This window comes from Haliotis cracherodii, unplaced genomic scaffold (genome assembly GCF_022045235.1).
Source record: "Haliotis cracherodii isolate W230 unplaced genomic scaffold, xgHalCrac1.p SCAF_14, whole genome shotgun sequence".
NCBI classification, from domain to species: Eukaryota; Metazoa; Mollusca; class Gastropoda; order Lepetellida; family Haliotidae; genus Haliotis; species Haliotis cracherodii.
Genome location: NW_027266269.1, coordinates 32,393,490 through 32,464,887, shown reverse-complemented (window position 1 = coordinate 32,464,887; position 71,398 = coordinate 32,393,490). Strand labels below are relative to the sequence as shown.

General features: G+C 40.9%; 1 protein-coding gene across 1 annotated transcript; it reads left to right on the top strand.

Moving 5' to 3' along the window:
• The first annotated feature begins 18,020 nt into the window (after positions 1-18,020).
• On the top strand, positions 18,021-39,389 carry LOC139460738 (disintegrin and metalloproteinase domain-containing protein 10-like). The gene is made up of 14 exons (XM_071242215.1): positions 18,021-18,291; positions 25,126-25,258; positions 26,457-26,584; positions 27,545-28,057; positions 28,595-28,854; positions 30,386-30,514; positions 31,641-31,815; positions 34,350-34,506; positions 35,222-35,326; positions 36,371-36,452; positions 36,769-36,893; positions 37,298-37,400; positions 38,578-38,709; positions 38,971-39,389. The coding sequence occupies exons 1-14, from the start codon at positions 18,207-18,209 to the stop codon at positions 39,112-39,114; spliced, it is 2,271 nt and encodes a 756-aa protein (XP_071098316.1). The 5' UTR covers positions 18,021-18,206; the 3' UTR covers positions 39,115-39,389.
• The last annotated feature ends 32,009 nt before the right edge of the window (positions 39,390-71,398 follow it).

The following is a 71,398-nucleotide window of genomic DNA, read 5'->3' as shown; positions in this document are numbered from 1 at the left end:
TTTTTGTCAGGTCTCATGTGGGCCGATCACGCCTGCATGCGCGTGCAATTCATCACTTGGCTGAATCTATAACCCACAACTTGTATACAGGCGAGGGATGAACGCTCGCTGAGAGTTCAGATGACGTCATACTAGTGCTACATGTAGGTGAGCAAGCAGGGCGCCACGGACATTAAGCCTATTCATGTTAAGTATTGATATACTTAGCAAACGCTGTGAATATTTTATAAAATGTAGCAGTAACCCCGATTCGATTTAAATGCTGTATTGTATTTCGTTTTGCTCACATTTCTAACTATTGACGGAATAAAAGTGACATCATACCGAACCCTTGACATAAGACATATTTTTTATATATACTACTCAACATTTGATGGGATAAATCAGATATGTCATTCTATTTACATATACACTCGACATATTAGGAGATACATATCTCCCTATCAAGAGTGGAGCAGTATGCTACACATATCGTGATTTTCATGTTTCGCGATAAGGGTTAAAATTTGGGGATTTACTCTTGTTGTCTGGACGGGTTTGTTTGTTTGTTGCCGCACTCAGCGATATCCTAGCAATAAGACGGTGACCTGTACTTAATTGAGTATGGAACAGACAATCCAGTGATTGACATCATGAGCATCGATCCACGCAGTTGGGATACGATGACATGCATCAACCAAGTCAGCAAGCCTGACTACCCGATCCCGTTAGTCGCCTTTTACAAGCATGGGGGCGGTCGGGTAGCCTAGTGGTTTAAGCGTTCGCTCGTCACGCCGAAGACCCGGGTTCGATCCCCGACATTGGTATAATGTGTGAAGCCCATTTCTGGTGTCCCCCGCCGTGATATTGCTGGAATATTGCTAAAAGCGGCGTAAGACCATACTCACTCACTCATTTACAAGCATGGGTTGCGGAAGACAAATTCTAACCGGGATCTTCACGTGTGGATGTATTCATACGGTGAAACAGGCAGTCGCATCATCAAAGAAGCTCACTCCCACAAGAGATGTCGTAAGGGGCGACTAACGGGATCGGGTGGTCAAGCTCGCTGCCTTGGTTGATGCATGTCATCGATTCCTATTACGTGGATGGATGCTCATGATGTCAATCACTGGATTGTCTGGTCCAGACTCAATTATGTACAGACTGCCGCTGAGTGCGGCGTTAAACAACAAACAAACAAACAATCCGAAATTAAATTGGTGGTTCTTATCGCTTGTTTTGTGTCAACACCGTTTTGCAAACAAAACATTTAATTTATTTGTTTAAAATATTTTAATGCCGCATTGGCGAATCTCCAACAGATTCAAATATCACTTAAGCTTAAAACGTCAAAGAAATCAAACTGTAAATATGAATGTGAACACAGCTACTTTGGTCTCAGGTATATTTTCCACTTGAAGATTATATATATTCATGATTTCTTTTCAAGATACATGTATGTCGACGGAGTTTTCTCAGATTGTTTCATGAATGTTAACAAGCCTGTTTGATGACAAACTGCGCATGTAGCTTTCAACTCACGTCGCCCCATCAAGCTTGTTGACAGGTGACTCTTTGAAATCAACAACCCGTCACCTTCCAGCTGTTTGGGTCACGTGACTCATACTTGATGTTCGTGGGAGAATCTTATAGATGAGCTTTCTTGACGAACAGGGTACTTGACTGTAATCTCCGAGACATCTCTGTTGAGGGTGTTATCATATATCATGAACACAGTCATGTATGTAGCCACATTGGAATTAAACCATTGAAATTGGCGTCTAATTGCCACATACACTTTAGTGGGTGGTTGAGTTACAATGTCACGTCACGTCGGCAATCTCATCCATATAGTGACTCGACCAATCTCATTCGTGACCAACTAGTGTTATACTACTATTCCACACAGACCACGAATCCCACGAATTGATCAATTTTTATGATTCGTAGTTGAATCGTTATCAGTTCGTGAAATTCTTAACTGATTCGCATATATATCGTAGTTAATTCGTAACAAATTCGTAATGCATTCTTAGGCATCGTAACTGAATCGTAATCGATTCGTAGGCATTCGTAGGTATTCTGAACACATTCGGGGATTCGTGAATTCGTGGCTTTACGACGCATCGGCTACGAATCTGTCAGGAATCCCACGAATACACGCCGAAGCAGGTACGAAGCTATCTTGAGGGAAAACCCCCAAAATTGTCAAGAATAGTCACGAATTCATTTTTATTCATACCTGATTCGTATATGCATTCGGCGTATTCGTAACTGATTCGTACATGCAATCGGCGTATTCGTAACTGATTCGTACATGCATTCGGCGTATTCTTAACTGATTCGTAACTGATTCCTAACTTTCGTGTAGTATTCGTAATAGCTTCTTGTAAATCTTAGTGAATTCTTGACAATATTCATGCGAATCCAGCCGAATCCCACGAATATTCGTAACTCTATCGTACCTGTATCGTAACTAGATCGTAGAGCGTCACGAATTGAACCAGAATATTTGCTAAATTCCACGAATCCTCACGAATCCTCAAGAATCCTAAAATTTACAGATCGTGGCGATTCGTGGGATTCGTGCTCTGTGTGGAATAGTAGCATTATGCCCCATTTCACTACGACCACGGATATCCCGAATCACCCCGAATAGGAAATTTTTCATGTTCGTAGATAAATCTCAATCATTTCTTGAAGTTTTAAAATGAATCTTATTTGATTCCCAAACATTCGTACAGTTTGCGGGAGTTCGTCGAATCGGCGAAAATGTTTTTGTTTGTCAAACACTTTCCCGAATTGCAATTTTGTGCCTGTATCGTAATCCATTCGTAATTAATTCTTATGTTCCGTAACAGCTTCGTATTCGATTCTTTTGCATTCTTGGCTATTCTAAGCGATTTGTGGCTCCCAAAATTTCTTGTCCTCAACCCGAAAACATCTCGAAACAGCCACGAATGTGCCGAGTCAACTACGAATCATGTAGGAATAAAGTAACATTCTGCACAATCGTAACTTAGTCGTAGGTGATTCTTTCAATTCGTGCATGACCCGTGCATGAATCTTGTAATTCGTACATTAACCCATTCCTGGCATTCTTCATATCTTTCAACCCGATTAGCCACGAAATTTTGCATTATTGGCCGAATTGTCACGAATTTCGAAGGTTTCCGATTCGGGGTGATTCGGGATATTCGTGGTCGCAGTGAAAGGGGGGCATTATTATTTTGGGACAAGCCGAATGGCGACTCGTGCCCCTCTCATGGCCATTTTTGCGACCAGTATAATAACTAGAATATCAGTGATTTACATAAATCTAGTTTGAGAGGATATAAAAATAATTAGCATTTAACAATACAAAATAAAAACGGGCTATAGATTTAGATCGCCAGCAACTGAAGACAGATCACCATGCTAGGGTCCATGGGGACTTACAGTACTTTTGCTACCTGCATGGACCCCAGCCGGATTTACATCATCCCTTCAGTACTGAAAGAACACATATTCTGCGATTAAAACCGTGGCAGTTATAGATATACTGTGAATTTGGACTAACGTAGCATCTTCGGGGGACAATCTTTTGACACTACTTCAACCCCCTTCGAGGTACAGCCACTAACAATCTTGGTTATCCAAATTATTCTACCAATATTAAAATATCATTTATTAATTACAAAACACATGTTTCAAAATTTATTAAACAAGTCTATTTCTTTTAAAAAGCCAATAATTAAATGAGAACATACCGGATCAAAAAGATCCTTTGGCGATGACACTTTGAAATATTAATCCCTTGTGATGGAAAAATCAATACAGTCTAGCTAAAGACACGATACAGAAACCGGGCTATAAATTTCCAGCAGAACAAAGTTAGGCCCCCACAGAGATGCATGAGAGCCAGGACACGAAGGATGCTGATGCTATTCGGCCTGGAAATGAAATTAGTTTTCGTTTCAGGAGCCGCGATCGCTGTACAGAGTTGCGTCCCTTGGGCACCCCAGAAACCAATGATGGGTTCGTATTCCAGTTCGCTCCTATTATGTTTCTAGCTTTGTCATCACCATTCCCGTGTTTGTTGGTTTCATCAAAGTGGTAAACGCCTAAGACCTGCATCAGTTTGGGCTTTCCTCCCACATTAAGCTGACACACTGTGTGTCATATAAACCAGACTACTGTTCAAAGTGGCGTTAAACCAACACACTAACACTCTCGATCTCGAGTTTCTGTGGACTGGCTTGGTCTGCGTGACAGGATGTCACGTCCAGAAAAGGAGTTAAAGCCAGTCACAATTATCGTGAGGCTTTCATTTGTGGAGCATGTGGATCTGACGGGCCCTTGTAAAATCAGTAAAGTATCTGCGAATATACGGGCTAGTTCAAATGCAGAACAGGTAACGAAGCACGAAGTTAACGATTCTCATGTTTTACGAACGTATTGCATAAAATTTCAGTGCAGCAAATTTGTGCTGTACTTATTTTCCTTTATATATTGTACCAATTTAACTTTCAGGCTGTATTTAAATCAGGTTTTAAATATATCTCTCAAGTTTGAGAAATTACATGAGACAGCGGTCTGTAAATAATCGAGTCTGGACCAGACCAGGACTAGTACAAGCAGCCACACACACACGTGCATGCATGCACGTCGCTATTCAAGAGCAATTATCTTGGACGCGACGTTAAACCCCATTTCACTTCACCTCACCTCACCTCACCTCACCTCACCTCATCTAACAGACGTTGCTTGTTATATCAATCACTGGTTTGTATGGTCCAGACTCCATTGTAAACAAACCGCAGTGATAATTTTGTTTGATAGGCATTACTTAGAAGTTGACGGATGACAAGATAGTCTATCTCGCAGTGATAATGTTATTAATTGTAGGGACGGGCAGTGATAAGAAACAGTATCATCTTTATAATTATGAAGTAACTATGAAACGGTTCCACGTCTTCTTCGGGTTCACAAATGCAACAGACAAAAGAGCACGAACTTGTAAGCTAAGCGAAACAGGTTGGTGTGAAATGTCCGACAAAATCCCCACTCGCTCGCCGACAGGTGGCGGCCGAGCTGGTACGTGCTGAAAGCTGCGGCGCGTCGTCAACGAAGAAATATTTCTCCAACCACCGAAGTGTGTATTTACGTAACAATAATGCGCCATGACTAATCCCTATTGTCCACACTTCGAAAAACCTAATCCCGGGGCAGGCGAAATGTACAGATTGTAATTTGGATCACCACCGATCTCCTTTGAGGCAAGTCTATATGCATAACACGTTGTCATCTCGCAAGGAAGAAATGTATGTGAGAAAAATCTTTCCCCAAAATAAGATCTCTTGGTTAAGTGTTCATGTGAAAAATTATAAACAAGGTTACTGTTAAAAGAGCACATAAAACACACAGAGAGATACACTTAATTTTTTATAAATACGAAAATGGAAGTATCATAAATGGACTTCCTGTATAGCGGTCCTTGAGGTATTGCTTAGGGACCGAGCATTGAATATTAGGGACCGTCTTCTAGAAGAGTTTGTTCGGGTGAGACGCATCTTCCCGATTCAAGGGCGTCTTCTAGCCTTGCTATCAACATTTTGTTTCAAAACAAGGGTTGATTGTTTGTTGTTTAAGGCTGCACTCAGCAATATTCCAGCTATATGACGGCGGTCTGTAAATACTCGAGTCTGGACCAGACAATCCAGTGATGAATATCATGAGCATCGATCAACACAATTGGAATCGATGACATGCATCAACCAAGTCAGCGAGTCTGACCACCCAGTCCCGTTAGTAGACTCTTACAAGCATAGTCGCCTTTAAAGGCAAGCATGGGTTTCTGAAGACCTATTCTATCCCGGATCTCCACGGGTTTCACACAAGGGAAGATGGGTGAAATGGGGTTTGACGTCGTTTTCAAGATTATTGCACTTATAATTTATATATATTTTTTTCTATTAAATTAAGATGTAATGTTTTACCTTTACAACAGAACGAGGGTAGATGACAATCTATTGAATCATGTGTCCTGTTTGCAGTATGTCTGTCAATATGTCAGCTTAATATGGGAGGAAAGCCCGAAGTGATGCAGGTCTTAGACGTTTACCACTTCGGTGAAACCCACGAACACGGGTATGGTGCTGACAAATCTAGAAACATAATCGGGGTGAACCAGGATTCGAACCCACAATCATAGGTTTCTGGCGTGCCCAATGGACGCAACTCTGCAAAGCGAATCGCGGCGCCTTAGGAGACTGGGCCACCTGTGCCCCCCTGTTGAAGATGAATATCATTTCGTATTGATCTGTAAACATTATATTGAACTCTGTAAAGTTCATTTGCCAGAATTGTATTGGACATTTTCAACTATATATATATTCAAAAGTTTGTTGTGTACAAATCAGGATTAGTTATTAAAACGTCTACAATATTATGTATATCATGCATACAGAAAAAGACACAACGTCGTAAAATCCATGTAATGTGTTTCACATTGTGCTGCTGGCATTGTATTTCTTGTATATGGGCCAAAGTCCTATACACAAATAGAGTAATTTTGACTTTTTTGATATGGCGACGTGTGTGTGTGTGTGTGTGCATCGCGATTTTCCATTATAAAATATCCCCTGTAAACACCAATGCCGCGCTACGCTATTGATAGTTGTAAAATAAATCCTGTAAACATTTTACTCAACCGTGGGTTTTCATCGAGACATTGCTTCAAGAGACACGTGGTTTTCATCGAGACATTGCTTCAAGAGACACGTGATTTTCATCGAGACATTGCTTCAAGAGACACGTGGTTTTCATCGAGACATTGCTTCAAGAGACACGTGATTTTCATCGAGACATTGCTTCAAGAGACACGTGGTTTTCATAGAGACATTGTTTCAAGAGACACGTGGTTTTCCATGAACAACACGTTCATAAAAATATATCGGACAATAACTGCAGGTCAATAGAATACTTCTTTATTTGGATCGGTGACGGGATTCCTTAACGGAATGCCCGACGATTTTGTCAGGAAATTTGTAAAACCTGCATATATAATTTAAACATGGACGAGTATTGATTTAAATTGCATAACATTGTTTTTTTATTGAATCATTACGCAACGAGTTCGCAATTCGTTTAAAACCCAGTTTAAAAAATGGCCGCGAGAGGGGCACTAGTCGCTATTCGGCTTGTCCCGGAATAACACAAGTTCGTCACGAATGGCCCCGAATATGATGAAAGGGTTGAACAGAAGGTTTTGTGCAAGCATAATGTCGAAAAATTACGAGAAATCAGAATTTGTGGCAAAGATATAAACTCATTGCAAAAGAATAGCAACACTATTTTGAACTATTGTACAAGTGTTTCAGTGGTAAAATGACCTCGTCAGTGACCCTCATGACAGACGTGTTTATTCAGAATTTCGGCCTCGTAGCCCCCGAGTACCATTCAGCGAACAGAATAAAGTTAGTAGTGTGACATGATATGACATGACATTTACTTATTTAACAACTTTTTGAAATCTTACAGAAAATGTGTTTCATAAAGATAGCTACTGACTTAATAGTATGTACATCATTTGAGTAAATTGTAAATACTTGGTGCTAATGTATTTATTTTCAAAATGCGGCAAATATTTCTTTCTTTGGGGACCGCCTCCGTGGTCTTGTGGTAGAGCGTCCGCCCGGAGAGCGGAAGGTCCGGGGTTCGATCCCCAGCCGCGTCATACAAAAAGACGTTACCCTGTCTGGCGCTCGGCATTCAGGGGCTCAAACAAGGACTGGTCGGCTCGGAGTCAGTATACTGTGTCTGGGTGGGGTATTCATGTTAAACTGCGACATGGTATCCTTTCTTTGGGAAGGCAGGTCTTCAATGGACCTAGATTTAAAATATGTACACATAATGTTTGAATTGGCTATGTCTTTGTTCTTCTGATATCTTGTATTTTTAAACATTGTAAAGAGATTCTAAACTTAAAAATCCCTCGTAGAAGTGATTTATCATTTAATGTTAAATATTTCTCAGGTGAAAGAACCTAAAACTATCCGATTAGTTTTGAACGAAAATACCAACGAGTCTTTGTTTCAAGGTAGAAACAAATGATAACTTATCCCCAACATCTTGAGCAATCCAAACAAAGGAAAAAGCACAAGAAAATGATAGTTTCTGACACCAGATGCCCATGTATGTTTGCCATGGTTATTTAAAGACACTAGGAACCGGTAAATCTGGAAAGGGAAACGATTATGTACCATACATAAAAGTTTAATCCAATATTTAATTACTTTCATCTAGGTATGGATAAATATAGTATAGCGCCCAGTCTCCCCTAGTATAGCTTTATTTCCAACAGCAGGCAATCTGTTAAAGTATGACGCATGAACCTTTTTTTTCTTCAGAATAACTGGTGCTCGAAATCTCTGCAGGACATACAAGATTTGGTGATATATTTTTTTCAAAACGTATACTGGCTGTTGAAAATGAAACAGATGTTTTCTTTAAATAATTTATAGATTGGGGGTAGAGCTTTCTTGGCCTGAGAAGCAAGCATTGTGCAGGTCGTTGACCAATTTAACCGCGAGGAAAACATTAAACCTAAATATTCATAAGAGGAAACAACTCTCATATTTACATTACGAAACGACCATTTTCCCTTTTGCGCAACTTTTCCACCATTTCTTAATTCTACTATATTTGACTAGTCTAGGTTAAGCTCTAACCCCCAAGTGTCACAAAACTGCTTTAGAGCGTTCAGTTGCTTTTGAAGACCATTCACTATATCATCAGCAAATAAAAGCAAAAGTAGATACTTAATTTCTTGAGTTACAAATATCCCATTACTACATTTTCATAAATAGCATCCCTAAGGTAATTTATACAGAAAATGAAAAGTGATGGACTCAGGACGCAGCCCTGTCGCACACCTGATATGGTATTAAAATTCTCTGTCTTAACAGAGTTAGTTTTCATACATGCATCAGCTGACTCATACATGCTCTCTAAAATTAAATACATTTTTTCCATGACATCCTTTAGTCTGCAACCTATATAATAGCTTTTTTTATCTACAAGGTCGAATGATTTCTCAAAGTCTATGAAGGCGCAGTGAAAACGTCCTTTTGGCCTATAGACATATTTAGAAGAAAGAACTTGTAAGGTGAATATATTATCGGTTGTAGAATAGCCTGGCCTAAACCTTCACTAAGTAATTCATTTCGTTTCACCCATGAACGAAAACGACTTTCTAAAATACTTGTAAAATACTTTACCCGAGATATCTAAGAGAGAAATTCCTCATTGCAATGTACTGTTAAACGGAAAATAACTACCACTTGAACCAGCCTCAATGGGTCCACACGACACTGACAACTAGTCAAACACGACAACAATGTGTAGTATTGCTTTTCACAAACATATATTTGAAACATAACAGTGTTAACATTTATGTCCTCGCTGTGTGTTCCCACTCCTGTTGTGTGCAATGGGTCATTAGGACTAATTTGGTAAACGCCGGAAATGCCGCAAATACACGACAGGTAATAAGTTCCACTGCCAAGAACACTCATCTGCTTTCAACTGCCACTTGACCTCTCTGCACTGGAGGGACTCACATGTATACGAGTCAAAAGAAGTTGAGGAACATCTGACCCGTGAAGATCCGGGATAGAATAGGTCTTCAGTAACCCATGCTTGCTGTAAAAGGTGACTATGCTTGTCGTAAGAGACTACAAACAGGATCGGGTGGTCAGGCTTGCTGACTTGGTTGATGCAGCATATATACTGTGCTTGTGGGTTTCACCAAAGTGGTAAACGGCCAAGACCTGCATCGCATCAGGCTTTCCTCCCACATAACTACAGTACTGTTCAAAATACAACTCCCTCTTTTAGTCCTGCGCCATGATGGTGTAATATATGATAGCCTAGACAAGTCTAGACCAAACTAAAGCAAGTCTAGTTTCCTAAACAGCAGAGGAGTTAAAGGTTCTTTTGAAAAAATATAATTTACAATTATTTCAAATGCTTTCACAAAGTGTTGGTCTACACTCGTATAACCATAGCTATGTACTCACGACATTTGAACATAATAAAAGTCTGATTATTATTCGTATGAGCCGTGAAATTATCGTTTGGTTTGTTTGTTGTTCATATTTTGTTTATCAGTGTCATGCCACCTCAAGGGTCGGTTCCTCGGGTCCTTGTTTTCGCATACTGACCCCGTCAAGACTAATCATTCCTTGCGTTATACCAAAATTCGCTTTAAAGTTTATGAAGCCTTTAAACCGTCCTCTGTTTCAATACAGTAACTTTGTGATATATTAGTACCAGACGCCATCTTGTTTTCTAGCAGACGAGTCAATTTCATCACGTGACAGGACAGTACGAGTCACTGAAGAGATATCAATCAATGCATTGTCGGTTCCAGACCCGATTATTCACAGACCGCCGTCATATAACTGTGAGCGTTAAACAACAAACAAACAAACAAATATCTGGCTCGTGTAGATGATCCCAATGAACCACAAATTTATCGATTTGGTGTTTAATGGAAGACATCGAGTGATAATCAAAGGCCGGCAGACCCAAAGACACACGTGACGAAATACGCAACAATGGAATTTCCTCTTCACACAGGACATGTCATGTCCCTTGTGATCATAAATAGTACGATAAAAAAAGTCTTGTTTTTTTAATTAAGCAGCGTTTGATAATACCGCTTGACGACGACCTTTAATTGTACGTGCACGAGGCATGGCATGCTTTTATCATCAGGTGCGGTATCTGCTTACTGTGTAAACAAACACGTTGTTGGTAGAGCTAATACGGTTGGTAGTACTAACGCAAGGCTACGAATATGTCCCATTTAACACGACTGAATATGTACACGGAGCTAACATAAATCAGACCATGGTTGTATTCATAACTTGTTTTTGTATGAAACTGCTCATATCAAAGGTAAACAACCATACAACCATAAATCGAATGGTAAGAGCTATTTGATAAGACAACATTGTTTGTTTGTTGTTTAACGCCGCACTCAGCAATATTCCAGCTAAATGACGGCAGTCTGTAAATTATGGGTCTGGACCAGACACTCCAGTGATTTACATCATGAACATCGATCCTCGCAATTGGGATCGATGACATGCATCAACCAAGTCAGCGAGCCTGACCACCCGATCTCGTTAGTCGCCTTTTACTGCAAGCATGCGTTGCTGAAGACCTATTCTACCCAAGATCTTCACGGGTCGATAAGACAACATAGTGAGGGTAGGTGTAATATTTTTACAATATGAAATAAACATCAACGCCAGAAAATGTCCAGTCTCGATAACCACCAAAACCATCTTCCTGAGGCAAGGGAGTTAACTGACTTTAAAAGTCCCGTTTCCACCCTTGCCAAACTAGACTGGAATTTCGGGGCGAAAACTTAGTGTGTTATACGAATAACGTTCTTTCTATGTCCCTTCTACTGACCAATCAGATTCCACCTCTCGTTTCACTTGTTTCACAATAAAATGGCACGCAGTCAAAACGATCTTTTCGATCATAAAGATTTTTTTTTAATAAAACCCGAGTCAGGACTAACACCACAGTTTAACATGAATACCCCACTCAGACACAGTATACTGACTCCGAGCCGACTGGTCCTTGTTTTACCTCCTTAATGCCAAGCGCCAGGCAGGGAAAGAACAAATACCATCTTTTAACGCCTTTTGGTATGACGCGGACGGGAATCGAACCTAGGACATTCCAGTCCGGGCGGACCCTCTACAACTCGACCACGGAGGCGGTCTTTATATGCAACATCAGCAGAGTCTTCATAAAGCGAAGCTATTTTTTTATAGTTTTTAATAAAATAACAAAATGAAATTCCATGACGCTTGAATCAATATTGAAATCAATCCAGTCGGACCAAACGTCGTTTATTATATGACTTAAATTATGGGTGGCAAAACTGTCAAGTAAAGAGACGGTGACCCTGGTCGTGACTTCACTACTATATATCATGTCACATCATGTCACATGTCACGCTTCCGAGTATCATTGTGGGGGACCTAAATACTCGCGAAGGAACTACCGCCATTAATAAACGTCATGCTGGGATAACGTACTAACAACCACGCGTTTCATAACAGTTTTGGATTATACACAGATAAAACAAAACGTGGTTTCATGAGTAATGACGGGATTATTCTTCCTCTAGGACCGTAAGAAGTTCTGATCAAGCTTTACGTAGAACTTCCTCCATCCTAAAAGTGCAGTGTACTGTCATTGCACGCTCTGAATACAGACGTTTTGTTCAAATCTTTGAAGGTGATGATATGTGCTTGAAAGTATTTGACACTATTATTCTGTCGGACAACAAAGTGACAAGGTTATGTTTAAAACATATGAGCTTATGTTTTTTACTTGTAACGTTGTTTGGACGTGTCTGAGTAACGCTAGCTATTATGTACACATTGCGGTCACACATTCGTAGCGAGTGAGTGAGTGAGTTGGGTTTAACGCCGCTTTTAACAGTATTCCAGTTATATCACGGCGTGTCAGCTTAATGTGGGAGGAAAGCCCGAAGTGATGCAGGTCTCAGACGTTTACCACTTCGGTGAAACCCACGGACACGGGTATGGTGCTGACAAACCTAGAAACATAATCGGGGCGAACTGGGATTCGAACCTACAATCATAGGTATCTGGCGTGTGCTCGTAGCGATGTAACTTGGCTTGTTTAATACCTTGCCCATTTCTTCTCCAAAGAAAGAAAATCAAATCTAACGACAATAACACCGTGAAAGCTCTGTTTACCACCGGATATCTTATTATTGTTATTGTTGTTGTAAGTATATCTACATGTATTTTTTTCAGGCAAATATGATATGTTGTGTGACTCGTAGGTCGAACGGCCGGCCATTGTCATACTGGTAACCAAAGCACTATATAAAAAAATAATAAACTAATTCTTGTAATTAGACTGAAATATTCACTGTAACATGGGGTTTATAATGCATGGATTGATGCTCATGATGTCAATCACTGGATATTCTTGTCCAGACTCGATTTTCTACTGACCACCGTCATATGGCTGGAATATTGCTGAGTGCGGCGATAAACAAACAAACAAACCATATGGACACATGATACAACATGTAGATCCGCGTGCATTAACTTCAATATAGAACTAACATTCAAAATAGTTCGTATATAAGTCAGTGTTTCAATGAGGTGTACTGATAAACTCGAATAGATGAGCTTCAAGTGGGGCCGCACGCACGTACGTACGCTCGCACGCACGCACGCACAACCGACACACGCGCGCGCGAATTTTGATAGATCTAGTTTAACACTGTTTGCATTTTCGTTTTAGTAGAAATTAATTGGATGAAGACTGACTGGCTGAAAATATATATATGGATTATGAAATAATTTAAGCAATGCTACAATACATTAACTAGTCACAACCAACACCATCTTGGATACAATTCATCACATCTGCACCAAGATTGTGGTTTATCCCAGGTTGAAAGTTAGAGCTACCTACCTTTACTGCATGGTATCCACAGACAGGTATATTATCCTACGCCAGGAGCGGAAAGTTCTCAACAAATATCTGACGACTGGAAAAGCACAACCTCCAACACGAACAGTGGAAAGGCTAAGACGATTACACGTGACGTTTTCTGTTTTGACTGCCGGCATTGTTTGTAACCTGAACAATCAATGGACGAGTTTATATTTATCGTACACAAAATGAATCAAAGGGAGATAAGTGAAATTGGTGTAAGGTAAAACCACATTGGCACTAAAAACCTGAAGAGATTTCGATTTGTAACACTGAATGGAATCTGTCTAAGGGAGGTAACTGTTGTGGTGGTACTAACTAGACGGCTTTATGCATCTTTAATGGTGTATAGGGTACGTACCTTCACAGCCAATGACGTATAGTCAGTTATTGATCGCAGCCTTGGATTTTATACGCAGGTAGGTTGTCTTAGTGACTGAGTGATTTGTAGGTTCCGTTTGAACACACATAGCATACTAATAAAATCCCTTTGTTTCAAAGTACAAAATGATCTATCTCATACAGTCTTCCACCTGTGGGTGTTGAGACTTTCGACGTCAAGATATTTTACTGTACTGAAACAGTCCGCTGACACGCCTCATATCAAAGTGCACGATTATCACGTGCAGCACGAGCATACTGTCACGCGCTGACTGATTCCATTTGCTGGTTTGGAAGGCTTGGGATTAAAACTTCAACTGTTTTGTGAACAGATATAAATCGGCAGCATTATGATTATTTTAATATCTTATCGTGGAGCATGTTGGTTTGTTGTGTAACGCCGCACTCAGCAATACTCCAGCTATATGACGGCGGTCTGTAAATAATCTAGTCTGGACCAGACAATCCAGTGATTTATATCATGAGCATCGATCCACGTAATTGGGATAGATGACATGCTTCAACCAAGTCAGCGAGCCTGACCATCCGATCCTGTTAGTCGCCTCTTACGACAAGCAAAGTCGCCTTTCACGGTAAGCATGGGTTGCTGAAGACCTATTCTACCCCGGATCTTCTCGCGTCCGTGGAGCTTGTGGGTACTCTTAAAATATATATACGTGTGCTCGTTGGTGAGTTTGGTTGAAGGCCACTTTGTAAACACAATATTTCAGTAATATCACGGCGCGTCAGCTTGACGTGAGAGGAAAGAACAAATTGAATCACGAATTAGACTTTTACAACTTGAAACCCACCAGCAAGCCCACTGATGCTGACGAAAATGATAACCAGCCATTCACACCTAAGGGGCGCAACTCTGCATGACGTACTAGTATTCTGACGAGCGTGACGACTGGGCCACACATCTTTCTCGAATGAGTTCCAAAAGACGATGGTGGTAAAAAGTAAAGATAGCTATAGCATTAAAACGAAGACGGAGTCAGGGTTCAAGGCTGAGGGTAGGAATTAGGCGTGAGGCTCGCCTATTTCAATATCGGGAGATTTCACCAGGATTTCACCAGGATTTCACCAGGATTTCACACTGAACAGAAATATACACTTGGTGATCAACACATATAGGGTGGAAGGGCCTGTGATCTATTTCCGTTGGGCGGTCGGGCAGCCTAGTGGTTAAAGCGTTCATTCGTCACGCCGAAGACCCGGGTTCGATTCATGACAAGGTTACATTGTGTGAATCCCATTTCTGGTGTCCCCCGCCGAGATATTGCTGGAATATTGCTAAATTGGCGTAAAACCATACTCACTCACTCACTCTTTCACTGTCCCAGGAAAACATATAACATTGGTTTATGTAACACATAAATAACACTTTGAAAAGTTTGGTCGCCAGAGTTTTGTCCCTTTAATTTCAAGTTTAAGAGTGTTTATATATGAGATTTTATGTGCGGATCTCTTATTTTGGTGACTGTTCAATTGTTTGTTTGTTGTTTAACGCCGCAGTCAGCTATATGACGGGGGCCTGTAAATCATCAAGTCATAACCTGACAATCCAGTGATCGATATCATGAGCATCGATCCACAGAACTGAAGGGTTCGGTGGTCAGACTCGCTGATTTGGTTTGATGCATGTCATCGTGTCCCTCTTGCGTTGATCGATGCTCATGAATTAAATCACTGGATTGTCTTTCCCAAACTCGATTATTTACAGACCGCTGTCATGGAGTTGTAATATTGCTGAGTGCGGCGTTAAACAACAAACAAACACTCACTCACAGACTCACTTACTCTTTAAACGACTTGATACTATCAACATTCATTTTTGAATAGCCTTTATCCTTCACTCTCTTCGTCGTAACACTTTCATATTTCCGTCGAAGAAACCTCATATTTTTTACCATTTTTGTCCTGAAAATTAAAAAACGGAATTCGATTTATTTTACTGTGAGTATGTATTTGTTTTCACCGTAGTCAGCAATTTAAGTCTATCATGGAGGTCTGTTACGTGTGAGTGAGTTAAAAAATTTAGTCACACCGGCAATATTTCAGCCATATCGTGACTATCAAGGATTAAACATAATAATAAATACATTGAATCTTATATAAAATCATGCCAACGAAGTACAGTAGGTCTGTTGCGAAGTGAGTTTGGGCAAAGCAAAACATTTCACCCCAAGTCATCATGCAACGACACCAATCAGATCATATTTACAGCTTATAAACTCAAGACGAATTTCCTTAATATTGTGCTATGTGGGTTATTTACCCTGTTTCCCTGGTAACGGTCTGTGATAACGAGGCCATGCTGTGATTGGACGTACGCTCTGCCCCCCAGTCGGAACACGTGACTCCATGTAGAGCAGACCTCCAGCATCCCGTTCTTGTCTTAAATGTGGATTAGCTGGTCACAATGGGTCATCTAGCTGCTAATGTATCATCATGCATAGGAAAAGACGGGTAGTCTAGTGGTAAAAGCATTTGCTCGTCACGCCTAAGTTTCGAGTTCGATTCAAGCCATGGGTACAATGAGTGAAGCCCTTATTTGTGTCCTGCGACCGTTATGAATTTAAAACTATTTAAAAAAACGGCATAAAATCGAACTCTTTCACTATTCGTAACGAAACTGCTTGTCTATGAAAAAACACTGGTTCGTCTGGAAAAGAATCTATTATACCCTGGTTGGCGTGAAATAGCCGGATATAGGTTATTTTATCCTTAAATTTCTATCATTCAATTTTTATAAAACAAATTGTGTGAATGTTAATTGTTACAAATAGGAACTTATAGAAATAATTATGACATGGGTCCACATGCACAAAAGAATCTTTGCGCTACGACAGTCATAAGTGGGGATGTGAGGTGAAATTGGGTTTAACGTCGCGTCCAAGAATATTTCACATATATAGCGATGTGCATGCACGTGTGTGTGTGTGTGTGTGTGTGTGTGTGTGTGTGTGTGTGTGTGTGTGTGTGTCTGCTTGTAGTCCGGACTGATTTCGGTTTTAAAGTGCCAGCCCACCATGCCGCAGTTTAAGATGGATACCCCACTCAGACACAGTACACTGCCTACGTGCCGACCAGTCCTTGTTTTATCCCTTTAATGCCGAGCGGGGTCACAACAAATACCGTCTTTCAATGTCTTTTGGTATGTCGCGGCCCGGGATCGAACCCCGAACTTCCGTTCTCCACCCACTACACCACGGAGGCGGTCCTGTGCTTAAATCCAGAGTAGGGGAGCTACGATTGTCGCAGTCTACGATTGCTTGTCTCAAAAGGACCCCGTTAGTAATATCAGCCAAGGGACGCCACCTTTGTTCAAAAGCCCAGGTGGACAATACCTGCAGATTGATTTCAGCTTTGCGTTATTGAATCATAAAACAGAGAAATAGTAGCGGATTGTTTGCATTGTGTTTCTGATTGTCGCCGTCAGACAACTGATAGCGAGATTCAATGGCCTGCGTTTGTTGTCTTGTATGGTTACTATGGGTCTACGTTTACCGAGGGAGATGAAAGTAACAGCATCTTAACCCGGATGGACAAAGCATCAACCGTACAAATCAATCGATGAGGTTGATATGGATCGAATGACTTGCATTGACGTTCTGTGATAGCTTTCCTGATACAAGCTGATTACCGACTGAGTAAATGATCGGGGTTGGACTAATGCTGATTCTGGCCTAGCAGTCGATGGGTAGATGATTTGCAGATTCTACCTAAATATAAATTCAGTCCTTCTGTTGATTCGTCAAGTGTTGAAGCGTGATCAATGGAGCAGAGACACAAGGATGACTGAACCCTACTGGTTTAATTGATTCTCTCAGTCGTGCTAACGCGGTGAACCTGTTTGGACCCAAAACATCAGACATCTTCGCTAAATACTCCTTCTTAAAATGGACTTGACTCAATACGATACCCAGAAGAAAATTGGAAGTCAGGAAGTCTCGTTCATGACACGAGACAATTAGCTGGCAGTGAACAACAGCCACACCAGGATTGCATTGTGAAAACAGTTCAAAGGTAACCAGTATCTGTACTCAAATACCAATTCAAGTGAGAAAATAAACAAAAGGATTCACTGCGATCTATTTCCAATTATTGCTGTGTCGCCTAGCAGGTACGCACCCCGATGCGTGACTACACGTCATCGATCTGTAACAGGGAAGTAACGTTCGGCGATTAAGAGAGACAGCAGCGAGGAGAGGGTAAAGGTGGACCATGCAGTGGTTTCTCTAGCACTGTTATATTTGTACGTGTATTGGGGAGTTGTTGTTCATGTCGTCATGGATACCTTCATCTTCCAAGTGGTTACAGCGTTCATGATGGTGATGGTGATGGATCTACGTGATGTGAAATCAATGGTTACAGGTAGATATGTCTTGTACGTTAGTGTAGGTCCAATATTCCTATGGCGTAAATGTGACTTTTGTTTTCTTTGTTTGTTTGTTTGTTTGTTTGTTTGTTTGTTTGTTTGTTGTTTAACGCCGCACTCAGCAATATTACACTGATATTAAACCTTGGTATTAAGACATTGATATTATTACAGCTATATGACGGCGGTCTGTAAATAATCAAGTCTGGATCAGACAATCCAGTGATTGACATCATGAGCATCGATCTACGCAATTGGGATCGATGACATGCATCAACCAATTGCAAGTCAGCGAGTCTGACCAGCCGATCCCGTTAGTCGCCTCTTACGACAAGCATAGTCGCCTTTTACAGCAAGCATGGGTTGCTGAAGACCTATTCTACCCCGGATCCTCACGGACGTGAGTTTGGTATTTGTCATGTTTTATTGTTAGGTATAAATGGACCAGCTTGGAAGCAAAATATATGTTAGTTACAACAAATGTTTGATATATCGAAATACACACCGTTGTGTAAGTTTTCCATAACCCCTTAAAAAGCCGATGCGCGGCGAAAGATCTTGTTTGCATAAAGAAGTTTAGACAAGCACAAACATCTGGACATTAATGTGGAAATAACTCACCAATAGAACTATATAATGATTGATACTAATAGTTATATTTTTTTATATCAAGGTTTAATTCAGTGTATAGTGATTGATATACAGCTATTTGGTATATAACGAATTAATTGTATTTATTCATATTAATAGATAAGTCTTTGTATAACAAATTAATGTCTTAGATGGAGTTTGTTATACAGAGGTATTGGTAATATGAAGGGTATTAAACTTTTACGAACGTAATGGCTTCTGTGTATCTTACGTAATGTATGATTATAAATCCCACAGTGTTGCTGAAACAGGTTTAGCCAACGTCTAGATGACAAGAACAGCCATAACAGTAATGATTGCAACATCAATCGATGAATGGACGCGTGGAGATCCGGGGTAGAATAGGTCTTCAGCAACCTATGCTTGCAGTAAAAGGCGACTTGGTTGATGCATGTCATCGTATCCCAATTGTGTACATCGATGCTCATGAAGTCAATCACTGGATTGTCTGGTCCATATTCAAATAGAAACAGACCGCTGTCATATAGCTGGAATATTGCTGAGTGCGGCGTCAAAAAACAAACAAACAAACATCAGTCGATGAGTTACAACATTTAAGTTCCCGGTAATGAAATTGCAGGAGGAAATATCCGCCTTTACGTTATCAACAGGTTGTTAACGTTTATAATATGAACATTGAAATTGCTAGTATCAAACCAATCATAAGTGACCAAGTAACGTCCTTGTTTAACTCAATGCGCTCATTCTGTTGGATTTAGTTTCATGGGGATTTAATCACGCGAATGTAGGGTACGGTCCTGTTATAGCATACTCTAACTCCACCCCATGCCAACAGAAGTAGAGATGTTCAATGAATATTGATTCCATGTTTAAAGGGGTATCCTAGTGGTTAAAGCGTTCGCTCGTCACGCCGAAGACCAGAGTTCGATTCCCGACATTGGTACAATGTGTGAAGCCCATTTCTGGTGTCCCCCGCCGTGATATTGCTGGAATATTGATAAAAGCGGCATAAAACCATACTCACTCACTCCATGTTTACCAAGTACAATCTGATGTTGTTAAGATAGGAAAATAGTTGTATTATACATGTATGGGATTTACTTTGTTTGTTTGTTGTTTAACGCCGCACTCAGCAATATTCTAGCTATATGACGGCGATCTGTAAATAATCAAGTCTGGATCAGACAATCCAGTGATTGACATCATGAGCATCGATCTACGCAATTGGGATCGATGACATGCATCAACCAAGTCAGCGACCCTGACCACCCGATCCCGTTAGTCGCCTCTTACCACAAGCATAGTCGCCTTTTACGGCAAGCTTGGGTTGCTGAAGACTTATTCTACCCCGGATCTTCACGGGTCATAGGATTTACAGTCCCTGGGAGATATGTAAGAACAATCTCGACCTTCAATAGCGACCTCGTGTTAGGGGAGATTTACAAGCGTGTGTACATGTTAACCAGGCCGAAGTCGTCGTAGTTGACAGGATGGTGCGCATTAAGTCATTTATCAAACATTACTACCCGACATGAAATATGACAGTTTGACACAGAACAAACATCCTTAGTTCATGTGAATATTGCATGGGAGAAGGAAAAGAAATAGTACAAACAAAATCTGGTATGATTTAACGTGGCGTGTCATTAATGCAACATGGTTTTCTTTAAATGGGGTGTATTAACTTTTTATGTCATTTGGCGCCATGTTATTAACTGGACGTCTCCTTTACGTGATGCTTTAATAACACGGAATATTCACATCATATGAATTGTTCTTAACGTGCCATGTTATCAACGTCAAATGTTTTTAACATGCCGCGACCGCCTCCGTGGTCTAGTGGTAGAGCGTCGGCACGGTGAGTGGAAGGTCCGGGTCGATCCCAGGCCGCGTCATACCAAAATACGTTAAAAGATGATACTTGTTGTTACCCTGCTTAGCGCTCGGCATTAAAGGTGTCAAATAAGGACTGGTCGACTCGGAGTCGGTATACTGTGTCTGAGGGGGATTTTCATGTTAAACTGCAGCATGGTATATCTCCTTGTGCTACTACCATAAATAGGCATCAGTCCGGACTAGCACAATCAGCCACACACATGCATGCACGTCTCTGAATAAGTGCTAAAATCTTGAACGTGACGTTAAACCCCATCTCACCTCATCTCACTTGTCATGCTATCAACGTCAATTGTTCTTTACGTGCCATGTTACGAACGTCAATAGGTCTTAAGGGTCTCATGCAATCAACGTCAATAGTTCTTAACATGCTATGCTATCAACGTCAGTTGTTCTTAAAGTGTCATCTTATCAACGTCAATTGTTTTTAAAGTGTCATCTTATCAACGTCAATTGTTTTTAACGTGTCATCTTATCAACGTGAATTATTAACGTGTCATGCTATCAACGTCAATTGTTCTTAAAGTGTCATCTTATCAACTTCAATTGTTCTTAAAGTGTCATCTTATCAACGTCAATTGTTCTTAAAGTGTCATCTTATCAACGTCAATTGTTCTTAAAGTGTCATCTTATCAACCTCAATCGTTCTTAAAGTGTCATCTTATCAAATTGAATTATTAACGTGTCATGCTATCAACGTCAATTGTTCTTAACGTGTCATCTTATCAACGTCAATTGTTCTTAAAGTGTCATCTTATCAACGTGAATTATCAACGTGTCATGCTATCAACGTCATTTGTTCTTAACGTGTCATCTTATCAACGTCAATTGTTCTTAACGTGTCATCTTATCAACGTGAATTATTAACGTGTCATCTTATCAACGTCAGTTGTTCTTAAAGTGTCATCTTATCAACGTGAATTATCAACGTGTCATGCTATCAACGTCAATAGTTCTTAAGGTCTCATGCAATCAACGTCAATAGTTGTTAACATGTTATGCTATCAACGTCAGTTGTTCTTAACGTGTCATCTTATCAACGTCAATTGTTCTTAAAGTGTCATCTTATCAACCTCAATCGTTCTTAAAGTGTCATCTTATCAACGTGAATTATTAACGTGTCATGCTATCAACGCCAATTGTTCTTAACGTGTCATCTTATCAACGTCAATTGTTCTTAAAGTGTCATCTTATCAACGTGAATTATCAACGTGTCATGCTATCAACGTCATTTGTTCTTAACGTGTCATCTTATCAACGTCAATTGTTCTTAACGTGTCATCTTATCAACGTGAATTATTAACGTGTCATCTTATCAACGTCAGTTGTTCTTAAAGTGTCATCTTATCAACGTGAATTATCAACGTGTCATGCTATCAACGTCAATAGTTCTTAAGGTCTCATGCAATCAACGTCAATAGTTCTTAACATGTTATGCTATCAACGTCAGTTGTTCTTAACGTGTCATCTTATCAACGTCAATTGTTCTTAAAGTGTCATCTTATCAACGTCAATTGTTCTTAAAGTGTCGTCTTATCAACGTGAATTATTAACGTGTCATGCTATCAACGTCAATTGTTCTTAACGTGTCATCTTATCAACGTCAATTGTTCTTAAAGTGTCATCTTATCAACGTGAATTATTAACGTGTCATGCTATCAACGCCAATTGTTCTTAACGTGTCATCTTATCAACGTCAATTGTTCTTAAAGTGTCATCTTATCAACGTGAATTATCAACGTGTCATGCTATCAACGTCATTTGTTCTTAACGTGTCATCTTATCAACGTCAATTTTTTACGTGTCATCTTATCAACGTGAATTATTAACGTGTCATCTTATCAACGTCAGTTGTTCTTAAAGTGTCATGTTATCAACGTGAATTATTAACGTGTCATGCTATCAACGTCAATTGTTCTTAACGTGTCATCTTATCAACGTCAATTGTTCTTAACGTGTCATCGTATCAACGTGAATTATTAACGTGTCATGTTATCGACGTGAATTATTAACGTGACATGTTGTCATTGCGAATTAACGTTAAATGCAATCAACGTGCATTGTTATCAATGTAACGTTATCAACCTGAATTGATATTAACGTGCAATGCTATTAACGTGAATTGTTAGAATGTATATATTTCACCAATAACAACCTGTCGCAGTTTATAGATAAAACGAAAACAACTGACCTACATGTATGTGTATATGTACGTTTAATATATATATATATATATATCTTGGACAGACTCTCCTCTGTTTCACTTCGCTTAATCTGTCCTTCTGTCCTTTATCTATTTCTTCCCCCCGACCCCACCCCCACCCCCACCCCCACCCCCCACCCCCCCTGCCTTTTTTTTCAACTTGCTACCCGTGAGAAGATCCGGGGTAGAACAGATCTTCAGCAACCCATGCTTGCCGTAAGAGGCGACTAACGGAATCGGGTGGTCAGGCTCGCTGGCATTTTTGGTGCATGTCATCGTATCCCAATTGCATGGATCGAAGCTCATGACTTCAATTACTGGATTGTCTGATCCAGTCTCGATTATTTACAGAGGGCGTCATCTGGATTACTTCTGAGTGCGGCGTTAAACAATATACATACAAAACAAAATCATCCAACTTTCTTAACCTTCCTGCCGTCCGCTGTGTGTTTTAAGCTAATAAGTCAAACTATCAAACCTCAAATACAAAGCACGTATCAGAGTGTAGTTAAATTTACGATCTATTTGTCATGCATGATTTAGTCATGATAGATCCTATCAGTTGTTTACTGGTTGCTAGGAAACCACGACAACATCCGTTTACGGTCGCTTGCGAAATTACCTCCTCGTTATACGAACACCTACGGGCAGCATACTAAGACGAAAGAGCTCTTCACCAGTGTTCCGGGGCCAGATAGTGATATTTTCATGTGATGTTTGTACATTCGTACAGTGTATCGTCGATTGATATACAAGATGAAATGAATTGTTCAAATATACACTGAACACCAATAGGGGTATATCACGTCTCGATATTTACAGTCAGCTGAACAGGCAGTTGCGTAGTGTAAATAGAAGTTATCACGCGAGTGTGTTCGGGGTGGTAAATATCCTGTTTTTTACGCTTATATAACGACCTGCATGCACGTGTGTGTGTGTGGCTGCTTGTACTGGTCCGGAATGATGCCGACTTTATAGTGCTTGCCCGCTGATGATACCATGCTGTAGTTTAACATAAATACCCCACTCAGAAAAAATATTCCGACTCCGAGACGGCCAATCCGTGTTTCAGCCCCTTAATGCCGAGGGACATGCAGGGTAACAATAAGTATCATCTTTTAACGTCTTTTCGTATGACGTGGCCTGGCGTGTTTCTGAGATACCCCCTTGGGTCAAAGTGGTGATACACTCGAATAGGAGCTCGGGTGGCCCAGCCGCCCAAAGCGCCAAAATTTGCAGTGCAAAGTTGCGTCCCTTAGTCGTGCCAGAACCCTATGAACGAGAGCTCGAATCCCTGTTCGCCGCGATAATGTTTCCAGGTTTGTCAGTACCACATGCTCGTTGGTTTCGTTTATGACATCATCTTGGGCTTTCCTCCCACATGAAGAGACCCGTGAAGATCCGGGATAGAATAGGTCTTCAGCAACCCATGCTTGCCGTAAAAGGTGACTATGTTTGTCGTAAGAGGCGACTAACTGGATCGGGTGGCCAAGCTCGCTGACATGGTTGATACATGATATTGTATCCCAATTGCGTGGATCGATGCTCATGATATCAATCACTGGATTGTCTGGTCCAGACTCGATTATTAACAGACCGCCGTCATTTAGTTGGAATATTTCTGAGTGCGGCGTTTAACAACACAGAAAGAAACGAACAAACAAACAAGCCCACATTGAGTCTATGCACCGTCATATAACTAAAACACTTTTCCACCAAGGGACACGGGTTGCCCAATCGTCTGAGGCGCCGCGATTCGCTGTGCAGAGTTGCGTCCCTTGGGCAAGCCAGAAACCCATGATTGTGGGTTCGAATCCCGGTTCGCCCTGATTATGTTTCAAGGATTGTTAGCACCATACCCGTGCTCGTGGGTTTCAAGTGGTAAATATCTGAGACCTGCATCACTTCGGGCTTTCCTCCCACATCAAGCTGACTCGTCGTGATATGACTGGAATGCTATTAAAAGCGGCGGTGAACCCAACTCACTCACTCACTCTCTGTTCAATCATGTCAATTACTTGGCAATATCCAAACTACTTGAGTAACAACGGGACTCATATACATGTATTGAGGCTATCAGCAGTTGCTTATCATATAAACTATTGTGCACATCCCACAGGCGCCAAACTTACTGAGACCATCCTCAACTACGAACCTCTGCACTACGACCACCACCATCTCCACCAACAACATCATCGTTCTAAAAGAGCAGCTCAGCCAGATGTCAATCTTCATTTTGCAGCTTTTGGGAGGTAATATCCTTGTACATGTGGATAGACTGAATATTACGGAAGCCACTTTTGTCTTCTTCTTTTTCATGAATTTTCAAGATACATACGTTGACATTTCAAGTTAAAATCTTAAATTTCAACTTATTATCTTGAAATTGCAGCATGGCATCTTCAAATTTCAACTTATTATTTTGAAATTACAAGATACTAAGTTGAAATTTCAATATGCTATGCTGAAATTTCAAGATGCTAAGTTAAAATTTTAAGATTTTACCGAAACAAATGGCCCCGAAAGGCTTCCGTAAAATATCAAACTCAATATACAATTATTGCAAAACAGGAATAAAAATATAAACAAGACGCAAACAAAAGTATATTCATAAAGGCGTATCGAACCACTTATCCTCGGCTCTCCAGGCAGACGGTCGATCCGCTGGACCAAGGAAGCAGTCAATTCACGAAATATGATAAGTATATTGAATATGATGAAAGCCACCTAGATCTGCCAGACTTCGATGTTTAGTTAATTTACATTAATCAGTTTTGGAAACCATCGAGGTTGTTGGCATGGCATGCACCGCGTTGTTCAGTTTGTTGGTTGGTTTGTTGTTTAACGCCGCACTCAGCAATATTCCAGCTATATGACGGCGGTCTGTAAATAATCCAGTCTGGACCAGACAATCCAGTGACTGACATCATGAGCATCGATCCACCATATTGGCATACAATGACATGCATCAACCAAGTCTGCGAGCCTGACCACCCAATCCCGTTAGTCGCCTAATACGACAAGCATAGTCGCCTTTTACGGCAAGCACGGGTTGCTGAAGACCTATTCTACCCCGGATCTTCACGGTATATAACATCCGTACAATGCGTAGAACTGCAATGTTTATCAAACGTGTTTAATCGTGTATTTTATCATGAACTGGTCGGGTTTTGTACCTCAGTTCGTTGATAGTTAAAATCAGTTTATTGTATTATATGTCTTTTGGGGGTCCAAACCCTGCTCGTACATGTAGTTATTTCAAACATGGCTGTTCAATTCGTAAAGAGCCATAGGGTACAAAATTCGTCCGACGAACACCTGATCCTGACACAACAAAGGAACGCAACTCTGCATAACGAATTGAAGCGACTAAGACCATTGTCACCTGAGTCCAAAACATGTGTTACAAAAAGCAATGGTAAATGACCCACTTCAAAAATTATGTTTCAGAGATTTCAACATAACACTGCGACGAGACACCGATCTCTTCAGTCAGCACATACAGATTGAGACGACGAGCGGTCACGTGCCTTACGATATCAGCCGAGCGTATAACGGAAATCTCCGAGAGGATTATGGTAACTCACAGCTTCTTTTCGACTCTTGGTTTGCTTTTTCTAATGTTCCAATGTTCTTCTGAATAAATGTTCTACTAATTTTCTTCAAATGTTCATATTTGTTCATGATTTTAAACTATTTACAACACAAAGAGACATCACGTACATGTAACTGATATAATATTTCACAATGACTTCTAAATGTGTGACCGCCTCCGTGGTCTAGTGGTAGAGCGTCCGCCCGGAGAGCGGAAGGTCCGGGGTTCGATCCCCGGCCGCGTCATACCAAAAGACGTTAATAGATGGTACTTGTTGTTACCCTGTCTGGTGCTCGACACTAAGTGGCTAAAACAAGGACTGGTCGGCTCGGAGTCAGTATACTGTGTCTGAGTGGGGTATTCATGTTATACTGCGGCATGGTATCTCAGTGAGCTGGCATTATAAATCGGCATCAGTCCGGACTAGCACAAGCAGCCACACACATAGTGCATTAACATCGCTATATAAGTGTAATAATCTTGGACGCGATGTTGAACCCAATTTCACCTCAACTCTAAATGTGGATTTTTATTTGGGCGTATTGACGAAATGTTATGATTAATAATTACTCCTTTGGAAGTGAGGTGAGACTTTCCCAGTGGCTTCAAATTGTGGATCATTTCTAAACGTATTTAAGGAAAGTACAAATAATTACCACTTTGATGAAATAAAAGCTACAAAACTATTTTATAATCATAGGAAAATAAGCTGTAGGCAAAGTCCATTGTACGATTCCGACTATATCATGAGCATATGTTAATGAATTACTATCAAATAGTGATGATACCAGGTGTTCGCGAAAAAGTGAGAGTATCCTGACCTGATGCGAACACAAGGGTGATATACGGGAGGAGAGTTGTGTCTCCCTGCTATTTTTGGTGACCACTACAGTCTAATATGATTTAATTCAATATTAAGTTTTCAATGTATTTATGTTTACAGTTGGATATGGCTTCAAACCAACAGTTAATGGGCTTATTACCACCACGGGGCATTTTCAAGGAACTATTGACACGGGGGAAGAATTTTATGTTGTTGAGAAAGCTAAGAAATATTTCAAAGAACCTCAGGATTTCCATTCCGTGATATACAGAAGGTCCGATGTGAAGTTCGACGTGGACAGCGGTTTCTGTGGAGCCGAGAAGCACAGGGAACGTTTGTTTACAATTCAGCAGAGTGCGACGATGAAGTCCAACCAACGCCACAACGAAGATAAAGGAAAGACGACGTACGATTGGTCGAAAGATAACGATACGCATTCTGATTGGTCGGAAAAATACTTACATTATGATCATAAAAGACAGAAGCGGGCTATAGTTCCGACTAAAACCACGTGCGAACTGTACATGCAGGCTGATCACGTGATATTTCAACAACACGGAAGTGACGTCGACAGTCTTATCGAAGAACTCTCACAGAGTGTACAAACAGTTAATGCCATATATGGTGCTATAGGTAAGTTTGCATTTCAACTGATTCCTGTCATGCAATGTCTGAATTATTGAACAATATTTGTCACTGATACTCTTCCCCTGTGGGTAATTTTAAAATGTAATTACATATTGTAATTTGTTTTATTAATTAATACAATGCTTTAGGTTGATGTAATGGAATCTTTCACTTCGTGTCCCTGACATCATGGTGATATTGGTTTGCAGAATAGGACACAATAAGACAAGGAATGTAAACAACACTGCAGGCAAAACAACCACCCTGTGGTTTTGTAACTTCAATATCATAGTCAGTGAGTGACGGAGTGAGTCTGGTTTTACGCCGTTTTTAGCAATATTCCAGTCATGTCACGGACGAGAAGGAAGGGGGTGGGGGAGGAGGAGGGATAAGGAGGGGTAGGGAGGGGTAGAGGCGCACCAGAAGGGCTTTTACATATTATCAATCTTCTGTAGGGAATAGAACGCTGGGGCCAATATGGCTGAAATAGTCAAGAAAAGCCGTAAAAAAAACACACACTCAGAATAACTATCATGTGTTTAGATTTTGACGGCGACAGCAGTGCCGACAACATCAACTTCATCATCAAGAAGATCAAGGTGCACACCAACACCAGCGACCCGACGTACAGACTGAACGGCAACTACGGCGTGGAGAAATTCCTGGAACTCCACTCGCAGGAGAATTACGACAGCTTCTGTCTGTCCTACATGTTCACCCACAGAGACTTCGACGCCGGGGTGCTGGGACTGGCTTGGACAGCTGGGGAGGGGCAGTCGGGAGGCGTGTGTGAGAAATATACGGTAAATGATGGATTAAACCTAATTTGTGCTCAGGTTTAATCCTAAAATAAATCGCTCAGCTGTCGTGCTGGATGTTCTGACACACAGTGCTCGGATTCCCATTTCACAGAAATAAACATATATATCCCCCCCTCCCCCAGGAGGAATGTACGGAAGCCTTTTAGGACCCATTTTCTTTTCGATACTATCTTGAAATTTCAAGATCCTAAGATGAAATTTCAAGATACTAACTTGAAATTTCAAGATAATAAGTTGAAATTTCAAGATAGTATCTTGTATTCACATTCTGACTTTTCACTATATGTCAAAACTGCAGAATCTTCAAATATAAATAAATACAATTCACAAGCAAGCTTCAAATCATGTTAATTACAGAGATACATGACATCAACTATTTTATCTTTTATAGTTTAGGCAATATTTGCAGTTTTTAGACATAATGTCTGATGAATTGAAATTGAAATTATATATTTATGCTGAACGGTATTGAAATGATGTTTTTATTACATTACGAACTAACGAGAGGACAAAAAGATATTTTTGTACAGTCCGCACACACAGAGATCTTCACGGAAATAAGTTGACGTCAAACGTCACAGCACAGTTGTATCCCGGCACCCATAAGGGTCCTTGAGGGTCACATATTTTGAACCGTTGGTTACAGTAATCTTTCTTGAAAGTTAATGAGAAATATATATCGACGCGAAACTGTCATAACGAGAGCATTTTACAATATCTACGTTCCATGGCATCACGAAACAACATGAACTACTGACCACACAAACAGTGTGTCACTCTCGTAAAGTTTGCATGCGTTTTTATGAACACTGCCGAGGAAAAGAAAGTACACTTAAAAGTTGGATTTGACCCCACGGTTACAAACGTTCTCAAAACATAACTGGGCTGAAAACAGTCGCCGAAACACTGCAAACTTAAGGTCCAAAACACAACAATGATACCCGTATCAAATACATCACCATAGAATAACTATGTCTTATTTGTTTCCTGTTTAGCCACAATAAAACATTGTTCTATAATTCTTTTGCCCGGCAGTTTCTGAATTCATTTACAAAAGAAAAACAATCAAAATGTGTTCCAAATGAACGTGAAATGATGGGAGCAGAATCACGAATTTGTGACATGTGATGTCAGTAAATCTTCCTATATTCAAGATCCGTGAAGAGCCGGAAAAGAATAGGTCTTCTTCAACCCATGCTTGCCGTAAAAGGCGACTATGCTTGTCGTAAGAGGCGACTAACAGGATCGGGTGGTCAGACTCGCTGACTTAGTTGATGCATGTCATGTATCCAAACTGCGTGGATCGATGCTCATGATGTCAGTCACTGGATTGTCTGTTCCCGACTCGATTATTTACCGCCGTCATACAGCTTGAATATTGCTGAGGGTGGCGTTAAACAACAAACAAAGCAACAAACGAGTTGTTGCTATATGGCTGGAATAATGACGATGCGACGTTAAATTTTAAATCACTCACTATAGTCAAGTAGAACTCGTACAGTTTCTCTTCCAGGCGTTTTCTCAAGGGAGCCTCAGCCTGAACAGCGGCATTGTGACGACACTCAACTACGGCAAGACGGTGTCCACGTTGGTGAGTCAGTTGACCTTCGCCCACGAGATCGGCCACAACTTTGGCTCTCCGGTAATTATAATTTGTTTGTATGTTTGTTTAACGTCGCATTCAGCAATTCCAAAACTATATAACGGCTGCCTGTAGAAAGTCGAATCTGGACCAGACAATCCAGTGATTGATATTATGCGCAGCGATCCGCGCCGTCAGTTTACGTTTATTTGCCATCCACCACCTGATCCAGTAAGTTACCCATTACGACCAACATAGGGGGACATATTGGGACCGGAATTCAGTCGGTAAATATAGGTCACAGACAAAATATTTCAATGAAGTGTTATGAATATTTTTGGAAGCCCAAACTATCGATCTCGATGTGTCTTTTGAAATTCGATTTTCCAGCTTGAAGTCGTCAAAAGATCGAAATGTCGTTAACTTCACACAGCTTTCGCACTGCAGATTTTTAACTTTAAGAAGACAGAAAGCTCCAATTCGCGTTAATAGCTGTGAAATTGTCAAAAGTCGCTACTACAACTTCTAAGACTTTATTCCCCCCCCCCCCATTATTATTTTACTATGAATTTAGAAAATACTCTATTCTAATTGGTCAATCAGAGGTTTCAAATCACATAACCGCCGCAGATTGAAACAGCTGATTTGAAGGCCTCGTCACCGCGGAAGATAATAGTATACATTTTAAACATTGTCAGTAGGAAATAATGATCTGTGCAAATGTAGATCTTAGTAACTTTACAGGAGACGTTTTGAAATAAATTATTGTAGAATTTCTGTCACTATTATATTGAAAGATTTAGTGGCAAAACAATGTCTTTGGATAGAAAACATTATAGAAATCGACAAAGGGAGTATTTTGCAAGGTTATTCTACCACATTGAAACATCTGGGTTGAGACGAGTATACTGTTCACAGATGAGTCACTCTCTGATGGTCTTGCAAGGGTCATGGAGATCCAACTCATCATTGTTTATTGCTGTACTGCCTTGGTCGGCTGTTTCTCCAGACCTCTCCACCGTAGAACATGCCTGGGATGAGATGGAACTACGCCCACGACGGGACCAGGACCAGCCAGCTATGCTAGTTGGGCAAATCATTTGGTTGACATTTGGAACAATATGTCGAGGCTGTGCAGAAATCTACCTTGGCGTGTCTGGTTTCACCGTAAAAGTTATTGTTTCAGCACGACACTGAAGGAACGACATGCGCTCCAGGCGGCACGCCCGGGAACTACATCATGTACGCGAGAGCTACATCCGGGCTTCAACCTAATAACAACGCTTTCTCAACGTGTAGCATTGCTAAAATGGCGCCAATATTGGTGTCAAAGGCAAGATCAGCAACCGGCTGTTTTGTTGGTGAGACCCATTTTATCATATACATCTACTGTATGACTTGTTATGCTTAAACACTATATGTGGCGGGTGGTGAGTGAGTTGGGTTTAACGCCGCATTTGACAGTATTACAGTTATATCGCGGCGTGTCAGCTTAAAATGGGAGGAAAGCCCGAAGTAATGCAGGTCTCAGACGTTTACCACTTCCGTGAAACCCATGAGTACGGGTATGGTTCTGACAAAACTTGAAATATAATCGGGGCGAATCGGGATTTGAATCCACAATCACAGGTTTCAAGCGTGCCCAAGGGATGCATCTCTGCACAGCGAATCGCGGCGGCTTAGACGACTGGGCCACCTGTGTCCCCGTGGCGGTTGGCAGTCTAGCGGTTAAAGCGTTGCTCGTTACATTGAAGGCCACAGCTCAATTTCCCAGATACAACACTGGGCTCCAGATCGTGATATTGTTGGAATATTTCTAAAAACGGCGAAACAATATGCTCACTCGCTCATCTTTAAGAACCGACGACTACTATGGCACAACAAGATGGCAGAAGGGGCGTTTATCCAATATATATACAGACTATTTCGCTGGAGAGATACTGTCGTGATTAATGCGTTACATAAACGATGACTATGTTGTCAATCTTTCAGAGCCGATGGGTTCTATCTGCGGCAACAAGGTGGTGGAGGGTGCGTTAATCCAATATATATCCAGACTATTTCGCTGGGGAGATACGGTCGTGGTTAAAGGGCTACAAGAACGATGACTATGTTGTCCATCTTTCAGAGCCGATGGGTTCTATCTGCGGCAACAAGGTGGTGGAGGGTGCGTTAATCCAATATATAGCCAGACTTTTTCGCTGGAGAGATCAGTCGTGATTCAAGGGCTACAAGAACGATGACTATGTTGTCAATCTTTCAGAGCCGATGGGTTCTATCTGCGGCAACAAGGTGGTGGAGGGTGCGTTAATCCAATATATATCCAGACTATTTCGCTGGAGAGATACTGTCGTGGTTAAAGGGCTACAAGAACGATGACTATGTTGTCCATCTTTCAGAGCCGATGGGTTCTATCTGCGGCAACAAGGTGGTGGAGGGTGCGTTAATCCAATATATATCCAGACTATTTCGCTGGAGAGATACTGTCGTGGTTAAAGGGCTACAAGAACGATGACTATGTTGTCCATCTTTCAGAGCCGATGGGTTCTATCTGCGGCAACAAGGTGGTGGAGGGTGCGTTAATCCAATATATATCCAGACTATTTCGCTGGAGAGATACTGTCGTGGTTAAAGGGCTACAAGAACGATGACTATGTTGTCCATCTTCCAGAGCCGATGGGTTCTATCTGTGGCAACAAGGTGGTGGAGGGTGCGTTAATCCAATATATATCCAGACTATTTCGCTGGAGAGATACTGTCGTGGTTAAAGGGCTACAAGAACGATGACTATGTTGTCCATCTTTCAGAGCCGATGGGTTCTATCTGCGGCAACAAGGTGGTGGAGGGGGCGTTAATCCAATATATATCCAGACTATTTCGCTGGAGAGATACTGTCGTGGTTAAAGGGCTACAAGAACGATGACTATGTTGTCCATCTTTCAGAGCCGATGGGTTCTATCTGCGGCAACAAGGTGGTGGAGGGGGCGTTAATCCAATATATATCCAGACTATTTCGCTGGGGAGATACTGTCGTGGTTAAAGGGCTACAAGAACGATGACTATGTTGTCAATCTTCCAGAGCCGATGGGTTCTATCTGCGGCAACAAGGTGGTGGAGGGTGCGTTAATCCAATATATATCCAGACTATTTCGCTGGAGAGATACTGTCGTGGTTAAAGGGCTACAAGAACGATGACTATGTTGTCCATCTTTCAGAGCCGATGGGTTCTATCTGCGGCAACAAGGTGGTGGAGGGGGCGTTAATCCAATATATATCCAGACTATTTCGCTGGAGAGATACTGTCGTGGTTAAAGGGCTACAAAAACGATGACTATGTTGTCCATCTTTCAGAGCCGATGGGTTCTATCTGCGGCAACAAGGTGGTGGAGGGGGTGTTAATCCAATATATATCCAGACTATTTCGCTGGAGAGATACTGTCGTGGTTAAAGGGCTACAAGAACGATGACTATGTTGTCCATCTTTCAGAGCCGATGGGTTCTATCTGCGACAACAAGGTGGTGGAGGGGGCGTTAATCCAATATATATCCAGACTATTTCGCTGGAGAGATACTGTCGTGGTTAAAGGGCTACAAGAACGATGACTATGTTGTCAATCTTCCAGAGCCGATGGGTTCTATCTGCGGCAACAAGGTGGTGGAGGGGGCGTTAATCCAATATATATCCAGACTATTTCGCTGGAGAGATACTGTTGTGGTTAAAGGGCTACAAGAACGATGACTATGTTGTCCATCTTTCAGAGCCGATGGGTTCTATCTGCGGCAACAAGGTGGTGGAGGGGGCGTTAATCCAATATATATCCAGACTATTTCGCTGGAGAGATACTGTCGTGGTTAAAGGGCTACAAGAACGATGACTATGTTGTCCATCTTTCAGAGCCGATGGGTTCTATCTGCGGCAACAAGGTGGTGGAGGGTGCCGAGGAGTGCGACTGTGGATGGGAGGAGGACTGTACTGAGGGGTGCTGCAACCCACAGACATCAGCTGCAGGGGCACCTACACCCTGCACCAAGACAGCCACGTCAGTCTGCAGGTGAGACCCCCAGTGTTCAGCCCCATCCCTGACCCCAGTAACCACGCGTACACTCACGTTCCTGTACCGACACCCAAACACGTGGATGTCTGATTCATCCACAGACGCACAACACATACACAATATCTTTCTTTTATCCCCGCGCCCACATCCACCTGCACCCTCAACCACTTCCATATCCATTTCCACATTCACATCTACACGCACAACCACATTTACATCTTCACCCACCCACAACGACGGCCTCCGTGGTCCAGTGGTAGAGCGCCCGCCCGGAGAGCGGAAGGTCCGGGGTTCGATCCCCGGCCGCGTCATACCAAAAGACGTTAAAAGATGGAACTTGCTGTTACCCTACCGGGCTTGACATCAAAGGGCTAAAACAAGGACTGGTCGGCTCGTAGTCAGTACACTGTGTCTCAGTGGGGTATACCTGTTAAACTGGGCCATGGTATCTCAGTGAGCTAGCACTATAAATCGGCATCAGTCCGGACTAGTACAATCAGCCACACACACACGTGCATGCACGTCTCTATATAAGTGAAATAATCTTGGACGCGACGTTAAACCCATTTCATCTTACCTCACCTCACACACACACACACACACACACACACACGCAAACGCACGAACTATTGACACTGCACTGTTCATACTTTTTGTTATATTTTTGAGGTCTAGGAATATTAACCAGACCTGATAATGTGTGTGTTTTCAGCCCAAGCTCAGGTCCGTGTTGTGACTCGAGCTGCCAGTACGTCACTGCCGCCGCTAACCACGTCTGTCGTTCCAGCACCTCCTGTCTCGCGGAAGCGTCCTGCGAATATCCTTCTGTACATAACACAAGACATAACACAAAACATAACACAATACACTGAGGAGACGACATAGAAGATATCCCTAACATCCCTAAATTACACGACTTTATCGATACCAACCACAAAGATTTCGCGCATTCATTTGCCTATGCATTTAGACGTGAAAAGGTGGCATGGGTGGCCCAGTCGTCGAAGGCGCCGCGATTCGCTGTGCAGAATTGCGTCCCTTGGGCACGCCAGAAACCTATGATTGTGGGTTCGAATCCCAGTTCGCCCCAATTATGTTTCTAGGTTTGTCAGCACCATACCGCGATCGTGGGTTTCACCGAAGTGGTAAACGTCTGACACCTGCATCACTTCGGGCTTTCCTCCCACATTAAGCTGACACGCCGTAATATAACTGGAATACTGTTAAAAGCGGCGTTAAACCCAACTCACTCACTCACTCACTGAGACGCCTAAAGCCACATAAACCATTCCGTTGTGGAATAACGTTGAATACCAGGGCAAAGGGAAGCGAATATTTAAAGCTTTCCATTTGTCGGAAATACAATGACAGTGTATTTTGTTGTTTTACGCCGCACTGGTCCAGACGTTGGCCTGTAAATTATCGAACCGTGGCCAGAAATAGGATATTGCGAACAGCCATCCACGTCGTCGGGTAGCGCCACACAAATACTGCGTCAACGACGATGTCTGTGACTACGTTAAGGGTTTAATGACACCCGAAGAGCCGTTGAGCGAAAGATAAAGTATCGCGTTTTGACAAGCACACATATCTGGACTGTTTTTGTATATTTAATGCTTATTCAACTGAAGGGTGAGTGAGTACGGTTTTACGCCGTTTTTTAGCAATATTCCAGCAATATCACGGCGGGGGACACCAGAAATGTGCTTCACACATTGTACCCATGTCGGGAATCGAACCCGGGTTTTCGGCGTGACGATAGATAGATAGATAGATAGATAGATAGATAGATGGATGGATGGATGGATGGATGGATAGATAGTCCAAAGAGCTGTATAATTTACGTCCTTGACGTACGTACTGGGACGTCCGCCAACTGTCCTGTGTCAACATGGGTGGCAAACAAGACCCCCTGCGGTGACAACCAAGTTTGTGTCAACGGTGTAAGTATACCATACAACATTAGATAGGGGAATACTATTATTAAAGATGGGCCAGCCTATTTCAACTTGAACACTATTTCCGTTTTCCTACTGGTCCAGTAGTACTCTAGCATCGAACTTATCGATAACATTAAACTGACTATGACCCTGATTGAAAATGTCTTCAACATTTTTCAGTGATACGTGATTACGTTGTTTGGTGAAACAGAGTTACGATACTACGTGCAAGGGGACATCAACAAAATAAGTTTTGTCCAAATGCAAATAACCACATGAGTTTGGTCTGACATTCCTGTAATTTCTCTCGGTTATGTAGACATGTTCTGGGTCTGTGTGCCTGGCGTTTGACTACCCGCCATGTCAATGTACGTCGACTACAGCAGGCAACTGGAAGGATGAGAGGCTGTGTCAGATCTGCTGCGAGGATGGCGGACAGTGCAAGTAAGGAGTGAGTGAGTGGGTTTTAGCGCCACTATGAACAATATTTCAGTTATATGACGGCGTGTCAACTTAAATGAGTGTGTTCGATTTTACAACACTTTAAACAATATTACAGTTATATCCCCTCGGATTAGCTTGATGTAGAAATCGCAGATTCGATCGATAAAACCAACAAGCGGGTCAAAATAAGGACCTTGAAGTTTTGACCCACGACCAGCAGATCCTTGCGCGGACAAGGGACGCAAGTCTGCAGAGCGATTCAACACTCCTTAAACCATCGGCCACCCGTGCCCCTCGGAGTGAGAAGAAACCTCCTTGTCAAGATTACGTTTGTTAGAAAACGCAATCAAAAACCATTTTTTAATCATATAACAAGCAAACCACACGATTCCATTCCTTCGCAGACCGTCGTATGAAATCAGCGGCGTCCCCAATGGCAGCACCGTCCCCGGCAGCCCCTGTAACGACTTCCAGGGCTACTGCGACGTGTTCTACAGGTGCAGAGAGGTATGACGATGTAGTGACAGTTGTTTTTGTCAATATTTTCTTGTTGACGCCGCACTCGAAAACATTCCAACTGTAAACGGCAGCATGTTAATGATCGAGTCTGGACCAGACAATCCAGTGACTGATATGATGAGGAACGATCCACACCGTCGGGGTACGTTGACCAGCTATGTACCAAATCACCAAGCCTGACCACCCGATCCATCTTGTCGCCTCTCACAACCACCATTGGGGACCTATTCTAACCCAGATTTCCCACTGGCGAAATACTAGCATTGCTTATCTTGTACGCATCGTTGAGTTCAACCAGCAGTCTGTGAGACTCGGCGATACATGCCACCATGACGATATAATTATGACGACATATGTTATGCATGATGATACATATTATTACGACGATATATGTTATTAATGAAGATATTTGTTATTAGCGATGATATATACACAAAGAAAAAGGTTAAGCACACCCTAATATATTTCATTATTGTTTGGTCCCAATATTTGTAACAGTCATGAAAGATATAATTATCCATACGTTAAAATTTCTTTCTTAAGCTCGGTTGTAAACAGTTATTCCATGACACTGGGTGACCATGGCACGAAGGCGATTATCAAACGCCACGAGATAGCTAATAATCGGCATGCATAACGCAGGAATGTCTTATAATGCCAATGGTCGGAATTTGGGGTATCATCAAACTGTCTTAAGCCGTTTAGTCGAGATTGGTGATGTACAGGACCTACCCAGATCCGGAAGACCTCCAGTGACGACACATCGCGACGACAGGGACCTTCTTCGTCTCATACGCCGAGATCCCTTTTTAACAAGTACTCGTCTGAAACAGCTGTGGTTGCCCAATCATCGTTTCAGCACCAGAACCCTTAGGAACCGACTGAAAGCCGCAGAACTGAGGGCTATACGAGTCATAAAGCGTCCCTTGTTGAGAGATCACCACAAAGCTGCTCGTTTAGCATGGTGTATTGCGCGACAGAACTGGAATCTGAGAACTTGGAGAGCGGGTTTATTGTGATTTAATAGCCTCTGATTGACTAATTTCCAAATTCACGGTAGAATAATGATTATATATGTTGTTAACAATGATACAGATACTAACGACGATATATGTAATTAACGGGTGTAGGATGCGTGGTATTGACAGGTTAACGTACACTTCAGGTGGATCCAACTGGAACGTTCAGTACTATAAAGAAGCTGTTGTCATCAGAGAATCTCCAAAGTCTGAAGGAATGGCTGATCGCGCACTGGTATGTGCCGGTGCTAGCGGGACTGGGATTCATCGTGCTCATGGTACGTCGGCACACGCACACGCACACGCACACTCGCACATGTTGACCTACACTGGTTTTTAAGTTTAAGAAGTGAGCGCTGTAACGAATTGTGTTGCTTCGGACGTTGTTGTTTGATGATCGACCATCGATATGATGAAAAATAAACTTAATATTTATTTATTGATGTATTTATGTACTTCTGTTTTTGTATTTTTATGCATTGATGTGTGTTTATATTTATGCATTGATGTGTGTATATATTTATGTATTTCTGCTACAGGTGATATTTGTCAAGGTGTGCGGCAAGAAAGTACCGAGTGACAAGGAACTCTACGAGAGAAGGCAGCGTCGCTATGGAAACAACGCCATTCAACTGAGTCCAAGACATAGAACAAACAGCGTTGCGCCAACCGGCTACATGTGATCGTTTTGGGTCGTCAAGATATCTCCACACAAAATGAAACACTGAGTATTGTAAATATGCAACATACCAGGACGTTGTATATAGAATGTGTATATATTTGTAGTGTGTCTACCGACAGGTACGAGGATTAGTGTTAGTTGCAAAACCAGACTGCATTATCCAAAACATTTAAGATAATTAGTCCAACTGACTCAAAACACTTTGTTTTGAAAAATGACACAATGAAACGAGGCGTTTTATCTTCACTAACAGTAAACTACGCTTATAACGAACACGCTTATAACGAATTGTAACATAAATGTAGGTATGTTCCCTGATCTGATTGGTTAAAAAGTGTTGTCGAATGAGCATAACATCGCTGAATTTTTGGGGTCTCATCACCGTGTATGTATACATTAATTAATGGAACTATTTTTGAAATCATCAACATGGAGGAACAGATGGAAATTTACCCTGACTTCCACATCGGAGATTTCGATAAAATATTGAGTGAATGGGGCGACGAGACATTTTCTGAGATAATACAAGAATTTGAAGGTAAATGAAATTTACCTTTTTCCATTAATTACAAAATCATAATCATAAATAATGTAATTTTCTTGGGCTTGGCCAAAGGAAAAAACAAAACAAAATCAATTTTTAACACAGTAAAAAAACATTTATTGCAACTCTATAATGACTTTCATACATCCACCTAATTTTGTTCTTATTATAACCCACAAAAAGCTGTTGAAGCTGAAAACCGTTCTGAGATGGCCCCCGAACTAGGAAATACAGCCAGCGTTTCCGTAGAGCCCAAAGTTCAAGCGTCCAGTCACCGCTTCGCGTCCCTTGATACAAAAGCAGTACAGGACATCGTGGATAGGAACCTCTCCAAATCTACTGGGAGTTAAAATATTTCGACGTAAGCCATTGAAACATAAAAGAATACATAAACAAATAAAAAAAAATTCCTACGCAGATTCTATCAACATCAGCGAGAGTTACCTCCCTTACACCATTGCCATAATAGCAATGTAAAGCGTGACCAATGTGTCATCGCAAAAATTGGCAATAATATAACGAGATTGACCAAAATCTTAACATAAATTAAATATTTCGTTTTGTAAGATTTGAGATATGTTATACTAAATGGATATACGGAAATTTCATTTAAACACGACACCGTAATAATAACGAATTACTCCCACTTACCGTCACATTTGTACCCTGAACAAGGCAATCTTTTCACTTCCAGAATGGCTTGGTTTCCGAGGTTTTGAACCCACGTTCGAAGAGCTTCCTGCTTTTCAACTGAATGAGAGACTGAGGTTCTTTTATGCCGAAGTCAGAAATGCTGAGGGAGAACTTTACTCAAAATCGAGTTTTGTTGGGTTGCGTGCTGCCATACACAGGCATATCAGGGGCCGCCATTTGAGCGCAGCATAAACATTATCCAAGACCGGGAATTTCACACTGCAAACTGCCGTCACTTTACTGTCAAACGCAGGTATTGAATCGCGAGATTTGCAGAATTACCGGCCACAAATCCGATGAATCGTTGAAGCCGTATTCCATTGACTCGAGCTCGTCTCAAAAACGACATTATTCGAACATTTTTCAGAGACAGCAGCAGCTCGCTAACGAACGTAATTTGGTACCTGTCATAGATACAAGAAATCCTGCCACTGTCCACTGCTCCCGTGAATAATTTCCAGGTTAATTCTTCTGCTAATTTCCACGGCCTCTCTCACATATGTTAATCCACTGTAACAGTAAACAACTTTTTCAATCCCAGCTAAGCTGCATGTCTGAAATTTCGCACATGTTTGACGTCTCTTGTCACCACCTCAGTTTCAGGCGAGTTGACACTATCTTGTACAGGGGCCAAACAGTATGTACGTCTTTTCTAATTTTGATTATTTGTATTTCATAGTTACGCATAACTACAAATTACAAGTAAGATGAGGAACTGTGATAAAGAATTGAATTTGTGATATTTCCTGTTGTTTGTTTATTTTCTGAGAAATGAGCTTGAACATGTGACCACCCCTTTCGTAAAATGGACCCTCATTATTGGAGTACCTCGAAACCATTGATCGGTTTCGCGGCACCCCATATCATGCATCTTTTCGAAGGTGAGCACGAGGAGACGTATTACTAACGACAGTTTTGTTGTGTCATGCGCTCAGTAAATTAGTTCCTCCTAAATATCGATTTAATTAACGTTCATGTTACAATGTCGATAAATATTTCGTTTTGTAAGATTTGCGTGATGTTATGCTGAATGGATGTACGGAAATTTTTCATTTGAACACTCCGCCTTACGGCGTCGTGTTCAAATGAAATTTCCGTACATCCATTCAGCATAACATCACGCAAATCTTACAAAACGAAATATTTATCTCCTAACTGACGGATATAACGAACTGTTTTTTGGCCCGTCCATTTGCTGTAATTATGCTGTATATGTGCTAATAACAAACTACGGTTATTACGAACTAAATGAAGTGGTCCTTTTAAAATCGTTATAACTGTAGTTTTCTGTGTAGTTACATCAGACTAAGAAAGAATTACTTTTATTTTTTTTGTCCTTTTTTTGTGTACCTGCTATCCGAGAAAACACAAATAAAAAAACATATCCTCAGAGAACACATTCCTGCAACAATAGGTACACATTCACATTCAAGCATCCGATAATGTCATCATATGCCGTGGAAGTGGTGGTGATGCTTCGACCTTTTACTGATATTTAACGATGAATGTATGTCCAGGTTGGACACATTACGAATATCTGCTTACATTGGCACTTTTTGTGTTATTAAAAAATGGTGCAAATTGTGCTGCATGTGCTAAGACCCCTTCTATACAAGAGAGCATGGGTGGCTCATCTGCCTTGCAGAGTTGCGTCCCTTGGCCGCGGCAGAGACCTTTGATCGGGGGTTCAAATCTGAGAATCACCCTGATTATGTTTACGGTTTGTCAGCACTATACCCATGCTCTTTATTTGCGAGTTTAGGTAAACATCTAAGAACTGCATTACTTCGGGTTTTCCTCCCACATCAAGCCACACCGTAATTTTACTGAGTACTGTTGGATGCCCTTTCAAGGACCCGTGTCTCCTTTTCTTTGTTTGTGTGTTTGATGAATTCAGAGAAGAATATTTGCATGTGCATTTTTATTATACATTTCGTATTTATATTAATATATATTAATCAGATGATTTCCATATCGAATGATATGTGTACAACGTTTTACTTATATGATTCTCTATATTTGTATAAAATGTCGACAGCTCAATATTAATCTGTGATCATCTGTATATTATACACGTGCCTTGAGGCTGTACCGCCTAGTCTCAATACAGGAGCCGGCGGGGTGATATAATTAGGTGTGAATAAATTGTTACTACTTTTATTAGATTTCCTAATTACTTTGTAATGTTATTTTTAAATGTTACCGTATTGAATGTGGACATACTAGAGTGATTTTATTACATCAACAAATTTATGTAACGTTTATGTTTTCTTAAATATTACATGTATATGATCTGATCATTAATTATCTTCACTGTCATCACGATTTCCTCTATAAGTACTGGGACGTCGATGATGCCGTTAAAGGTGACTATGCTTGTCGTAAAAGGCGACTTACGGGATCGCGTGGTCAGGCTCGCTGACTTGATGATGCGGAATATAATTAAACACACAAGTTTTTGTAGCTGCGGTATGGTCGCCACTTCCGTGCAATAATCTTGAAGGTCATGTTAAACTTCTTTTTCACATTTGCCCATTCGTCACAAGGCAGCCCTTTACGTAAGCTGCAAGAATACTCGTTCCGCTGTCGAGTAGTCATGTGCGACAACACTACACACCAATCAGACAGTGAGACTGCATGTATTGTAGATGTTAATATAGATATGATCATGTGTGGTGAGAGGTTTAAGTCCCCACACGTTAAGATAATAAATACGTACAGAATTTGACGTAATAAGCGCACAGGGCGCTCTCAAAATTAGAAATAGGGGTCTCTTCTTGGAATATTATTTTGGTGGAGTTCGAAAGTTCGTAAATTTCCTGGTTTATGCTGACAACCTGAAATATTTATATACGACATATATACGAAATTGTGTAATCATACGACATATATATTTTCCAGGATTTAATTGCCCATAATTAAGGGTGCATATAACACACGAGTGCGTATTATACACGAATAAATAAGTTGTGTGTACATTGATCGGAAGGGGTGCTAATTGAGACTGTTCACTAGCCAATATATTAGCAAATATCGCCGGGCGCTAATTACGTCGAATACGGTAATTGTAGACAATGACAAAGAAGACATTCGTGTGGGCATGGGAAGCAAAAGAAAGTGTAGTATTACTGAGTTTCGTCTGAAAGTTGAAATAACTGATGTTAAATAACACATAGGGTATGAAACATGTAGGTTAAAACTGGACTATCGTCTAGTACGCAACATCACGAATTCTTCAGTGTAAGATATATTCACAATCGTTCTGGGGAAGGTTGGTTGGTTGTTTTGTTGTTTAACGCCGCACTCAGCTATATTCCAGCTATATGACAGCGGTCTATAATATAATCGAGTCTGGACCAGACAACCCAGTGATGAATATCAAGAGCATCGATCCACGCAATTAGGATCGATGACATGCTTCAACCATGTCAGCGATCCTGACCACGCAATCCCGTAAGTCGCCTTTTACGACAACCATAGTCACCTTTTACGGCAAGCATGGGTTGCTGAAGACCTTTCCTACCCCGGATTCCTCACGGGTCCTTTTGCAATGGAGAAGGGTATTTCCCAAGTTTCCTCACTAAGAGTCGTCTCCATTGCCACAAGGGTCCCGATCCCTTTCTCCGAGCACTCGGATAGTCGCGCAGATGACTGAAGCGCTTGTAAAATGTCACGCCAGCTGATCCGAAACGATTGCGATGGACCACCTCAGCGGCAAGGAGTTAGGTATCATTGCTAATGAAGTGAAACTTCACAGTGATGTGATTTTTCCGCCTTTTCAAACACTGTCACAACAATGGAAAGAAGAGGTTGTGGGCTTCAATTGCTGTAGAGTAAGGGGACCGTAGCAAGTTTATTTTGATTGCATCAAGTTCAAGAGGTTTTATTGTACTTAAGGCCTCAGGCCCATATACAAAACAATTGTACAAAGATATAATATCCGTGAGTACAACTGCTGCATACAATACATATGTGGAGACAATGTTACAAAGTGAATGTACACAATTATTTTACGAAGTGACTTCACGATACTATACGATTCTTGTGCCGAGAAAGTGCATGATGAATAAAAAGTGCTAACCTCAGAATTACCTTTCTATCATTAGAATTCAACAGAGATTTAGATGAATACAGATTTGATAAACGCAGGTATTTCTGTGGAATATATGCTTCCCTTAAATCAGTACAAACAGTACATGAAGTTCTTCCTCTATACAAGTTTGACAGAAGGGACACAATCTTTTCTTATCATCACAAACCTAAACAACAATACAAACTTTTGGACTTTGATTCGTCCACCAGTGAGAGAGACATTCACCCGCCTCTGCTGTCAACAGCACATGCAGTGATTGCATCAGTATCGGAAGTGAATTGGCACAGGTAAAACCTACAAAACGGACTTCAAACCCGTTTGTTCTGTGCCACATTCTGTATCTTGTCCTGTTTGTTTTGCACGTCCTTTTCACCTTGACAGTCGGGAGAGCAATGGGGCCAAACCCCCACCTCCAACTGACAATCCATCTGTTCTTGATGACATTTTGTCGCTCTCCGTTGTCCAGCGTACATAGTTTAACAGACAACTCCTCCAATCTCCAAGCAAGGCTAATCCAATTGGTTCTTTATTGGGTGAGCATCTTTCTCCACAAATTAAAAATGAGTGAGTGAGTGAGTATGGTTTTACGCCGCTTTTAGCAATATTCCAGCGATATCACGGCGGGGGACACCAGAAATGGGCTTCACACATTGTACCAATGTCGGGAATCGAACCCGGGTCTTCTGCGTGACGAGCGAACGCTTTAACCACTAAGCTACCCGACCTCCCCCACAAATTAATAAAGATGCCAAGTACTTCGCTCGTCAGTACCTTGATATAGATAACATTTCAGAAATTCAAGACTAAATTCTTTTCTCAGCCAAATCACTTCTTCTCCAGGCAACCACTACCTCCTCACTCTCCCCGTCAAATCAATATACAAACTTTCTGTCCCTTCTCATATTTCGCGCTTTGCATTTCTACAAGACTAAAATAAAAGTAAGTAGTCTGACGATGTCTTGTGGCACTGTAGTCCATCAGGTTGGTATCACACCATAACCTCTTTGATTGCAGACCTCAACACACCGCCAGCACCATTACCTTCGGGTGTCTTGTGCAAGGTCTTTGACAACGAACAAGTCGTCGGGAGGAAGCACCAGATCAAACCCAACCGTGCTATCCAGATCCGACAACCAGTCACAGGCAGACCTATTCCGACAACCTTGCGCAACCTCTTCAAATCTTCCACTCCTCAGTTTAACTCTCCTCCAGAAGCAGCCCTGTCGCACACCTTACATCAAGATTCCAAATAAATTCGAGGCAGTGTACATGGAACGATTAAACATGTCCGTTACCGCTGCGATTAAGGAGGTACTAGATGATGTGGACGATGACATCCAGATGACATCAAGCCAGCCTCGTGTGCTTTGTGTTCGGCATCCAATTCCAGGTGGAAACAGATATGTAGTGGCTGTGGTGCAAGGGAACGTCTTTCCCAAGCACCGAGAAAGCACTACCTGAATCAGTGTCCTCACAACTGACAGAAGAGCGCTTTGCTCGATAGTCAGTTGGCACGAGGGTCCAAAGGAACTCATTTTTACAGATCCGGTGTTCTGCAATCTAAACAGCCTAGAGACCCGTGAAGATTCCGGGGTGGAATAGGTCTTCAGCAACTCATGTTTGTCGTAAAAGGTGACTATTGGGATCGGGTGGTCAGGCTCGCTGACTTGGTTGATGCTCATGATATCAATCACTGGATTGTCTGGTCCAGACTCGATTATTTACAGACCGCCGTCATATAGCTGGAACATTGCTGAGTGCGGCGTTAAACAACAAACCAACCAACCAACCAACCAAACAGCCTAGAGACGGTTGCACAAGTTTCAAAACAGATGGGGAGCGAGAAAGGGATTGCAGATACTGAGGGAAGCAAAGGAACTGTACTTTGTATGCTTTGAAAGAAGCTATCTGAAGACGCAGTTACTTGCATCATTTGTTCCAGATCCTTTCTTTCTGCATCTCGCAGGTTAAAGTTACCACTAATCTGTTTTTATTAATCATCATTTTTGTCCCCAACTTTTCTCCATACCTCACAATAATCTAATATTGGCTTGAACAACCCGTCTTACTTGTGGTCTGCACGGTACATCCTGGACCCTGGCACATGCAGTCCCTGCAAATGATTTAGAGGCAAGTTACATGACTATCCTCTATAAACACTACATGTGCTAGGAGCCCAGATAAACACTACATGTGCTAGGAGCCCAGCACACACTATGCTGAACCATCACGAAGCCACATAACATTTAATTTGTTATACACGCAGGACTCTTCTGGACACCTGATGGGTGGGTAAAGACCTGTGGCTTGTTTAGCCATGAAATCACATGGTCATCAGGTGTCCATGTGGTGAAGTCACAGAAGCTGCAGACTAAACATGAATGGAACTCTTCTTTCCAAGTGTTTGAGATCTACAATTGGATGGGGTAGGGCCCGTACTACATGTGAGATTTTGAATGACATAGCCGGCATCGTGTGCACACTTTATCACGTTCATGTTGTCATGTTGGTTGTTTTCTTCCCTTTTGTGCCAGGAAAATAACTTTCTGTTGACGTATTCACTGATGTGCAAGTGACTCTTCATTGTTGGAATTTTGTGATTTCTTTCCATTTCGTTTACTTGACATTGTGGAGCACTATCAGAGAGTTATATTCTTTATTTAATTCTCTTATTGGTTCTCCAAGCTTGATTTGAGCTCTGGCTACTGGTATGTAAAGCTAAAAAAATTGAACAAGGGAAAAACAGCATTTTCTGCAGGTCCTCAAGGGTTCTATGAATGTTATAGAATGTCATTTGGGCTGACAAACGCAACACCTTACAGAAGATGAATGGAAGGATGTTATTTATACCCACAGGACTCTTCTTGACACCTAATCAATCCGCCAAGTGCATGAAAAGTTTTGTTGTTCTGCGACATACAGATGCCTACAAAAAACATCATCGGACTGACAACCGGGGTAGGGAAAGTGAGTATCATCACGAATTCGACTGGTTCTACCGCAAAATAAGGTCCTTTTCGTAACTCAACTGGATCCATTTCTGGAAGCACAGAGTCAGGAAATGGTATTCAATAGTGAATTGCCCCAAACATTTGCGCTTTCGTCCAAAGAGTTGCACAAGTCATGGACGCTGTTGTTGGTATTCTGTGTTGGGAGTCCTGAGGGAGCTTGTTCGGGCAACCAGTTGCTGGAATTGTCAAATGCAACCTACATCGACCCAACAAGGAAGTACTCTCTCAGGTCATTATCAACTTCAGAATGGCAGTCCAACAAAACAATGCTGAATTGCTCAGGAGTGCTAAATTCATGACCAAGGAACTCAGCTTTCGGAGAAACCACCCTAAATACCAAGAAATACAGGTGTGTAAACCATACCAAAATGATGACGCCAAGCCAAGTTCTTGAGACGTTTGATGCAATCGCATCAATTACGACCACCAGGAATAGTTCTCAGGGGGAAGGTTTAGATTTTATCTTGGAAGAAAAGAACAGGGAACTAAACGATTGGATTCCTAATTGTGTTCAATCAAGTGCCCTTTGGCTTCACGCATGTGGGAATAAGGGAAAACTTTCATCTCTGAAACAGTTGATTTCCAATCTTGTTGGTGCACACGACAGGCGACACGATATTCGCCCAAAGGATGTGGAGGCCGCAGTCACATTAGCATGAGGGTTGAGTGAACCCATTGACGACGCCCTGCATGAGTTCACGGTGGAGGCATGTAAACGGAGACTATACTAAATTGAGACCGTCTGCCTTCGCCGTGAGGAACAAAACATTCTGGAACTTCTTAAACTGGTGCCAGTCCCTCCTGAGGAAAGGTCGAAGTTCGAGGACCTCAACTAAATGCGCCGAGATGATATACTGCAATAACTAGACCGGAATATTTCTAAACTTCCCTAACGCCTGTGTGACAATTTCAGGCAAAAGTCCAAAGAGTCACATTCCGAGAAAATTCGCGTTGACAAGGGCAATGAATTTGCTGGAGAGTTAAAATATTACGTGAGTAAGTTGACTGTAACGCACAACGAAGACATAAAGGCCAATATGCAGAAAGGGTCGTTGTGATCGTGTATGACTTACTATCTGACACACAACAACACGAACAAGTACATTGAAATGTTGACAGATTTAGTGTACAACTGTAACCATACTGTGCATGGTAGCCTTGGATATTGGACCCCTGCTGATGTGACCAAGACAAACGAACTAAGAAGTCTGGAAGTACTTGTACAGTAGACACATGCTGGTACGTGTAAAAAAAACAAGACGCCATTCCATCCATTTGAAATTAATATGGGCGAAGAACCTTCAGTAAAGAACACAACCTGCTCTTAACTGAAGAATTATTCAAAATTGCTTCACGAACAGAACAACAGGGTATATCTATCTGCACAGTTAAAGATTTCCATGACGAAGTCTTAAAGGTTTTTACGAACAAGAAATTCAGAAAGCAAACAAGGACTTGTATGGAGAATTGAAAAGGTGTTGAAGAAAAAACGTGAAAAGAACAAGGTCATGTATCTAGTAAAGTGGACTGGCTGGCCAGATAGTTTTAACTCTTGGGTGAATGAAAGTGAGGTTCACAATTTATAATATGGATAGGTATATCATCTTTAACAGATCAAACCCCAAAGAATATTCTTCCAACACACACTTTCATTTTCGGGTGAAGCCATCACGTTTGACATTTGAAGGACAATGGTTAGTAGCTCTAGCTAAGTCAAGTTTTGGCAAATCGACTTGAAAGATATTAATGATGTTAACGTTGATGTATTGTGCAATCTGTGCAATAGTTCCTCACGTGGGAGACAGTTTCATACCTTTGCTGAGACAGCTGGACTTGCAGGATAGACCAAACTATCGATTCAACCCATTGTGATTGGAAAGATACAGTCTATATTGAAATCAATATTAGGTCTACCACAGGGACTCACCACTCATTCTTGAAAGAGGACGTGAACATATCACTTCTCCTCCAACATTATAATTTCCAAGACGAACAACAATGGAACGAAAATTACACATTCCAGATTCCAAGTCGTTTATCCAGTAGTTTGAAAATCGAACGATGAAGACATTTCAACCGACACTAAACAAAGGTCATCGTATACCACCATGAAACCCATCATAGAAAAACACGTGCCCTCATCAAAGCCGAGAGTAAGTTCTCCGAAAATAGAAGTGACGTCCCACAATCGAGACATAGTGAAAAGAGCCGCTCTCACCGACTCAAGTCCCGTTAAATTTCTTATCTCTTATGGAGGGAGCGATTAAGTAGATCTTAAACGTCCTCGCTTGCAAGGGTCACGGGTGGCCCAGTCGTCTAAGGTGCCGCGATTCGCTGCGCAGAGTTGCGACCCTTGGGCACGCCAGAAACCTTTGATTGTGGGTTCGAATCCCGGTTCGCCCCGATTATGTTTCTAGGTTTGTCAGCACCATACCCGTGCTCGTGGGTTTCACAGAAGTGGTAAACGTCTGAGACCTGCATCACTTCGGGCTTTCCTCCGACATTAAGCTGACACGCTGCGATATAACTGGAATACTGTTCAAACCGGCGTTAAAACCCAACTCACTCACTCACTCACTCACTCCTCGCTTGCAGGTCAACCTGAGAGTCACCCATCTAGATGGAAGTGTCTTAGCCGATAAAGAGTCCATAGGTCCTGTTAAACTGTCTTTATGGTCCCAAGTAGTGTACTTATGAGGCCAACTGGTGTGTCCCAATTATGGATGGTATCCTTGAAAACCCATGATTCAAACTTTGCTACGTTGTGGCGAGGGAGCAAAGTCGACTCGACTCCACTCACACCTGATTTTCCACGAATTCTTCTGATAGTGATATTTTTCTTGTACCTCACACGTGTAGACACCAAGGGCTGGAACTGCAGCGTTATTGCTCGACATGAAGGGAAAGTTGACCATGGGAATGTGGAAGTCATCCCTCTTGTCATACAGTCTTGTGGAGACTGCTTTGTCACTCGGAATCTCTATGCATAGATATGAACATGAAACAGATGGTGCGGTCTCACAGGTCTTCTTATTCTTAGTTCTCAATGGGTAAGACCCGTAAAGTGATAAAATACACAGACACAGGTTCTTCATATACACTTGTATTCAAAACGACTGCCAACACAATACACCTCCTGCACTCACAGAGGTTGTCACTCAACTGCCTGCCTAGAGCAAACCAAGATGGCCGCCGTAAAGTCATTCTCAAATCATAGACGGCAGTTTCGTATTCGAGGGGACGTTTCGTATCCACACAATAACATAAAGAGCCGGGATAGAATAGGTCTTAAGCAACCCATGCTTGCCGTTAAAGGCGACTAACAGGATCGGGTGGTCAGGCTTGCTGACTTGGTTGATGCATGTCATCCTATCCCAATTACGTAGATCGAAGCTCGTTATGTCTAGATTGTCTGGTTCAGACTCGATTATTTACAGACCGCCGTCATATAGCTGGATTATTGCTGAGTACGGCGTTCACAACAAACAAACCAACCACCTAAACAATTGAAGACAGAGCCCATCCCATTGTTAAAGGCGACTATGCTTGTAAGATGGGACTAACGGGATCGGGCGGTCAGGCTCGCTGACTTGGTTGATGCATATCATCCATCCCAATTGCGTGGATCGATGCTTATGATATTCATCACTGGATTGTCTCTTCACGGGTCGTTGAATCTCGGCCACACAGTCGATCACTCACACCACTGGTATCCCTGCTGGGCAATCAACATTGTTCTGTATCCTTGATATATAGAGACTCTCATCCGAGTGCTTTTTGATATCAAATATATCAACATGAGTTGATAATAGTGGAAAATTTCCGAGGCTTGCCAAGGATTTTTGCCACTTTTATCAACGAGTGTTGATATATTTGATATCAAAAGACACGAGGGTGAGATTTTTTTTATCATCCAACATCATTCTTCCAGCTTTTTCAATTTGTAAATAGTAACTGGCAGTGTCTTCAGTGTAAAAAAGTACTGCTAACAGCTTCAGTAGCAGAGCCATTAGTGATGTCATTTGATTGTGACGTCATGGTAACAGTGACGTCACAATGGTCTGCAAAGCATTGTGATGTAATTTCATTGCAGCGATATCTACAGTGTATCCTGTGGGAGCCAGTTTTGGATGATAAATGAATTTAATCTACACATTCTGTACCTGCCTGTTTGCTACTTATTTTCGAAAAGAGTGTGGTCGCCAGAGAAGCTCATGTTACTGTACGACCCTAAACTCGCTTGGATTATTGTGTTCGTGAAAGCCTCAATCGGAATAAGAAAAGAAGTAAGTGTGTATGGTTATACACCGCTTTTAGCAACGTTCTAGCAATAACCCAGCGGCGGACACCAGAGTGAGTGAGTGAGTGAGTTGAGTTTAACGCCGCTTTTAACATTATTCCATTTATATCACGGCGTAACGAGGGAGGAAAGCCCGAAGTGACACAGGTCTCAGACGTTTACCACTCCTGTGAAATCCAGGAGCACGGCTATGGTGCTGACAAACCTAGAAACATAATCGGAGCGAACCGGGATTCGAACCCACAATCATAGGTTTCTGTCGTGCCCAAGGGACGCAACTCTGCACAGCGATCGCGGCGCTTTAGACGACTGGGCCACTCTTGCCCCCGGCAGACACCAGCAATGGGCTTCACACATTGTACCCATGTGGCAATGGACCCAGGCCTTCGGCGTGACGAGCGAACGCTTTAATCTCTAGGCTACCCCACCGCCCCGAATATGAAAAGACAACAGGGATCGGCACACATCGCGTTATGCTGGACATCAATACAGTATGTTATTGTTTACGTTTAACCTGCTTTTAGTCCCCAAATCAGGCACACTTCCGATCCGTGAAAATCCGGGGTAGAATAGGTCTTCAGCAACCCATGCTTGTTGTAAAAGACGATTATGCTCAGTAAGGATAAGATATATGGATGAACAGCATCTTTATTACAATTAAGAGCGACGTTTCGGTGTAGGTACTAACACCGTTATTAAGCCTCATCTAAATGCCTCCCTAAGAAGCGACTATGCTTGTCGTAAGAGGCGACTAACGGGATCGGGTGGTCATTTGTCTTAAATGCCGAATGACCCCTGAAGATCCGGGGTAGAATAGGTCGATGCTCATGATGTCAATCACTGGATTGTCTGGTCCAGACTCGATTATTTACCGTCATATAGCTGGAATATTGCCGAGTGCCGCGTTAAACAACAAATAAACAAACAAACATGCACACTTCGACGTATGATTTAATTCGGGACTGTTCGCCCACGAATCAATCTCAGCTGATCTCACAGGTTATTGTACGTGTATAAAAGGTCAGAGTGTTGTAAAGCCTGTGCAATCTCAGGGGATCAATCGCTGACTCCAGCTACCATCTAAGCGAGCTCTGTTGAAGAACTGATGTGGGCACGCTTCTGTTTCCAATACACAGACTGATAGACCGGGCGACAGAGACATGGCTCGCCAAGCTTCAGTGGTGATACTGCTTCAAGTTGTAAGGTATGACACTTAAAAATTAATACGTTTCTTTGTTTGTTGTTTAACGCCGCACTCAGCAACATTCCAGCTATATGACGACGGTCTGCAAATAATTGAGTCTGGGCCAGCCAATCCAGCGATTGAAAACATGAACATCGATCCACGCAATTGGGATACGATGACATGCATCGATCAAGTCAGCGAGCCTGACCACCCGATCCCGTTCACCCGATCCCGTTAGTCCCATCTTTCAAGCATAGTCGCCTTTTACAGTGATCATGGGTTGCTGAAGATCTATTCTACCCCGGATCTTCACGGATCTTTCGGCATTGAATCTAAATATGCCACATAAACATTGTTCACCTGGGACAAAGGATGACGGTGAAACAATGAATTAGTTGGTGTGTCTTATTTCTCTTTGTGCCATCGCTGCAGAAAGAAAGATATGACGAGATTAACATAATGTGCTTTTATAGAAGAGCTAAACCTGTAAATTTCATCGCGCTAAATTGAAATTGGAAACGAACGCGGAGCTTGAGGTTTCATATGTTAAATGTAGCGCGGTTAAATCTTGCTCTACTGTGAAAACGCAGTATCTCCATTCTACCATTATCATATATTACGTCAACTCCTCAGGGTTATATATGTTGAGGGGAACGGACATTGGTTGTGTAATGAGTGTGTTGTTGATCTCATTTACGGTATCCCCGACACCAGCCTTTAAATAAAATATGGCGCTCTCTTTGCTGAAGCAGTTTGTAAACACCGCAATACGTCACTGCACTGCAACTTCGAAAACCAACATGGAGTGGGCACACATTAAGAAAACTAAGCAAGTTTTCGTTCTATACCGCACAACACTATTATGACGTCGCAAATTGTAAAAGTACATTTTTGTAATTGTACATATAAATAATAAATATGCCTACCTATTCATGGCAGACTGCCTATATGACATGTTTCAGTTTATTACAATGTTTCTCTCTTGTCGCTTAATAGGTTCATTGATCTGCAGCAATCCATGCTTGTCGTAAGAGACAACTAACGGGATCGAATAGTCATGCTCGCTGACTTGGTAGATGCTTGTTATCGTATCCCAAAGGATCGATGCACATGATATCAATCGCTGGATTGTCTGGTCCAGACTGGATTATTTACAGACCGCCGTCATATAACTGGTGTGACGTTAAACAACAAACCAAACAATATTTAAAAGGTTGAAATAATTCTCATGGGGACCCGGGGAAGATAAACAAGAATGTGTCCTCAGCACCCCATTGCTCGTCGTAAAAGGTGACCAAATTGGGCAACCTGTTTGGCGGAGGACGGGATTATAGTGGTTGAAGGCTCTGGTTCCAGGAATAGCGTTCCTTTCCCCAATACACCAATTCGACCCTTACTTCGCTAGACGGGTGGTAGAATGGGCCCGCTTCTATCAATCGACTGGTCATGCCAATCCCTGAGCACTATACTTACATTGCTATTTCCAGCACTATTTGGCTTGTTTTTGTATACATTATTGACGTATTTGTTTATGAATATATCCTTAACCGCAAAAGAAACGTCACCATGGGTAGATATATGAGAAACCTTATTTGTCAAAACACTGTAAAACATACTTTGAGACGTCGTATTAAAAAGAGGAAACTTGGCAAAACTGATCATGAAGGTTGAAATTAAAGTGTCAAATGTTCTTAAAGTAAAACACAGCACTAGTCTCTGAGAAAATGGCATCACAAGTATCTCGTGTGTCCGCCATGTGCATTGAATACTGCCGTGCAACGTCGAAACATGGAATGGATGAGGCGGTTGATGAAGGCCATAGGCACTTTGAGCCCACACTCTGAGGAACGCCTGACATAGTTCAGCTGCAGTTGTCGGCCTTGGTCGGACGTCATTCAGCCGTCTTTAAATCTCGTCCCGCGGGTGCTTAATAGGATTTAAATCGGGACTGAGGGCAGGCCACTGCATGGTTCTGATGCCATTTTGCTGGAGGAAGTATCTTCTTTCTGTCGCAGTGTGGGCACGGCCGTTATCATGCTCAAACGCATGGTTGCGGTGACGTGCCAAATGAGGTATTGCGTGTGGTCTCAAGACTTGATCAATGCACCGAGCTGCCTCTTGGTTGATGCATATCATCGATCCCAATTGCGTGGTTCGATGTTCATGATGTAATCACTGGATTGTCTGGTCCAGACTCGATTATTTACAGACCGCCGTCATATAGCTGGAATATTGCTGAGTGCGGCGTTAAACAACAAACCAACCAAGCAACCAGCGTGGTGAGCCGCCCGTTTTTATATTGTTTTGTTGAATGTTAATTATGTTAACATGCTCTTAGACAAGCTTCATGTTAATCTGTGATATGCTACTTAATATACTGTCCTTCGGTGACAGAATTTTATACAATTTAAATATAATAGTATTAATACGAAAATTTGTCTCGTCACGATATGGCTGAAATATTGCCGATGTGACGTTAAACATTAACTCATTCACTCTAACAACATTCAAACAATAGTTCAAACATAATCAACACTCTTCGTTTCCCCAAAACGAAAGCGCATGTTCTGTAAGCGAAGGTAAAACATTACCTGATTGCCCATCAAATTGTATTCTATGTTATACTCATAGTAGATTATTAAAACTGATCTAGTCTTCATGTCAGGGGCGGTCGGGTAGCCTAGTGGTTAAAGCGTTCGCTCGTCCAGCCGAAGAACCGGGTTCGATTCCCGACATGGGTACGATGTGTGAAGCCCATTTCTGGTGTCCCCCGCCGTGATATTGCTGGAATATTCTCGAATATTGCTATAAGCGGTGTAAAACCATACTCACTCACTCACTAGTCTTCATGTCAAACAGAAAGCTTTACCCCTTTGCCGTCGATGATTATTATTTTTTCTCTTCCTCAATAAGGTATCACTTGATTTGTTCATACTATTTTCTTCTCTATTTTGCCTTTCGGCAGATAATTGAGACTGGTTATACTCGATTTATATTTTGGCTTTCCTCCCACATTAAGCTGACAGGCCGCGATATAACTGGAATACTGTTAAAAGCGATGTTAAACCCGACTCACTCACTCACTGTAGCTTGGAAGAGCCAGTCAAGTGAGTGAGTATGGTTTTACGCTGATTTAGAAACATTCCAGCAATATCACGGCGGGGGACACCAGAAATGGGCTTCACACATTGTACCCATGTTGGGATTCGAACCTGGGTCTTCGGCGTGACGAGCGAACGCTTCAACCACTAGAATACCCGACCGACCGCCAGTCAAGTGAAGTTATTTGTAATTCGATAAGACCGACAAGCACATTGTGGGTCTTGTTTCAGGTTGAGTCTTTTCGAACACCTTACAATTTTGTAAATAAATGAAAGCAAATGTCACCTGGTGTTTTTTTGCTAAAACACTATGCGAAATGCTGGATTTCCCCATATATAAAATCGATATGAAATTTAGAGAAAGGACACTTAGGCCATAAGTAGGTACCACCATGGCAACCGCTTGTGTCCCATTTCTTGCTGATCTTTTTCTTGATGATTATACATATCTACCTGTACGGGACACAACACCATCTACACTGCTCAATCTCAATGTGTGTGTGGGTGTGGGTGTGTGGAACATACAAGGAATACACTCCCATCTGCATGGCAACACCTTCATGACATTTTGTGAATAATTCGATATTTTTGGTTATGTCGAAACTATGCAGAGTGACACTAGTAAGCTAGTAAACTTATTTCCTGATTATGTATGTCATGTATCCCCAGAGAAGAGAAATTGGCAGTTTGGTCGTTTTTCCGGTGGTGTTGCTGTTTATATAAGCACGACATTTGAACACTTGTTTGAGAGACTATTTCCAGAATGGCAAAATTGTATTTTTTTTCAAGTTAAGGAACATTTCATCATTGGGTTTCTATACATACTCTCTGAAAAATCCCCGTTATACGTGGACCCTGAGACTGATGGAGTCAAAGATATCAGCTATTAAATCACGTTATGGTAGTGATACACCTATCCAATTATTAGGGGATCTTAATGCCAGAGTTGGGTCGAATGACGATTTTTTAATTGAAGATGATCATGACTTTAATTACCTACCACTAACAGATTTGTATTTAGCTGATGACTTTAACGAGACAAGATCAACGCAAGACCTTGTAGTGAATAAGTATGGGTTAGCTCTATTGGAAGTATGCAAGTTGTGGGGAATGCACATTGTAAATGGAATGAGAAAAGGTTCAGTCACGTGTATTACAAGTAACGGATCAAGCCGTATGTACTAGCAACTACTAACTGTTTTCAATCTGTTAGAGATATCGTTGTCCATTCCAGAACGGACTCGGACCATCTTCCAATGTCTTGTATTTGACAAGTTAAATTAAATTAAATTCAAGTACTGTTAATGTCGCAAACCATGGCGGTGTAATATGTTGGTTGGTTGGTTGGTTTGTTGTTTAACGCCGCACTCAGCAATATTCCAGCTATATGACGGCAGTCTGTAAATAATCGAGTATGGACCAGACAATGCAGTGATTAATATCATCAGCATCGGACCACACACTTGAGATCGATGACATGCATCAAACAAGTCAGCGAGCCCTGACCACCTGATCCCGTTGGTCGCCTCTTACGACAAGCATAGTTGCCTTTTACGGCAAGCATAGGTTGTTGAAGACCTATTCTACCCCGGATCTTCACGGGCCCGGTGGTGTAATATGTGACGATGTGTTAAAATATAAATGGGCAGAATTAGGACGTAGACAATTCAATGAAGCTGAAATATCTCAAATTTCGAGTAACACTGCGAATGATTTTCTGCTATTAGTACATTTCAATGTTAATGCTGCCACTGAGAAGCTAATGGAGCTCTTGCAACATATTGGGAATCATCTTAAAGTTAGCTGTAACAGTCGACAGGGTTTAAAACGTGTTCAACCTAAATGGTTTGATCATGAATGTGAGGTCGCAAAAAGAACCAAATATCATTGCAACTGTCAATGATTAGATGACACATCACGATGTTGAATGTACTTATTGTCGCAATATGGATAATCTGTCGGAACGTATTAGGGAGTACGCCAGGGATGTATGTTGAGTCCTTTTTTATTTATATTTTTTATAAATGAGCTTGTAGATGAAATGAAGAAATGCGGATTGAGAGGTGTTTTTGTTAAAGGTGGACTAAACGATATCATACTGCTATTATTTGTAGATGACGTAACATTGATTGATGACACTGTAATAGGCCTACAAAGAAAACTTGATGTGTTAGAAGGTTATTGTAACAAATGGAGCCTAGAAGTTAACCTGGAGAAGTCATGTATTATTGTTTTCAGAAATGGCGGATACCTAAGAAATACAGAAAAATGGACGTATGATGGTAAATATATGAAAGTAGTATCCCACTATAAATATCTAGGTATTGTCTTCACATCCAGATTAAGTTGGTCGAAAGCGTGTGAAACATTAGCACTACAAGCAAGAAAGGCTTCGTTTCCTATTATTACCTTTTAAAGGATTATCCAAACATTTCTCTAAAGGTAGCATCTACAATATTTGACAGTAAAAAGCTTCCATATTGTTATATTGTTCGGAAAATTGGGGTTACACTTCTCGTGCAAATATTGAAAAAGTTACTTTAGTTTATCTTTAAACGATATTTATGTGTTAATAAAAAAAGTATCAACCAATGCTGTACTAGGCGAAGTTGGTAGAACCTACCAATGTGTTAATTATTTTAGTCGTTGTATAAAGTATTGGTGCAGGCTGTTGTATATGGATAGTTATTGATACCCAAAAGCATGTTATGACATGTTGAAATCACAGGATGAAAACGGCAGCAGCAACTGGGTAACGCTTGTTCGTTTGCTGCTATTAGAAACCGGATTTATGTATGTTTAGATCGCACAGGTGTGTAGCAGCATATCAAATGTTATACAATGTTGTAAGCAAAGATGTAAAGACACAGAGATTCAGAATTGGCATGCTAAAATTATTTCTTCATCATTTCTAAACAATTTTTCTACATATAAGTCTGTACTCGAACCAGAGAAATATATTATGGAGTCATGTCCAAACAAGGATCTTATCCGCATATTATTTAAATTCCGATTTTTGAACCATAAGTTGGGTATTCAACATTTTCGTTACAATGACAAAGTCAATACTGATTTACTTAACTGCAAGAAATGTGATCATAATATAATTGAAGATGAATACCATTTCCTTTAAGTTTGTCCATTTTATATGGAAAACAGATAGTTCTGCATCCCAAGCTACTATTACAAGTATCCATCACCAGCGAAATTTAATCAACTGGTAGCAACCAAAAATGTTAAGCTAATTAAAAATATTGCTATATATTTGAAAAGAAATTCGCATGTATAATGTATCATAAATATTGTACTGAGATAGTATTACAGTCATCCCACTTGTCCATGTGCAAAGATTTATCTCATGTATTGTACTCTTGGCTATGCGGCCTTTGAAACCAAATAAATCTTTTCTTCTGTTTCTTTATGATTATGAATCAGAATGTTAGCAGGCAGTGGCGAAGGCAAAACACGGGTATTTGTCCAAAAGGTTTAACTTAAACTTCAGGTATATCGATGGCCTTATATCATTCAATAATTGTCCGATTTCTCTCGCGAATCTATTGAGCATGCTCTTTCTACAAAGATTTCAAAGAGGGTCACACTGATCTTGCTTAGCGGGTTACATTATGCAAGGCCTTTGAAAATCTTTCTAAACTTTTTATGGTATACATGAGGAGGACAAGATTTGATGCATCAGTGACCAGAGTGATGATACCTGCAGATTACGCTTACATTTTCAACACCTAGCATCATCTCTATAATATTATATATTTGATAGTGATTCACAAAATGCTTATGATAGAGCCGGAATTGTACAATCGACTCTGCTCTTTAGCAAATATTTCAATATTATAATTATGGAAAGGGTTTTATTGAATAGCAATCTAACGTTACAACATCAGTTTGTATTACAAAGTAATGTTTTACTGGATTCCAAAACTAAATGAATTATGAACATGTTAGCTGATCGTCCATTTCAGATGTGTGCCCATTGGAGCAAACGAAATAAACGTCTGTTAATGTCTTAGTGGACAAATATAACCCGTATAGAAACCACCAGTTATGTTTATGTGGATGATTATATTGCCATACATTCCATTATGTCATCCTTTAAGAAAACACTATCTGTTCTAATGCAGTGTCAAGAAATTAAGCCTGTCATTACAGATTGTACAATATAGAACAGCACATTCAAAATTCATCCAAAATGTCAATTTGAGACGACATTCTTACAAATCCAATATCAGCCTAATACATTAAGTTAAACATTTTCATGAATTAATCATTCCTGGTGCTTTTGAACTTCAGTTACCCAGTCGGACCCATCTCCCCGTGCTTTGTCGACTGAAATGAAACTTGAGAGGTTTTATCACTTCTGAGAGTGAATATTCTACCATGACATTTCAAAATACTGCATATTGATCAGACCCAACAGCGAATCCAATATTAATGTAAGCAACAGCGGCACTACATTTGCCATCTAGAAAACCCGACGAACAATTGGTTGGTTGGTTTGTTGTTTTACGCCGCACTCAGCAATATTACAGCTATATGACGGCGGTCTGTAAAATAATCGAGTCTGGACCAGACAACCCATTGATTGATATCATGAGCATCGATCCACGCAATTGGGATCGATGACATGAATCAACCAAGTCAGCGAGCCTGACCACCTGATCCCGTTGGGATATAAAGCTGGAATATTGCTGAGTGCGGCGTTAAACAACAAACAAACGAACGTAGTACATTTGTATATTTTATCTGTTGGCTTAATTGCGTACCATCACCAGCAGCTAAAGGGATGGTGTAAATCCTCCTGCATGGTTCCTAGTGAGGTGGCCTAACTTTGGTTGCTGGTGATCTATAGCCTATTTTAATGTCGTATTGTTGTATGAAAAAATTATTCTCTTAAATTTTCTCAACTTGTATTAAGACCCTTGAAGATTCCGGTGTAGAATAGGTCTTCAGCAACCCATGCTTGCCGTAAAAGGTGACTATGCTTGTCGTAAAAGGCGACTAACGGGATCGGGTGGTCAGGCTCGCTGACTTGGTTGATTCATGTCATCGATCCCAATTGCATGGATCGATGCTCATGATATCAATCACTCGGTTGTCTGGTCGAGACTCGATTATTTTACAGACCGCCGTCATATAGCTGTAATATTGCTGAGTGCGGCGTAAAACAACAAACCAACCAACCAACCAACTAGTATTAAAATCGAAACTGTGAAAGTTATTATTCTGTCCATCGTTGACAGCCTTTTACTCAATCTAAATATAATTATTATAACTGTTTCGTCAACTGCCGATGTGACGTTAAAATTCACTCACTCACTCACTCATCAGGCTCGCTGACTTGGTTGATGCATGTCATCAACCCCAGTTGCGTGGATCGATGCTCATGATATTAATCACTGGATTGTCTGGTCCAGACTCGATTATTTACAGACCGCCGTAATATAGCTGGAATATTGCTGAGTGCGGCGTTAAACAACAAACAAACAAACAAACAAACACTCACTCATCATTTTTCAGATACGGGTAAATAATTTTGAACGCGTGTACCTTTAACTAACATCCTCAAAGAGGCTGCACTTAATGTTGATATCTCATATCAGAAATAAACTACCCATGGCTTATTCTGTGCCCCTCGTGGTATATTCTCCCTGCAATGTTTTATTGTACGATAAACAACTCCGACTCGTCGTTTATTTCTTAAATTTTATAGAGACCATGGTTCTGTTGAGAAAATTATGGTCTGAGTACATGCAGGCAAACATACGCAGAATATAAGTTATCATCATTGATCCTGAAGATGTTTGTTTGTTTGTTCACTGAGCCTGACCACCCGACCCCGTTAGTCGCCTTTCGCGACAAGCATAGTCGTACTATGTCTTATATCTGATTGCTGAAATACCTCCTTATTATACCCCCGACCTTTTAGGTCGGGGTATATAGTTATACCAAGGTTCCGTCCGTCTGTCCGTCCGAAAACTTTGTCCGCGCGATTTCTCTTAAAACTATTCAGTGGATTCAACTCTTAGTACATATAATCTGTGTCATATGGAGGGGTGCAGTCAAAAGACAAACATTGTTTTTATTAATTTCCCATTTTTTTTAAATTTTTCATGACTAAAGCAGAGTTGACAATGAAAAGGTTTAAGTTGGGGGTATTAGTAAGCTCTGCTTACTTTTTCATTTTTTCAATTATTTTACTGAAACTTGGTATTTCCAGGTGACCTACAGGGCCACGCGTGGCACTATTTTTAAGCTTTTTAATTTGAAACTACTGACACACTAGGCGGATCGGGGGTATTAGTGAGCCCTTGTTGCTCTGGTACTAGTATTAAACAAAATCTGTAATAATCTTGTTGTAACAGGAGTTTATTCACTCTGTATTTATTATGAAATTAGTATTTATTTATAGTTTCTCTTCACGATATGCATGAAATAGCCCCCCCCCCCCCACACACACACACCCTTCCCTCAAAACCACAAGCATCGCGAAGAAGGTAATAAAATGATCGAGCTACACCATCATGTCGTTTAAGATACTGTTTGTGCCAAAGCTGGGCATCTACTGACAATGTGTTGGGACAGTCTCATTAAATTCATTACATAATCTACATTACATTTTGCTGCAAAATCACACACTGACGGTTTCGAGTGGGAAGTGACTGGTCCTGAGCCTTCTGTTTCACTTTTCAGGCCAGACGACTTCATCCAAGCGAAGGACTCTGCAGGATTGCTGATCTTCTCAACACGCTGCACATAAACTCGATGCAGTGAACGTTCAGATAGCCTTTCCTTGAAAAACTGAGTCTGTGCCGATTTGATATGGCACTTCGTTTGTTTGACACTCATTTCTGTACCGTCCAGCAGTACAGAACCATCAACAAAATCTCCACCGACATTGAGATTATGTCCCACATACCTGGCTCGTTTTATAAAACTGTGGAATGTCTTGTTTACATCATGGGTCTTGACATGCATATTCTTCTTCTTCTTTTGACCCGTGGGGATCCGGGGTAGAATAGGTCTTCAGTAACCCATGCTTGCCGTAGAAGGCGACTGTGCTTGTAAGAAACGACTAACGGGATCGGGTGTCAGGCTTACTGACTTTAAACAACAATTTCACTTTTCAGGCCAGACGACTTCATCCAAGCAAGGGACTCTGCAGGATTGGTGATCTTCGCAACACACTGCTATATTATTATTATGATAATGTTATAATTATTATTGTTATAGTTGTTGTTGTTGTTATATCGCTGACTAGTAGCTCTGTATAACGCATGTTTCTAATTTTCAGAAAAACACTTCTTTTCGGATGTGTGGCAGTCAGTGCTCTGGACATGGACATTTTCAAAGAAACCTACAGTCGTGGTCACAGACTACACAGCAACCTGTCTTCAGTAATGATGACGTGTGGCGTGTCATATACACTCCACTGTGAAAGGCTGTGCACAATGACTTCAGGATGCAGGTCGTTCTTCTACAATCGCCACATGGCGGCCTGTCAGATTCACAGTGATGTTGCCAGCTGTCCTTATGACGAAACTGGTAATGCCACTGACGAACATGCTGACCACTTATGCTACAGAAAAGAAGGTATATCTGAACTGTTTTTTACTTGAGTGCAATAGGAAGGTATATACGAACAGTTAATTACTTGAATGCAATAGGAAGGTGTATCTGAACTGTTAATTACTTGAATCCAATCGGAAGGTGTATCTGAACTGTTAATTACTTGAATGCAATAGGAAGATATATCTGAACTGTTAATTACTTGAATGCAATCGGAAGGTGTATCTGAACTGTTAATTACTTGAATGCAGTAGGAAGGTATATCTGAACTGTTAATTACTTGAAGGCATAGGAAGGTATATCTGAACTGTTAATTACTTGAATGCATATAGGTAAAGGGAAAGACCATTGGATATTCTCAGGATTTTGTCCATAAACATATTTTGACAGAAAAGTCTTGATTAAAAAATGACATACGTTTCAGACTGTTGAAATAAAACGACACTTATTTGCTTAAAAATACATGGTTGCAAGTTACTTTTCTTTAAAAAAAATCTGGTTTTGCACCTTAAATGAAACAAATATCTGATCTCCAAACAAAATCCCAAAATAGTGGGTGCGAACAGCTGATTCACCACTGATATTCTTATAATTTTCACTGCTATTTTACACTTTACACCAAATGGAATATGTTTCGGCTGATAATAAGGACTGGTCTCTTGCATTGACGTTATATTATATAGTCACATATTTCGACAACAATTACTAGACTATCTCAGATATTATTTAAAACTAGTATTAGAGCAGGATTTAAACCATGCCTTTCGTTAGATGCGCGTTCAGTACCAAATTCAATTTTGCACAGTTTATCTACATGTGTAACCAGACCCGTGAAGATCCGGGGTAGAATAGGTCTTCAGCAACTCATGCTTGTCGTAAGAGGTGACTAACGGGATCGGGTGGTCAGGCTCGCTGACTTGCATAATGCATGTCATCGATCCCAATTGAGTGATTCGATGTTCATGATATTAATCACTGGATTGTCTGGTCCAGACTCGATTATTTACAGACCGCCGTCATATAGCAGGAATATTGGAATATTGGAGTGTGGCGTTAAACAACAAACAAACAAAACAAATCCTTGGATATATTAATAACATCCTTTCTCACACAGGTGGGCCAAAGGGTCAGCTGGAACTATCGAGGCGTCTTCTTCTCGGCCCATTACGGCGTAAAGGACAGTTCGGATTTTTTCAACTATATCTACTGAGCAACACATTAAAAACGTATCCTTACCTCCGGAACAGCAAATTCATTTCTTCAATTGTCTATATGCCAACGTCAAAGAGGCTTCTTGTGTCTACAAGGAAGCCAGATCAGATTTGGAATGCTTCTCTTGATAATATTGACAACTGGTCTCTTGTTATAAATGTCATGGCTAGACGCATGGCAGTAGATGAAAAAAGGCGGCTTATTTTCATTTTAGACGAAACTTATCACATAATGAAGATATTTGTAGAATCCAAGCAAATTGAACATGTCTGCAAAGGACATTTTTTCAATGGTCTTACACTTTTCCCAAAGCATCAATTGATATGCACACACAGAATGTCAAATATTTATGTTATAGATTATGGTGGCAAGGTGAAAACTGTCACCAATGGATTCCTCCCGAAACTTGCATCAAACCCTTCTGTTACTGCCGATGTACTGTATTACTTCTGTAGATTCGGGGATCTCGGTTATCTTATGCAAATGTCTTTGTTACAAAATGTCACCGCGAAGGTTGCAAATCTGACAAGATATCCAAGTGCAGTTGTTTATGATGGCAACAGTGGAGTTTACATGTATATGATTACCAACGAAATTATAATGGTTGATATAAAAACAAGGAAGGTGGTTATAATTACGAAGAATGTAGTCAGTACCAAATTACCTCCACATGTCTTCATCCTTCTGTAACTCTTTACACACTAACGGTTACTCTTAACATGTGACTGGTTCTCCATTGGTATTGTGAAGGTCCGGGGTAGAATAGGTCTTCAGCAACCCATGCTTGCTGTAAACGGTGACTATGCTTGTCGTAAAAGGCGATTAACGGGATCGGGTGGTCAAGTTCGCTGACTTGGTTGATGCATGTCATCGATCTCAAGTGCGTGGATCGATGCTCATGATGTTAATCACTGGATTGTCTGGTCCAGACTCGATTATTTACAGACCGCCGTCATAATGCTGGAATATTGTTGAGTGTGGCGTTAAAAAACAAACAACATATGCTAAATGGTCGTTTCCCAGATGACCCAAGTGGTAGCTTTACCTGTTTTACCTCTAACGGTGCAAGTCTTGTGGAGTGAGTGAGTGAGTGAGTTAAGTTTTAAGTCACATCGGCAATATTTCAGCCATATCGTGACTAGCAATGGTTAAGTATAATACATAGATTGAAGCTTATGTAAAAACCTGTCAACGAGGGACAGTAAAATAACTAGATATATCACAGAAATAAATGTAAAACTAGTATTTAATCATAAAATCAATAGCACTATACAAAACATGACAGTATAAAAACGGGCTATAGATCGCCAGCAACTGAAGGTAGACCACCATGCTAGGGTCCATGGGGACTTACAGTACTTTAGCTACCTGCATGGGCCCCAGCCGGATTTACATGATCCCTTCAGCTGTTGGCGATTATGACAAATTTAGCCAAAGGTAAACGAACAGATATACTACTATTAAAAATGTGGTCAAAATAAATATACTTTGAAAGACGTGGTCTTACATATCCTCTCAGGGGGACAATAATTTTACACTACTTCAACCCCCTTCGAGGATACAGCCACTAACAATCTCAGTTATCAAATTTATTTTACCAATTATAAAAATTATACTATATACGAAACATATCAATCAAAATTTATGCAACAATTCAATTTCTTTTAAAAAGGCAATAATTAAATGAACACTGATATTAAAAAGATCCTTTAAGGTTGAAACATTGAAATATTTATCCTTGGGGTGGAAAAATCAACACAATCAAGCAGGACATGCTTGACGGTGATTCTCTCATCACAAGGGATGCAAAATGGAGGATCCTCACCTTTTAAAAGATATTCGTGTGTATACCTGCTATGGCCAATACGACATCGTCGCATAATGACCTCTTCAATTCTGGACTGACAGCCCAAGTAGGTGTAACCAATATTTGGTTTAATTTCATGTAATTTATTGATACCGACTTGGAAGTCCCACTTCTTTTGCATAAGATCACAAATATAAGATCTGATTACAGGTTTAAAATCAGTGTATGGGATAAGAAGTGGTGTCACAGATTTGTTGAGTGCTGCTTTAGCAGCAGCATCAGCCATTGAGTTGCCTTTGATGCCCACATGACTGGGCAACCAACAAAAGACGATGTCATATTGGCCAGTAGCAAGTTCATTAAATAATTCAATGATTTTGATTAAAAGTGGATGTTGACAGGATACGTTATGGATAGCCTGCAGACAAGAAAGAGAATCGGAAAATATGATAAATTTCTTATATTTTGACTGTTTACTGATATATTGTAAAGCTGTTAAAATGGCATTGGCCTCTGCTGTGAAAATAGAACTATTATCGGTTAATCTGGAAGAGATAATCCTGGATCCAATGACAGTGGCGCTGGCAACAGCGCCACTATCCTTGGATCCATCTGTAAATATAGATTTGTAAGTATTATATGTGTGTCTTAATTCATTATATTTTTGTTGATAAATAAGTGGATTAGTTTCCGATTACTTTAAGTTAGTTAATGTCAGATCCACCTCTGGCTTTACTAACTGCCAAGGTGGAGAAGACAAAAGCTGCGTGGGGGCTATATCGTCAAGATTAATTTGAGCAGCTGAAATATCAGATTGAAGTCTTATTCCAAATGGGGGGAGAACCGATGATTTTTTTTGATAGAGATTTTCATAGAGGGGGTTAAAAACACAGTCATATGCTGGATTCGAATTATTAGAGCGTAATTTAGAGACATACTGTAAGGATAATTAAATGCGGCGTTGTTTAAGAGATGGCTCATCAGCTTCAACGTATAGACTGTGAATAGGAGAAGTTCGGAAAGATCCAAGACATAGTCTTAGACCTTGATGATGGATAGTATCCAAAAGTTTAAGGTTGCTTTTGCAGGCTCCACCATAGAAGATGGAGCCATAATCCAGTTTAGAGCGAATTAGTGCTCTGTATAATTGGAGTAGGGTTTTCTGATCCCCTCCCCACTCGGAATTTGAAACAACTTTCAGTAGGTCAAGGGCCTCTAGTTTTCAAATATTTTATATGTGGTAAAAAGGTTAAATGGTGGTCAAAAATAATACCCAGGAATTTAGCCTCTTTTACAACTTTAATCGGAGTGCTATCTAAAACTAACTCAGGGTCTTTATGAGGTTTGTATTTCCTACAAAAGTGTAAACAGTTTGTTTTGGATTTCGAAAATTTATAACCATTTTCTAAACACCATTTATTTATCTTATTGAGACTTAATTGTAATTGTCTTTCGATAATATGCATGTTTTTACCACGACATGATATGTTAAAGTCATCCACGAATAAAGATCCATCAATGGAGTCATTTAAAACCTTAGAGAGGCTATTTATTTTAATACTGAACAATGTGACAGACAAAATACTGCCTTGTGGGACACCCTGATCCTGATTATAATGATCAGACAGGGTAGTACCCACGCGGACTTGAAATTGTCTGTCAGATAAAAACTTGGATATAAATTGAGGCAAACGCAATCCAAAGTCATGTAAGTCTTTTAAAATACCGTGCTTCCATGTAGTGTCGTATGCTTTTTCTAGATCGAAAAAGATAGACACTGCATGTTGCTTATTTACAATGGCATTCTTAACGAATGACTCCAATCGAACTAAATGGTCAATGGTACTGCGATTTTTACGGAATCCACATTGGATATTTGTGATTAAGTTATTAGATTCTAAGTACCAGGTTAATCTGTTATTGACCATGCGTTCCATGGTTTTGCAAATGCAACTAGTCAATGAAATTGGTCGATAATTGGAAGGATCAGTATGATCACGACCAGGTTTAGGTATGGGAATTACAATAGCAGCACGCCATGAAGAAGGAAATTCTCCTGACGTCCAGATTTTATCAAAAATCATCAAGAGGGTTTCTAAACAGGATTGCGGTAAATGTTTTAAGAGTTGATAATGTATATTATCAGACCCGGAAGCAGTGTCATGAGCTTGCCCAAGGGCAGTATTGAGTTCATGAATGGAAAAGATTTCATTGCAATCCTCCCCATTATCGGAATTAAAATTAATAGGTTTCTTTTCTTGTTGCTTTTGATATTTTTGGAATTGAGGGGCATAGTTCGAGGAGGAAGAATGTTGAGCCAGAGTTTCACCAAGTTTGTTAGCAATATCAGAAGTATCAGTTAATAATTCATTCCCATTTTTAAGGTGGTGGACATTAGATTTAGAACCCTTACCTTTTATTTTCTTAATCATGTTCCATACCTTAGATATCGGCGTACGTGAATTTATCTTGGAGACATAATTTTGCCAAGATTGACACTTGTTTTGTTTAAAAGTATGCCATGCTTTAGCGTTTAATATTTTAAATTTATTTAAATTGTGGACCATAGGATGGCGACGAAAATAGTGTTCAGCTTTTTTCCTTGCCTTCCTAGCTAGCTTGCAATCATTGCTGAACCATGGTTTACGTATGTGAGGATTTGAGGAGGACTTCGGAATACATTCATCAGCTATTTTATTAAGTTCATCGGAAAAAAAGTTTAATTGGATCGGTAACATCAAGAAAACCATCAGGTTTGAGTTGATTAGTGCAAAGGACTTCATATAAAGCCCAGTTTACCTTAGTAAAATTCCATCTTGATGATGGAGGAACATCAGATGGTGTCACAGATTTTAAGATGGTAGGAAAATGGTCACTTCCACGGAGGTCATCGTGGACTGACCATTCAAATTCATCAAGTAAATTAGAATCTACAACTGACAGGTCGAGACAAGAGTAAGTGCCAGTTGCAGGATGTAGATATGTGTGAGTACCATCATTAAAAATGCACAAATCATTATTTAAAAGAAAATCCTCAAGTGCTTTTCCTTTATTATTAGTGTCATTACTACCCCAAAGTGGGTTATGGCCATTCAAATCTCCCATGATAACACAGGGCCTAGGGAGTTGGTCATACAGTGCCTGAAGATCAGACTGTCGAAGAGAGTACGATGGTGGTACATACAAGGAACATAAACTAAAAACAATATTCAGTGTTACACGTACCGCAACAGCCTGAAGAGGGGTATTGAGAGGTACAGGACTGTGGATGACGCCCTGCCTCACAATAACAGAAGATCCCCCAGTTGCTCTATCCCCTGGAGGGGAAAAGCAATGGTAGGAATCATACTGTCTTAAATCAAATTTGTCAGTAGTTTTAAGGAAAGTTTCTTGTAAACAAAATGCAGATGGTTTTAAATCTTGAATCAAAAGCTGAAGGTCATTTAAATTGTTCCGAAGTCCTCGGCAATTCCATTGTATCAAGGGAGCAGAGCAGTTCATGGGGTTCAATTGGAGATCGTGATCTGGGGGAAGGTCCTCTACGCTGTAATGTCAGCGATGGAGTGACCTCCATAGCTAGAGGTTCAAAAGTGTTGTGAACCTCTACAGGGATGATCAAAGGAGATGGCACCTCTACTTGTTTGAGGGCCCTTGATTCTTTCTTTTTTAATTGTTTCCTTTCCTTGTTCGTGAGATGTTTAGTGTTAGGTACGTCTCTCACTGACTCGGGTTTAGGTACAGACACAGGTACTGCCAAAGGTACAGGCACAGGCTCAGGCACAGGTTCAGACTCAGACTGAAGCTCAGTCTGAGATGCAGACGAAGAAGAGTCACGAGGAACTGGAGGTAAGACTGACTGCTTGTCAGAGACCCAGCAGATGTCTGTCTGGCATGCACAGTCGACTTTGCGAGGTGAAGTGGAAACGGCTGCAGAATACGAAAGGAGGAAGGTGTATTGCAACATTTCCAAATTGGTGTGCATTGAGCAGATTTATGGACTGTTGTCGTTTAGAACATTCAACAAGCAATGACCCGTTCCTGAGGCGAGTCACGTTCTTTACATCTCCACAAATACCTTCGAGAGCTTTTGATACAATGAAAGGGTTGATCTTAAGAGAAGCTCCATCAAAACCATCGACCACCAGAAAGCGGGGCCAGGAGTCAACATTAGTTTGTTTTGTGCTCTCATCATCTGAGGACAAAAGTGTGTCTGTGTCTAAATGCCGTCGCTTTTTTTTTTTTTTTACTAAAAATGTGCTTAACATAGTTATTTGATGTTATTGATACTTTAAATGCACATATACATGTACAATCTGATCACTTTCCACTTTCTTGTTCAATCAGAGTTAAATGTAACTATGTGCAAAAGGCTATAACTGAAGAAGCTGTTCTCCCAATTGTTCGGTACAGATGGAGACCACACCATTCCGATACGTTTATTCAATGCCTGAGGAATAATCTGTCCAACTCCTCTATGGACCAATTTATATCCTTAGTTTGTAATGACACTTCAGAGGCTGCTATGCAGTTATCACAATGTTTACCTGTCTAGTGTTTATGGGTACAGTATCTGGAAATATAAAATCGACTGAGGCTTGGTATGATGCAGATGTATGACACTGAAAAGAAATAAATACACCTTAATAGACAATTTTAGAACAACAGGCGATACCAGACACTTGAGTCAGTTTCATTTTGCTCGCAATACATAGAGAACTTTGTCACAAGAAATGTGAAAATTACCCTCTGTCTTTAGC

What these genes read in the sequence shown, in the direction of transcription:
- LOC139460738 (XM_071242215.1), top strand. Translation starts at nt 18,207, where the DNA reads ATGGATACCTTCATCTTCCAAGTGGTTACAGCGTTCATGATGGTGATG. An exon ending in AAATCTCCGAGAGGATTATG is followed by an intron (nt 26,585 to 27,544) that starts GTAACTCACAGC and finishes TTATGTTTACAG; the next exon opens with TTGGATATGGCTTCAAACCA. An exon ending in TGCCATATATGGTGCTATAG is followed by an intron (nt 28,058 to 28,594) that starts GTAAGTTTGCAT and finishes TCATGTGTTTAG; the next exon opens with ATTTTGACGGCGACAGCAGT.